Consider the following 72089-nt stretch of genomic DNA (forward strand, 5'->3'; position numbering starts at 1 on the left):
AAACTGCGGGAGGCAGTGCAAGACAGGAGTGCCTGGCGTGCTATGGTCCATGGGGTCACGAAGAGTCGGACACGACTAAACGACTAAACAACAACAACAACAACAACAACATCCCATTCTTCCTCCCAAAGGCGCCCAGGACACCTGTGATAATGCAATGCAATTACAAATATTTTAAAAAAACATTTTAAAACGATTGAAATGTCTAAAAACACCTGACTCTCACAGCTGGTAATTTCAAGGTTGCCAAGAACAGTGTTTTTCAGCTATCAAATGCCTGGGTCAACAGAAATGTCTTAAATGCTTCCTAGAAGTTAGTGAGGGCATTTCAGAAATGGGGATCTGCCACCGAGAAGGTCCTGCCATGGGTCAAATGGGCTGTATCCTGCAACAGCACCACCAACAGGGCCTCCTATGCTGATTATGGGGTACTCTGCTGGGACAATTATGGACTATGGATTTTTTTTGGGGGGGGGTGGAAATAGGAGCAGTGCAGTGGATAATCTCTGAACAACAGCAACAAAAGAGAAAATAAAATCCTATTGGAGAAAAAGTAAACTCTGTGTCAGGAATAGGATCTGGAGTGAGCCTGGGACTAGGAGTCGGCACCAAACAGAAATCAAGATCAAAGAGCCAACCAGGACCAACAAGACTGGGTTTGCCACAGTTCATGCAGCCTCTGTCGGCCAAGCAAATTCCTGCTGAGACGGGAATATGTTTTACACTCCTTCCTGTTCAGCAGAAGGCAATCTGAAAGGTTGCTCTTCAATGAAAGTCTGCAGTTACGCATTTCACCACACGGGGCAGTGGTCAACAGTTCACAACACTGTTCCCAAAATGCTGAATTCTGCAACCTATATAAATTATGCAAGTAGAGCAGATTTGCATAATTTCACTTGTTTTGCATAATTGTTTATCATCTATTATGCTTATTCTTTTGAATAATTTATTCCGTCTGTGGTGTTTTGTTTTTCAAAAATAGAACAAATCAAGAGGAGAGGAAAAAATATTGGCCAGACAAGCTAATGCTTCCTTTTCAACCCCTGGACATCTTATTCATCTGCTCCTTTGACTTCCAAGAGTTCAGCAGACTTCGTCTAACACTTTCAAATATACATTCAAAGCAATAAGGCCTAGATGCCTGCTTTTTTTACAAAAATGTAAGCCAAGACCTTCAGGAAGCTGCATGAGCCACCCACAAGGATTTTTTGGTGCACTTGTATATTTCTGTGGAACTGTTGTCATCCACAAAGCTGTGAAATATGGGTCTCATAGATGAAGAAATTGGATTGGAGAGTTAACTCCACCTGCAACTGAACTTGGGGAGGGGTAGCTCTGCTTTGTGTAGGCAGCAGTACTCACTTAAGCAGCTATTGATTGCTGAATCATAAAAGTGACTGCAAGTAAGAGCAGTACATTATGAGCACTGGGAGTATGTTGGGAAATATAGTTTCATAAGCTGGAAGGTGGCCACGTGTCCTGCCTTAAAGAGGACAGTCCTCTGTTTGAAGGGCTGCCCGAGTCCAGCCCAAGTCTGGTTTTAAAAAAAAGAACCATAAGAAAGAAGAGAGGCAGGGGCCTCAAAGATGCTCTTCCAGTTTGCAATTGGACAGCAGACTGAGCAGGCACACAGGTTATGCAGGCATTCCTCATTCCGTTAAGATGTATTTCTATTTAAACCATAGTAATCCTACATTTCCATTTCAACAGACTCCGGTGGTGTCTGCGGCAAAGTCTGGGCTGACATGGCAGACTCTATTCACCCTCCTTGCCCTGCCCCTGCCTGGCACACACACACACACGGGGAACCGGCAAACTAAGCTACAGCACTGAGTAGACGTTCCTTGTGGTCCCTTCCAACTCTATGATTCTAAGAATTGGGGCTCCTTACAGAATATTCTGTCACTGATTGTTATGCTGTACAGTGGTACCTCGGGTTATGTACCCAATTCGTTCCGGGGTGCGGTACGTAACCTGAAACGTATGTAACCTGAAAAATCGCGAAAAAGCACTTCTGCGCATGCACGAACTGCACAGAATGCTTCTGTGCATGCACGCACGGCAAACCCGGAAACAAACGCTTCTGGGTTTGCACAGTATGTAACCCGAAAAGTACGCAACCCAAAGTGTACATAACCTGAGGTACGACTGTATAGTTTATTTAATTTCAGATTGTTGTTTTAGCATTTGTATTTAAAAGTTCCTTTTTGTGTGATTGCTGTTAGCCACCCTGGGCTCTTGTGGGAGCAAGAATGGTGTGTCCAGAAATGATGATGATGATGATGATGATGATGATAATAATAATAATCCAATTTGTATTCTCTGGCAAAAACCTAGTAATTAAAACAACAACAACCCTGTTGCCAACAACCTGTCTGTGATATCTGAATGACCCATTTTCATAATTTAGAATCCCCATCCGGCCATCTCAAAGCACCCTAAGGCAAAAACCTCGCAAGATGTGAGCTAACGCACCATCCCAACAGGTGGTCTGGGGGAACATGGACCAGAATTGATAGATTGGGAAGCTTGCATGGTTGGGGACTACGGTACTATTGCAGCTGGGGAAGCCGGAAGGGATTTGAAAGCTGGAAGGGAATCTAAAAATCTAGGTCAAAAAGACTAGATGTGCATATCTTCCCTTCAAGATGCCATTGATAATATTCTAAAAAGCAACATGTTTTAATTAGGTCACTGCTCATCAAAGCATGTAACAAAGAGAAGAATGTGCATAAAACTCAGAGCAGCATGATCTACTTGGAATGAATGACTGTCCCTTATGGGAAGGTCTTTAGGAACAGAGATGTGGGTGGGGGAAAGGGGGAAATTATCAGTTTCACTTCTCAAAAGTAGGGAGGAGGTCAGCTTCCAGCAGCCAGCCTATAAAGGCAAGCATGTAAAAATAGAAATGTACATTGTGTGTGTGTGTCTGCACGCAAATGTGTCTGAGTTTAACTCACATGAGCATTTTTTTCATTCCTTGCCAAACTAGGATCACCAGATGCTCTGGTTTTCTGTTCCTTATTGCAGGAACATCATTCAGAGCAGCAGAAAATGTGGCCGGTGAGCTGCTCCTGTATTGTTATTCAAAATGCTACAATTCCACGAAGCGCAGACCATATGACTCTTTTTTTGAAATCGTGGTCCTGGCAGCCTACTGCAAAGGATCCTTATCGGCTGAAACTACCTGTGAGTATTGAAAGCAGCAAGCCCTTGGGCTCTGCATTTGCAGCATCAGCAGCAGTGAGTCAAAGATGGTTTGGCAATCTTCAGACTCCAGGTTTAATGGCCTTGGCATCCCTCCATCTGTAGATGGCAGAGTGCATCGCTGCACGTAAGAACCATCCTCACCATGCATTTAAAGCATTCTTGCATCACCCCCCCCCCCAATAATCCCGGATCAAAGATTTTTCTCTCTATGGTTGTGGTTTGCCTGTGGGGTCAGGGAAGTCTCCATCCCAGTGTACAAACATGGCCCTTTGCAGGGCAGTCTCGAGCAGGTCGGGCGCCCTGGCGCTGAGGGGCAGAGATCGCTCCGGCGCCCCCGCCCTCGCAGTGTGTTGCATGGCTTCCGCGCGGCTTTGCCGTGCAGCGCCCCACCTACCGGCCCCGTGCCACCGGGACTCTACCTAGAGCCAGCCCTGGCCCTTTGCCTGATATGTTCTCGTACCTTTCACAGAAGACCATTGAAACATGCTAGTAGCAGGGCTTTCTTCAGTTGAAGCTCACCAGAACTCAGTTCTGGCACCTCTCGGGTGGGCGCTATTGTCATGATAAGAGAACAAGGAGAGTTCTTCTGGTCCCTCTTTTTCTAGAAAAATAGCACTGACTAGTAGCATCTATTCTCAAACCAAGAATTGTGCTCTGACCCCAGCATCCCCTTCCATCGCTATTGCACACTGTAGGAGACTGAAACAAAAACGAAATACCTTAGAGCTACAGGTAGTTTGCTACATTTCAAGAGGCAAGTTTGCCACCTTGATTCTTGTTTGTAATAACTAAGCCTTACTTCTTCCCCTAGATGTTTTTAATGTATGCCTAAGCATGGATGCGGGGTAATGGGGGCTTGCAAAGATTATCATACAGCTGTTCTTGCGAGGGATAGCAGTGGCTGCATACACACCGGGTATTTAATTTGGAAATTGCTTAATTGTTTAATTTGGTTGTGTACTTTTTGATGTTTTTTTATTGTTTATGACTACTTTTGTTATGTTTGTAAAGATGTACTTTTTCATGTTGAAACATGCCTTCTGCATGGTTTTAACTATGAAAATGTGGCATGCAAATAAAACGATGTACAGTATTTAAAGCATATCACTTTTTCCAGTGAATCCTGGGAATGGTTGTTTACACCTCACAGAGCTACAGTTCCCAGCACCCTTAAACTACAGGTCCCAGGATTTTCTGAGGGAAAGCCATGCACTCGAAATGTGCCTTATAAGTAGAATGTGCAGTGCCGGATTTACGTATAAGCTAAACAAGCAATAGCTTGAGGCCCCACTCTGTTGCCCCCCCCCAAAAAAATTAAAGGGAAAAAACTGGATGTACAGTTCCAAAATATAAGATAAAAACAAATAAAATAAAACCTACATACAGCAGCAGTGTTTTGTGTTGTGTAGGCTCCTATGATGTAAGTAATGGGCCCTGCCTGCTAGCCTGCTCCCTAAAATATCACATATGAAGGGTCCCATTACCTTCAGTAGCTTAGGGCCTCATCAAACCTAAATCCTGCCCTGACAATATGCACCCATTGTGTTGCTGCCCCATAATATTTGAGATGTACCGGGAATTATTCCTGATAAACTAACAAATTCTGGTTTCTGTCCTCTCAAGCAAACTCAGCCCAGCTCTGTAATGCAAAGAGCAAAGGAATCGCTCCTTTTTACCTCCTTAATTGCCTGCAACCCACAGGTTATAGGTGTGAAGGGAAACTAATTTCCACCAGGTGATCTTTGCTTGCGCACCCTTATTTACTAGTGAGCCGGCCTGAGAAATCAATGTTTGCAATATGCGTGCCATTTCCTTGACTGAGGAGATAAATTCTCCATTGGGAAGGGGGTGCTTTTTTCACAGCCTGACAAAGCCGGTCAAAAGGGCAGCAGCTGGGAGGGCAGGCAGGCGGCTGTTCAGATGGGAAGATTTCCCCTGAGACACGCGGGACCTGCCTAGCCGTGAACCCATAAAAAGCCATGTACCCATAAAAGGGACTGGGCGGAGTTTGCCTCCTTGCAGCCAAAAAAATGGAGCTGGGAGAGGGAGGGCAGCAGACAGCTGGTGGGACTGGAGAAAGGCAGTTTCCTTTGCAGCCCTGGCTCTGGCCTGCAATTGCTGGGAGACAAAAAGGAGGCAATAAAAAAAAAAGGAAAAACCTGCCTTGCCTTTGAGGTTAGAAGCTCTGTGTTCCAGCTGGGAAAGAGAGGCTGTTATTTGGGAATCTTCACTTTGGAAAGGTGGGCACTTTCTTCCCTCCCTTGGGATGGGCATTTGTCCATGGAATCTTGACTTGACAGCCGAAGCTCATCCTGTGTGACTTCAGATGGGAGCCAGGGTCGTGCCTTTTTGGTTACCTAGGGTCAGGTGACAGGGTCCTCCTCTTACCTCCTACCTAACAGCCTCTGCCACCTGCCCTCTTTGATATTTGGAAAATCAGGTCTCCCTAGATCCCATGCCTCTGCCCTCCAGGCTTCCTCATCCCTTGAGGAGTGAGTGGGGGAGAAAAGAGTGAGGCAGATCTCTTTGGTAATTTCTGCTTTCCTGAAGAGCCACATAACCTCGCTCACTGGCCCCTACATTTTGCATTCCTAGGGTATTTATTAGACAGACCTTGGCCTATCTCCTTGATCTATGCCGTTCTCAACTTTGTGGGAAAGCACACAGGCTAGAGCAGGATTTGACCTTCAAGCACTGACGCAGGAAGAGGGGCTTTGAACCTCGCCCATCTCCTCGCTGCGGGATCGAAAGCCATGCGCCGGCGTCTCCTCCAGGCCTCCTCTGGAGTTGTTCTATTTCTCGTGAGCATGGTGCTTCTTTCCACGAGGCGTTACGGCATCCAGGAAGCGGTCGGCAACCAGAGACTTTCGGGAGGGATACCTGGCAGGTGGGCATGGAGGGAGATGATGCTGGCAGACTGGAGAAACAGGAGGGGGACTGAGCATGGAAAACAACTCAAGGGCCACGATGATGGTATGGCACATTCTGCTGTTGGGAAAGGCCTCTTGCCGGAAGAGCTTTTCATCGCTGTCAAGACAACCCAGAAGTTCCACCAGTCCAGGATGGGATTGCTGCTGGAGACTTGGATCTCCCAGGTCAAAGGACAGGTTGGTATGAGGGTGAGAAGGGAGGGTTGAATGGACCGCTGACACCAGAATGCCTAAGGGAAGAACCTGCGTGTGATTCTCATATGCATTCATGCGCATTGCGCACGCATTGCCTAGAATGAAACGATGCCTTAAGCCAGGATTGGTCATTTGGAAGCCTCAGGGCTGGAAACGTCCCCAGATGTGATTTGATTTAGCCCCAAGCCCTGGTGTTGCCTGCCTTTAATCAAAGCATAGTAAAAAAGGAAAATAAGGAAAGTGCCTGCTGTTGCACTTACAAAAAAAGAGAGTATCTTTTTACAACGAAGCTGCCTTATACCAGATTCTAGTCTTTACACCGTTCATTATGCTGATGGCCATCTGTCTCATCCATCATTTTATTTTACCCAAGAAAAGTAACACCAGTGTGTCTCTCGGAGAACTTCAAAGCAAGCCGAGGGAGCAAGCCGCATAGATTTGGAGGAGACTGATAATGGGGGAGGGAGGAGAGCAGAGCAGAGCAGAGCAGAGCATGGCGGTGTTTCTCTCTCTCTCTGCTAAGCTTCACTTCTCTAGTTCACTGTTGGGGGGTGGCTGAGGATGGTGTGCCCTGTTCTGTAGGGCTGTGCACTGGACCCAGACAAATCCTGAGTCCTGAATCGAATCAGGCTGGTTTGGATCAACCCAGGATTCCGCCATGTTGGGTTGAGGTAGCCCTTGGTCACTTTGAGTTGGATCAGGTCCAGCTGAAGCAATCTGGGGCTGTCAAAAGGGGTGCAGGATCTGGTGGTAGCAAGGGGGGGGGAAGGAGATATATAGGGTTTTAAACCTTAATTAGACACTGCGCAAGGTCATCAGATTGGTTCAGAGTCTGGTGCCAAGTTGAGTTGTTCTCAGGTTGGATTGGTGCCTCTCCAAAGCGCCCAACCGAGCCCCGAATTGGATCGGGGAGAGGCATGCACAGCCCAACTGTTTTAACTATGCTTCATTTGTGTGGTAAAGATGGTCCCTGCACTAGCTCCCCAATGCCTCTCAGGGCTTTTTAAGCTGCCTTGGGAACACTGGCCTTCCAAAACACTTGTTTATGAGCTTCTTCACATGTTAAAGGTGAATGGGAAAAACATATTTGGCGAGGCAGATTTCATACTGTTTCAACTCATGAGGAAACAGTATGGTTGACTTTGAGACAGACAAAGGATTGCATTCGTGTAATGTGTGAAACGGGCCTAGGAATTCATACATGAGTATATACTGTCCTTTTTTTCTTAAAAAAATGTTTAGGGGTACTTTCATTTTCCTACTCATATTGAAATACTGCCCCTCAATGAGGCCAAACTTAGATTCACAAAATGTTTAGGGGTATGCGTACCCCTGTGTCCCCACAGAAAAAAATATCACTGAGTATGTATCTCTCTCACACACATGCACAAAGCAAAATGTTGAGGACCTTGCGAAATGTACGCTGATAGTTTGCCATCACACCAACACCGAATGCTCTTTCATGGGCGGACAGTTCTGGTTGACATATCATTTAGAAATTCACGTCGCCAATTGGTGATTTAAGGAGCTAATGCGCCATATTCAGCCCTGCTATATTCCCAGCAAACGTGTTTTTTTCTCCCCTCCCTCGTATTTTTTGTTGTGGTCGCTTCGTCCCCCTGGTTTCTTTTCTTTATCGCTGTCCCTCAGCTCCTTCATTCTTCCAGAGACAAGAGGCCCACAATAAAACCCAGGCTGGATTTGTGAAAAGGCCTCGCCACCGCCAGGCCCAGGGGAGGCCCACGTGCCTGGGCGGCTGTCTGAATGACTTTGCCCATATTTCAGCACATAATGCAAGTACACTGTTTAACCAGCCTGCAGGCAGCTGGTGGGGAGATTGTTTAAGGCTTGTGTCTCTCTCTTTCAGTCCCCTTGGCTTCTTGAAAGCCCATTTTCCGCTTGAGAGGAGGTATTCTTTGCTGGACGCGATCCCCACTCTGCCCTTGGGATGGAAGAACATGCCACATGATGTTGTCGAGAGGGCCTGGGAGGGACTGCGGGGAAGAGGAGGAGGAGGAGGAGAGTAGGGAAAACAGCAAAGAGCTTATAGGTCTTTTACACACGAACAGATGTTCTTTTCTGAATTCAACTTTCCTTTCACTACAAAGCTTCTGTTTAATCTGCTGTCAGATATCTTGCAAACATCACAGCAGGATTCTCAGGGGACAAACCTGAGCCTATTCGATGGTCACCCCTTGGGCTCATGAGTTATTTAGGGAAGCTGGATCAGACCAGGTTCTCCAGCCCCAGGCTGGTGACTAAAAGCTCAGTGTGAGCTGGCTCAGCACAATGAAACCTATATATCGAAAGCATCTGTTCTACAACAATGACTCATACCTATATCAGATGTTATTGGGGCTCCAGAGCCCTAGTAGAACCCCCTGGTGCTACAGTAGGCGCTTATATATTGCCCCCCAAAAGGAAATACAGTGGAACCTCGGTTTATGAACACCTCGGTTTACGAATTTTCGGTTTACGAACGCCGCGGATCCATCTGGAACAGATTAATTCACTTTCCATTACTTTCAATGGGAAGGTTCGCTTCAGTTTATGAACGCTTCAGTTTATGAACAGACTTCCGGAACCAATTACACCCATGCTTCGGGTTAAGTACGCTTCAGGTTGAGTACTCCGCGGACCCGTCTGGAATGGTTTAATCCACTTTCCATTACTTTTAATGGGAAAGTTCGCTTCAGTTTATGAACGCTTCAGTTTATGAACAGACTTCCGGAACCAATTGTGTTCATAAACCGAGGTACCACTGTACACGCCCCTCTCCAAAATAGGTCAAAAGAGAACATACATTTGCAAAAACAAAACAAAAACCCACACATGCAAATTTATAACCATAGATAAAAATCTAGAAGGACTGTAAGTTAAATAGAGCAAGGAATACTGCTATGAGTATGTGAATGCCTGTTTGGTTTGCTGTATAGGTTCTAATTGTCCGTCCCCCCCCAACATTTGTTATTGAATTTTAATAAGGACAAACAGGTGACAGAAAAAAAGAAATGAAGGGAAAAATAAATACAGTTAAGTTGTCACAGTTGCCAATAAAGAAATACAGGAAACAGTGCAATAATAAAATGTACCGAAAGGAAAAAGATGCGCAGTTTATAATTGCATTGAGTTATGCAGTTTAAATCAAAACAATTAGAAATTTTAATTCAAAAAAGATGATAAAAAGTATTCCATCGAAATACCCACATAGACCTGTGGTGTCTGACACTCCTGTGCTTGTATATAAAATAAAATAAAATTGGACCAAATGGCAAAGCTGTGATCTTGAACACTTGGGAACCCTGGACGCATTTAGGTTATGCAGTATTTTCTTCAAGAAGGGTGATTTGCCAAGTCTTGGAATAGCAATAGTCTAGATTACTGAGATCAAAAGTTCTGCAAAACTTGGCAGTTGTGGCTCTGGCGGCTATCAAAGGATACAAAATCAGTTCCTTGTTGTTCTGGTCTTGATCAGAATCTGCCAACAGATTCAAAAGGGTCGGGGTAAATTTTGTCCAGTTATCAATGGATTCTCAGAAAATACTTCTGTCCAGAACCCTTTTACCTTGAGGCAGTACCATCACACATGTCAGTAGGTTCCAATACCCTGGCACCCCAGCTAGCATAAGGGGGGAAGACAACTATATGGGGCCTTGAACCAGAGCATTTTCCAGCCTTCTGCTATCTGCACTCCACAGGTACTAACTCCTACTCTCCCCTGTGGTGGTTCTTTAGCTTTAAACTGCACTTTAAACCGGACAGCCCTCCAAAAAAGGAGCTCCTTCAAATAAAGGGCTATCCTCTGACAGCCTTTCAAACAGAGGACTGATCTCGGTAAAGTAGGACACATGGCCACACTAACAGAGGCTGGTGCCTGCCCTGGCCAGACGTTGTGCTGATCTGGGGCACTGAGAAAAATTGAAAATGGCTGTCCATAACTACTGCCAGATGAACATGCATCCGAGAAGTTGCCCGAGAAGCTGGACACGATCTATCTATGTTGTATTTGTTTTAAAAGCAATTTCTCAATGGGTGAGGTAAAAAGGTAAAGGTAAAGGGACCCCTGACCATTAGGTCCAGTCGTGACCGACTCGGGGGTTGCGCGCTCATCTCGCATTATTGGCCGAGGGAGCCGGCGTACAGCTTCCAGGTCATGTGGCCAGCATGACAAAGCCGCTTCTGGCAAACCAGAGCAGCACACGGAAACGCCGTTCACCTTCCCGCTGTAGCGGTTCCTATTTATCTACTTGCATTTTGACCTGCTTTCGAACTGCTAGGTTGGCAGGAGCTGGGACCAAGCAACGGGCGCTCGCCCCGTCACAGGGATTCGAACCGCCAACCTTCTGATCAGCAAGCCCTAGGCTCAGTGGTTTAACCCACAGCGCCACCTGGGTACTCAACACCAAAACACTTGCTGGGGTGGGGTGAATGGCATTCTACAAAGACGTTAGCAGGGGTGTCGCAATGAGGGGGTGATGGGGGAGGTATGCCCCAGGTTCCACTCTGGGGGGGTGCCACTTGGTGCCCCCACCCCCGCGACTCCCAAGCCGAGCCTCCAGCCTCCCGGTAAAAAGTCTGTGCATGCGTTGTTACGTGGCGGGGTATCACCACCCCCCCTCACGCCTCCAAAGCCGCATGCCTCCAGCTACAAACTCTGGGCAGAAAGCCCGCCGCGCTGAGCGGGGGGCGGCGGCAATACCTCGCCACGTAATGCATGCATCATTATGTAGCGACGCCCCTACCCCCGTGCATGCAATTTGCTGCCCCGGGTGTCGCGGCGCCTCGCTACGCCCCTGGACGTTAGTGACCTGTTCCACGGAATGATCAACACCCTCTCAAAAACGCAACATGCAGGGTCCTTTGGGAAACACCAGCTTCAGATCCATCTGAATTTTTTCAGCACAGAACAAACAAGCATTCAAAGACCGGATTTCAAAAGATTATCAGCTAATCAATTAATCAGCAATGGCTAGCGTGAGTCTCTCTCTCTCTCTCTCTGCAAAGAAGCTGGGTCAAATACTTACTTTCCATCATCATATAGCACTTTAAAAAATATCAGAACTTGTTACAACCTCTATTTTGCCGCATCTCTGTGAATGGGGGCATTATTATTCCATTTCCACAGATAAAACACTTTCTGAGTGTTCAAAGCATTTCACATTCATTACTTCAGTAATAATCTCATATGACGCATAGCCACGGTGGAGAGAGTTATGTGGCTTGTCATTGGATGGCAGGTATGGAACTCAGCACATTTTAGGCACTGGAATAACCCTTCTCTCTTCTTTTCCTCAGACATATGTCTTCACTGATAAAGAAGATGATGAGCTACGGGAAAAACTGGGTAATCCGGCCTTTAGTGTTGCGCAAGATCTGGTAACTGACTTCTGTAAACTGTGTGTCAGGAACACTTGGGTAATAGCATCCTTACATGGCTGACCGTGGGAAAGGGTTATAGCTCAGCCACAGGGCACATGCCTTGCATGCAGAAATCCCAGGTTCAATCTCTGGCATCTCTGAAGGAGGTCTGGGGAAAACATTCGGGGTGTGTGTGTATTTCAAGGTATTGTGCGTATTTGCGGTTGTGTGTGAGGCAATAGTGTGAAAGTGGGGGAGGGGATGCCTATATTGTGGGGTATCTAAGTCTTGACTCAGGGCTCATACATACATCTACTTGTCCCATGCTGCTTAGGCATGGGCCTGAGTGGTTTTGCCTTTGTCCCGCTGCTCCCTCCTGGAAAACTCACTCTTTAGTGCTAAATTGGAACAAATAGCAATGTATGGAAAACCAGATTGCTATTTGTTCTGATTCAGCCCTAAACGGCATGTTTTCGCTGGGAAAAGTGGCACGGCAAGTGGAAAACTGCTTGGACACATGCATTCTAGGCACAGGAGAAGTGAAAATGTGGACAAGCCCTAAGACTGGGGAGACCCAGGTTCAAGTCCCTGCTCAGCCACAGAACTCATTAGGAGACCTGATGAGAGGCAGTCAGTTTGACTGACTGTTGGACTATGCTCAGTCTGTGCTCACTTGGTACGCTATTAACTGTGATCTCCTTCCAAGGGAAACCAAACAATGCATATTTCCTTAATCTGAGCAGCTTTGGACAGATTGGCCTAGCCTGGTGTAAAGCTAAAGAACCCTGAGAAGGAAGAGCCATATCAACCACCAGCACCTGGAGAAATAATAATAATAATAATAATAAGAATAAGAATAAGAATTTATTATTTATACCCCGCCCATCTGGCTGAGTTTCCCCAGCCACTCCTGGGCGGCTTCCAACAGAACAGAACATTAAAATGCAATAATCTATTAAACATCAAAAGCTTCCCTAAACAGGGCTGCCTTCAGATGTCTTCTAAAAGTCCGGTAGTTGTCTTTCTCTTTGACATCTGGTGGGAGGGTGTTCCACAGGGTGGGTGCCACTACTGAGAAGGCCCTGTAACTTGGCTTCTCGTAGTGAGAACAGACGGAGCAAGCACAGAGGTAACCTGAACATAGCCTTCTCCACTTTGGTGAGATGCGCTGCGTTTCCATTTAAATTATACTACTTATTTCTAAATTTGCATGTATGCATATCTGCACATTTAATGCAAATTCACACCTCTTCTACCCCCCCCCCCAATGTGTTTCCTCTTTACTGGTGATGCAGAAATCTCCACCCCAGGCTTACTTCTGTGTAGGCTTGCTCTGGCATCACCAGTTCCAATCCAAACCTGCTTAATCTACAAGGTCCTCAAGGTCAAATACAGCTATGCTTGGCTCTTCAGCTATCAAGTAATTAGCAATTTCATTTACCGCAGCTTGTGCAGTTCTCCAGAAACACTGAATTAATGGGCAGAGCAAAAAAATATGACATAAAATCTGCAGGTACTGAACTGCAACACCAGCTAACAATCTGTGTTTGGTAAATACAACAAACAGAGCGATCCAAACCCCCCAATCTCTCCACTGGAAGAAGTTTAGAGGAGTTGGAGTGGAGGTATCTCTCTACACCCTGCCTTGACCTGACTCTGCTGACCTCCACCAATGGCAGGGAAGCCCCTGCAATGAGAAAAAACTAAGTGAACCACCCAAATGGCAAGTAAGTGGAAGCTACCATTCATGGTATCTCTGCTACCAGTAGCATTTCAGGGGAAGGGCTGGACTGGGTCTCTACAGGATCTGCTGGAGCTGGATCCTGAGCTGGTCCTACTGCTGTCATTTGTTGACAGCATGCCGGATCTGGGCCTTCTCTTAGTTCTTTCTTTCTTATTAATAGCTTTTAAATACAAAAAACCAGCAAGGATCATACAGGTTTTGATACAAAGGAACTAAGGAAAACTGGGTAAGCACAGGGTTATTTACGGGTGATATAGAAGCGTGTAGTTCGCATACGAAATCCATCTATAAGCAAGACGAAAATACGTAGATTGACCTAGACAGGAAGGAAAAATCATAGATAATCAGGAAGAGAAGTTACACATAATTCCAAATAAACTCCAAATATTTTGGTACATAGTTTTTATGAGGATCATGTGACATATAATTAAAAAATGGCCACAAGCAGCTGCAAAATCTCTTGGATTGCCCTCACCTTATTGTACTTCCAAATTTTATGTTAATTTTTCAGAAACTGCAATAAAGGTTTTTTTTATTATTAAATATTGCATGTCTAAGTTTAGATTCTTTGCATCCTTCGAGTTCTGAGATATGGTGAAACTCACAGCCCACCAACATAAAAATGATCAAGTCCTTTGGATGAAGTTTATTAGCCCAATCGGGAAACACAGACAATCAATATCAATTTGGATTGTGCAGCACATCAGCATGTGGTGTCAGGCTCATTGCACATTAACACCGCTATCCAATTCCCCCCCACAACTGAGCAATACTACCTACCAGTTATGGAAGATCTGGGCCTTTTTGCTGCCCCAGCCTGAGAGCTGGTGGAGCAAAGAGCCATTTCCCCCCCATGGCCAGGGGTTTGGATTACTCTGTGATGTTAACTAGGTGTACCACTGCTATTGGGTGGGATACACCTAATGAGTCCTGTCATCAGAAGCCACGTGCAAGGATTTCCACTTGAGCAACAGGGTCCCGCCCTCCTCCCATGCCCCAGGCCCTCCAAATTGGGGTCAAGAGAACCCCAAGAAGAGCACACAGGAGGAGGGGAAGGAAGATAATTCTGTCTGGCAAGCTGAAATAAAATCAGAAGACGGTGACCTTGAATTCCAACCAAAGAATTATTATTATTTTTTTAAAAAGGGTGATATTCAATGCTAGTCCTACTCAGAGTATACTCACTGAAGTTAAAGGACATGAGTAATGTAGGTTCGTTAATTGCACTTGGTCTCCTCTGAATAGGGCTTAGCTGAATACCACTCGTAGATTTTAAACTGTCAGATCACAATATTGGAAGCACAGCGTTTATTATTATTTTTGTACCATAAATCCATTGTAGTTGCTCTTTGGTTGCCGCCATTTTCTCTCCAGATGAGGCTTCTGTTAAGGAGGTCCTAACTCATTTCCCCAGCTCTCAGAACCTCAATACCATTTTGCTGAGAAAATGAGATCCTTTCCCCGACTAGTGCTATCATCGCTAATGTGATTACTATGCAGAAGGTAATTGGCAACTGTTGTCAGCACCCTCTTGGGTAGTGCCTGGGAGGAGAATAATGACCATCAACAAACTCCCCTACCAATGCCATTATCTGACTTTGCTTGATGAGCACTCCCTCGCCTGGTTTTGCTTATCAATAATCTTACTCGGTATTCAACAATGAAATGCCTGTTGTTGTTTTTTAAATGAAGTTAATACAACTTTGAACCACTGATTCTACTTTGCTCTGTGCTTTCTAGCTAGTGGAACAGGAAGGAAGGAAGGAAGTCCCTTCACTTTACAATTCCAGCTCAGGCATGCTCAGCCAGTGCCTGCAAGCTGCCTTTTCAGGTCCTACTTAGGGCTGCAATTGGCAGAACGTCCGATAAACTATTGGGGAAAGCAGTTGCCCAAATGCATTGTGGGTCTGAGATCTGGAGCAAGGGTAAACAAGCTTCACTGGAAGTACTACAAATAGTTTTGTTTTTAAATCTAGAACTATCCACAGCAGTCCTGCAGAGAGCAGAAGAGACCTGTATCTTCTACGAAATCAAGAGGTAGTAAAGGGAGTGATTCAGTCTTGGTGCACAACTAGGGGATTACAGACAGATCTGTCAGGACAGAACATGGCAATATTCAACACTTGTAGAGCAGGGTGGGGGAATCTATGGCCTTCCAGAAGTTGGTAGATTACAAGTCTCATCAGCTCTGACCATTGTTGGCTGGAGCCGATGGGAACTCGAGTTCAACAGTATCTGGAAGGCCACAGTTTCCGCACCCCTGCTGCATTTATTTATTATTATTTATTTTAATAATTTGTTATTGTTGTTGTTTAGTCGTTTAGTTGTGTCCGACTCTTCATGACCCCATGGACCAGAGCATGCCACTGCCTCCTGCAGTTTGGTCAGACTTATGTTGGTAGCTTCGAGAACACTGTCCAACCATCTCATCCTCTGTCGTCCCCTTCTCCTTGTGCCCTCCATCTTTCCCAGCATCAGGGTCTTTTCTAGGGAGTCTTCTCTTCTCACAAGGTGGCCAAAGTATTGGAGCCGCAGCTTCAGGATCTGTCCTGAATAATTTATATACTGCTTAATGCAGTAGTTTTGACGTGTTGTACGATGAAGTCACAAAGGAGATACAAAGGATGAAATCAATAAAATTAACCACACAATCAGAAAAGTTTACTTAAAATGTCTGCTGGGAAAAAAGAGAAAAGACTTCACCAGGCAGCTTAAGTTTAGTAGCAAGGCAGGCCTGCTTGTTCTCAATCAGGAGGGAAGTCCGCAGAGTTGGGCCCATGATGCTCAAGGCATGGTTGCTGGTCATTGCGAGCTGTGCGACTGACCGGTGGATGGCCACTAACAGCAACTCTGCTCACGACCTCCGTGATTAGGCAAGGACATTAGGAATCATGCAGTCCAATCACACTGGACCCAAGTTCTTAAGGGCCTTGCAAATTATGAACCTTGAAATTGGACTCGTACCATATGGGCAGCCAGTGCTTTTAATCACCAGAGTTATTTGCTGGTGGTAGTCTGTCCTCTCACAAGTAGTCTAGCTCCAGCATTTTGCACTGGTTGGAGCTTCCAGACCAGCCCTAAGTGTAGCCTCACAAAGAGCGTACTGCAGTAATAAAGTCTTCACATTCCCAAACAGGGCTGTCTTAAGCATATGTGGCACCAGGGTGCAAAGATCTGCCTGCCCCCCCCCCCCAGTTGCCCAGTCCCAGGAGGGCAGGAGGACGGAGCTGGCTGGCCGCCTCAGCATCTTGCTGGCTTGGTTGCTCCTGAACATGCGTAGAAGCGACTTCTGGTGCTGCGCCGCTGCTGATCCCGCATTTTTCAGCGAGAGACTTGGCAGCTATGACTCTGGGTATCTCTGTGAGGTCTGTGCCCGCAGTTGAATAGCGTCCGTTCCCAGGACTCATCTCCCCTCCCTGCTACTGGGCCCTGCAACCATTGCTGCTTCTTCCACCACTTCACCTGGCTGTGAAGATAGGAACATGTAAAGCTGCCTTTTATAGGCTTGTTCGCCCATCTACTCCAGCAATGCCTGCTCTGACTGGCAGAAGCTCTCCAAGTTCCTTCACAAGAGGAGCCCAAGGTCCCTCTAGTCCAGCATCCTGTTCTCAACAGGTTCTTCTCAAAGTTGTTGGACTCCCAATTCCAATGAGCTAGAATGGCCAGTAAGACAGAGATTACTGGCCAATGGGCAGGCTCTTCCCTGGACTCAACTCTTGGGCCCCAGGCTCTCAGCCTGGTGCCTCTAAGAGCCTGGCACCCGGGTGCCCCGCACCCCTAGCGCCTATGGGTAAGACGGCCCTATTCCCAATGCATGAATTAGGATCCCTGTCCAAGAATGTCTGTAGTTTCTGTACTAGTCATAGTTGGTAAAAGGCACTGCTAGCCAGGCTCTTTGAGCCTCCAGTGACAAAGATGCACCCAGTAGACTACCAAACTATGAATCTTTTATTTCAAAGGGAGTCCAACCCCACCCAGAGCAGGTAACTGGGCAATGTCTGTCTTACCTTGTATCTCAACGCCTGGGGTGTCTAATTCAAGATATCCCGGCATTCTTGATGAGCATGGTTGTATCCAGTTTTATTATATGGTGCAGCAGCTAAGAAAATTTGAGCAAATATCTTGAAGGAAATACCAGTGAATTGCAAAGGTGATTCACGAGCGAGCTAAGTCAAGCGTAATCACTAAGAGTCTTTTTAAAGGATTTATTTTAGCAATGCCTTTTACATTAAATGAGAATTGGGAAGCTCAATTGGTCATGGTTTTTTGCCTTCCAGACATTTTACTTTTTTTATTTTTTTAAAAAAGCTACCGTTTGCAATGGCCTGTGGCTTCAAGCAATAAACACTGACTGAGTTCCTGACTGCCTCTCACTAAAATGGCGACTCTTTGGAGCCAGCAGACTTAAGACAGTCATTGCAGCAAGCCTTCCGCTGTTCACTGTGCACTCATGATTTAAAACCACGGTGAGCTTTCCCTTAACTAGGCTATTCCCAGCCCACTCTCTAAATCATGGGTTGCTACCATGGCTAGCACCATAGGAGCACATTTGTCCACAGAAGCCTTCCCTGGCCCCCGCAGGATCTTGCCCCTGAGCCCCTCTCTGCTGAAATGAGGTTTGTATGAAGTCTTTTGTTGCACGCATGCACACGTGTGTGCATTGTTGTGGTGCATGTGCAGCTCCAGTGCATGTTTGGCGCAACAGTTTCTCTCGTCTGCAAATGTGCCCAAAGGCCTGAAAATGTTGGGGAGCCCAGCTGGATTATCACAATGGGCCCTAAATGGGGCTGCCCTTGAAGATGACCCAGAAACTTCAGCTAGCCCAAAATGGAGTAGCCAGATTACTGGCTTTGGTTTTAAAACAGCTTCATTGGTTGCCAGTTCATTCTGGGGGGTGCAACTCAAGGTGCTCATGTTAGTATTTAAAGCCCCAAGACCCCAAATATCTGAAATAACACCTCCTTCCCTACAAACACTCTTAGGTGTCAAGAGACTGGCAGAGGCAGCCAACTTGGAAGTGCTCTGTGTGTGGGGGGGGGGCAAGAAAGGACATTCTCTGTGGCAGCCCCTAAGTCGTGGAACTTCCTCCCCATAGAGGTGTCTCTGGCACCTTCACTATACAGTTTTCAGTGAATGTTGAAGATGCACCTCTTTATCCTGGCTTTTTATCCTTGAGATGCATACTTTTAGGACCCACCCTATTCTTGTGTCTGTGATTTGTTTTAAACTGTTTTTAACGTTGCATTTTAAATTGTTGTGATGTGCCCTGGGACCTTTGGGTGAAACGTGGGTTAATAAAGATAATAAAAACTGGCTTATTATATTCATGTCATCCCCCACCCCTGCACAATGACCCAGGGAGGTAGATAGCTGAGAGAAAGTGACGGGCTGAATGTCACCCAGGGAGCTTTCATGGCTGAGTGGGCATTTGAACCCAGGTCTCCTTCAGTTCTCTTCCGACACCTTAGCTGCCAAGTACCCCGTTTTTTGCAGGAAACCCCCGAGTTTTAATCTGTTCCTCGTTGTTCTCCCGAATGGAGAAAAATCCCAGAAATCCCCCGGATTTCCAACCTGCCAGGGAGCCTCCATCTTGGGTGCTGCTTTGCCCATGTTTGGGCACCGGAAATAGGGCATAGCGGCACCGGAAGTTGCTTCTACGCAACTTCCGGTGCTGCGCCGCTGCTGATCCCACATTTTTCAGCAGGAGACTTGGCAGGTATGCACTACACTGAACTGCTGCAGAGCATTGCTGTGGTACGGAAGACTTGGAGATGTACTGCACAAAAATGCCCTTTGCACTGGGGAAAGGGCTCCCATCTTTGTCTTGTTGAGGGTGTAAGCTTGTCTGTGTTTGAAGTTGTTTTAAATAAATCAAAATAGGTCCAGGAACCCACCCAGAAAGCATTTCTCCTTTTCGCATTAGGTGATCGCGTAATCATCACAAACTGCTCTGCAGAGTACAGCCATCCAGCACTTTCTTGCAAAATGGCGGCGGAGTTTGATACCTTTTTGGTCAGCGGCCTAAGGTGAGCAAATGTACTTGAGTTGGGAGATGTGACATGGGATGGAGTCCATTTCTGTCCAAGTTTAGTGAGATTGTTTATTGACATATGAATGTTGTCAATATAAGTAAACACTTGTGCTCCATAGTTGGCTTTTTGTGGTCTCGTTATCCAAAGCTCCATTCAAACTGTAGTTTGCCTCTGCAAAATTGTCCTAGGAGGGAGCCACTAATTGGAGCCATCTGAGATCACTCAGGAAATGCAAACGGTATTTAGCATAGGTAGCATAGGGAGCCAGCTCCCTCTGTTCAACATGCACTACAGAGCAATTGTCTGCTTGCTCCAGGTGCTGAATGCCAAGGTTAGTAAATTAAACTGTGTATGACAATGAGTCGGTGACAGAAGTGCAGTTGCACCAACCATGAATCAAGTGGAGCCTAGACTTAACTGGTGGGATAGATGCCAAAAAACTGTTCAACAGCTGCCAACAACAGCTAACTATGACAGGGCAGTCTGGTCCATTAGGGCAAATGGGACACCACTCAGGCAACTCAGTCTGCGCTCAGCCAAACACCAACTGCTTGTCTTCTTTCTTACAATTTGTGTGAGTGTGTGCTTGCGTGCCTGTGCCTCTTGGCTGTGGCTCCACTCACTGTTGTTGTTCTCCCTGCCTTCCACCCTACCAGTCCCAATGGCCATTGTTATGGAATCAAGTTGAAATTATATTCTCCTCTTGAATCTACCGTCTGTGCATTTCTCCTTCTCCTTCTCCAGCTGGTTTTGCCACCTTGATGACGACAACTACCTGAACCCACAAGCTCTACTCAAGCTCTTGTCTTCTTATTCTCCGGACCAAGATGTGTATATTGGGAAGCCCAGCTTGAATAGGCCCATTCGTGCCTCAGAAGCTTCGCCTAACAATCAGACAGTAAGTCCAAGCCCTTTACTTCAGGAATAAACAGCAGGTTAGCTAGGAATTCTAAGGGCAGCTAGGTGAGCTTCTGCACCCCAAAAACAACAACAACATGCATGCTGAATACCCAACATCTCCATTTCCCCTCTTTTCAGAAATCAGTGTATTTTTGGTTTGCTACTGGAGGTGCTGGATTCTGTATCAGCAGGAAGCTGGCCCGGAAGATGGCTCCCTGGGCAAGGTGAGCAGTGACCACTAATAGATCTTGTATGAATGTTTCTCATTTCACATCTTCCTGAATGGCTGGAGAGGGGAACCTGTGGCCCTCCAGATGTTGTTGGATTCCAGCTCCCATCAGCTCCAGCCAGAATGGCCAGAGGTCAGGGACAATGGGAACTGTAGTTAAACAACCTCTAGGAGACCACTGGTTCCCCATCCCTGTCCAATGCTGTGACCGCTGCCCCAAATCGCATCTTTGTGGCCAGCGCTGTCTGCAGATGTGAGATCAATTTCCCAAGTGATGAGTTTCGAGTTGGTTTCTCCTGATTCATTTATTAATTTGATTGCCACCCTTTATCACATGTGACCCCATGGCACTCTCCAAGCATGGGCATGAAAACTTTATGCAAATCTGTATTACACGAATGTGCCCCCCCCCCCGAGTCTTTTAGAACAACCCTGTTCACAACAGATTCAACAAATTCTCAACAAATCATGGTCACTGCCTTGTCATGGTCAGGGTCTGCATGCCTTCAGTAACGTCTGAATTTGCACATAGATCCATGACGCACGGCAGACCTGATGCTTGCCTTCTCTGTGGTTGGCACCCCAACTGTGGAACTCCCTTTCCTCAGAGGTATGTCTGTTGCCGCTTCTGAAAGCTTTGCACCACCGGCTGAAGTTTCAATTGGAGGAGGCCCACTTGTGTGGTATGGTTTGGTTTAAATTTGGGTTTCACTTGTTCTATTGTGTTTTTTATCATTTTCATGCCCATGCTTGGAGAGTGCCATGGGGTAGAATCAGGTCTCTCGGTGGTGGAGTAACAGGCTGTTGGTAGTCTGTTCCTGTGAGCAGGTTAGCTGCTGCCTTCTGTACTCATTGCCACTGCTAGCAGTGGCGGAGATAGCTGCTTGGGCACCCAGAGCAGGGGGGGGGGGAATGATATGCCCATGGGGGTGGGGCAATCTGCCTGGGGGGGATGCGATCGGCACCACAGTGATCCGGCAGGATGTGTGTGTGTGCGATCAGTGCGGCATCGATCCGCTCGGGGTGTGTGTCTTATCAGCGCAGTGGTGTGATCAGCGCAGAAGGGGTGGGATCGGCACCACGTCAATCCACCCGGGGTGCAATCAGCGTCGCGCTGATCCTCCGGGGGGATTTAGTCACTCCCCTCAGGGATGACACCCGGGGTGGACTGCCCCCCACCCCCTTGCTACGCCCCTGGCTGCCAGACCAGATACAAGGGCAGCCCCTTGTATCATCGCATCTTGAGGCTACCAATGCATGGGTGACTGTGGTCAGGCTGCCGTGGTCCAGGAATGGTTGCAAGTGGCGTACCAGCCAGAACTTACAAAAGCACTCCTAGACTCAGAAGTCACTTGGGCCTCTAGGGATAGTGGTGGATCAATGGATACCCACAGGCTAAACATCAGGAAGAACTTTCTGGCAGTAAGAGCTGTTAGGCAGTGGAATGGTCTCCCTCCGGACGCTGTGGACTCTACTTCCTTGGAGGTTTTTAAGAAGAGGTCGGATGGCCTTCTGTCATGGATGCTTCAGCTGAGATTCCTGCATTGCAGGGAGTTGGCCTAGATCAGGCATGTCCAACAGGTAGATCGTGATCTACTGGTAGATCACTGGACATCTGTGGTAGATCAGTGGCTCCCCCCAAAGAAGCTAAAAAACTTTGGCTGCCCTAAAAAAACTCAACATCTTTGCCCTGAACCCCTAAAAAACAGGGCTTTCCTTCCTAAAACAAAAAGCTCAACGTCGCTTTCTTGCCTAAAGAAGCTCAACAACTTTTATGTGAACCCCCCAAAACAGGGCTTTCCTTCTTAAAAAAAAAAGCTCAACAACTTTGACCTGAACCCCAAAAAGGTGGGGGGGGGGGTAGATCACTGCCAGTTTTTAACTCTGTGAGTAGATCGCTGTCTCTTGGAAGTTGGCCACCCCTGGCCTAGATGACCCTTGGGGTCCCTTCAGACTCCACAATTCTATGATTCTATGACTGTTACAACAAGTATGATATGTTTTGGGCCTTTGGCAAGCTCTTAGAACTCTCCAGTGGTTAAAAAAAAGAAGGAAACTGATTTGAAAACAGGTGCAGACTTTCTAAACGGCAAATGAATATGCACGACGTTGGTCAGCCAAAGGTGATGGCAACCTTTGTTAGAAAACCATATGTTTAGGGGAAAAGTCATTCGGTATAGAGCAGGGATGGGGCACATGTGGAGCTATAAGTTGTTGTTAAACTCCAGCTTCCATTAACCCCACCAGGCATGGCCAGTGGTCAGGTATGATGGAAATTATAACCCAATAATGATCTGGAAAGCCAAGGGTTCCCTTCTCAGTCCCTGATGCAGAGTGATATTAATGCACATCGGTCAATCTTCATTGTAATTTGAAGGTTGTGTTATTAGTAGTATAAGTATTTTTGATCTCAAAGCACAATGTTTACATAAGATGAAGAAAAATCGACAAAATATATATGAGATGAAAGCAGGGAATACACCAAGGAGAAATAAAAACAGCTGTTTCAACAATAAAAAAGTTACAAAAACAAAACATGTGGTTGAACATTACCATTAAATTTTTCATTCCAGTAATGCATAAACAATGCCCAGTGTTCTACAAACTTGTTATCTAACTGGCATCTTTCCCAAACCCTTATATAATATGTCAGTTCAGTCATTTTGGCTATTTGCCCAATCTTTTCCTCACAGCCGTTAAACTTGGAAATGGTTGCCCTTTTCCTCTTAGTTGCCAAATTAATCCTGATTGCGCACAAAAGGTTAATAATAAATTCAAGATCACGTGTCCCAACCTTTCTAGGTATACCACAAAAGATAGAATTGTTTGTGAATCAAACGGTAATTGGTAATCTATAACATGTTCTACTATCCTAAATTATTGCTTGCCTGCCAATATATTTGTATTTTGGGGCAACATGACCAATTATGAATAAAATCAGCTGGAACGGAATCATCCCACTAGAAATCTAAAACACACAGATACACATACATGCCCTAAAGTAGCTCAAAAGGGATCTGATTGCACTGATCCTTAATTTTATATACATTTTCTTTCAAGTTCACACAGAATAATTTTGAAGGAACATTGTCCCAAATCTAATTCCATGCATTTCCTATGAATGTTTGAATCTTTCCCCTATTTTCTTTGGTACCACTGAATTTTGTTTTGATTAACATCCAACACCAATCAAGGCCCATAGCTGCCAAGTTATCCCTTTTTTAAAGGGATTTTCCCTTATGCTGAATAGGCTTCCTCGCGAGTAAAGGGAAAACTTGGCAGCTATGTCAAGGCCCCAATGGCACTGGCTACCAATTTGTTTCTGGGCCCAATTCAAAGTGCTGGTTTTGATCTATAAAGCCTTGAGGACCACAGTACCTCAAGGACCAACTCCCCCTTTCTCTCCCCATATGAACCAACCCAGACCCCATGATCAACATTTGAACTCTTCTTTGTTTGCCTCCTCTACGTGAGGTCCAGAGGGTGGCAACACGAGAACGGGCCTTTTCTGCAGTGGCTCCCAATTTGTGGAATGCTCTCCTCAGGGAGGGTTGCCTGGCACCTTCATTGTTGTTGTTTAGTCGTTTAGTCGTGTCCGACTCTTCGTGACCCCATGGACCACAGCACGCCAGGCACTCCTGTCCTGCACCGCCTCCCGCAGTCTGGTCAAACTCATGTTTGTAGCCTCGAGAACACTGTCCAACAATCTCGTCCTCTGTCATCCCCTTCTCCTTGTGCCCTCCATCTTTACCAACATCAGGGTCTTTCCCAGGGAGTCTTCTCTTCTCATGAGGTGGCCAAAGTATTGGAGCCTCAGCTTCACGATCAGTCCTTCCAGTGAGCACTCAGGGCTGATTTCCTTCAGAATGGATAGATTTGATCTTCCTGCAGTCCATGGGACTCTCAAGAGTCTCCTCCAGCACCATAATTCAAAAGCATCAATTCTTCGGCGATCAGCCTTCTTTATGGTTCAGCTCTCACTTCCATACATCACTACTGGGAAAACCATAGCTTTTCATTACATTCATCACATAGCACCTTCATTACATTTCTTTAGCTGCCAGGCAAAAACATTCCTCTTCTTCCAGGCCTTTGGCTAATTAAACTAGAGCCTTTTAAACTGTGTCTGTGAGGGTATTGTTTCGTTAGTTACTATAGTATGTATTTTGGCTTCCTATATGGTAAACCACCCTTTGATCCTTGGATGTTGGGCCGTATAGAAATATTCATCAACATCATCATCATGAATGACCAAATATTTGTTTTTAGTCTCAGAAGGAGATATTTACCTTTCCCACTGCAGAGCAAACTAAGAGTCTTGCACACACTATGCCTGATATCTACACAAGAAGACAATGTCAGAGGGTCAAGGCCCTTTCGTGTTGCCCTTTGCTATGGCTCACTGGCATGCATGCTAAGGAGGAAGTCCTTCAGGACGTCCTCCCCAGTGACCACTAAAGGAAAAATAGAAGATAACGATGTCCAAGTCAGGCAGTCAGGGCTTCTCTCGCCATGTACTTCCTCCCACAAATAGATTTGATGTTTTATCCCTCCTTCAAACTAGTTTGATGGCTTGCCCCTCTAAAATGCTGTGTGCTTAACAAATACCATACCTGAAAATCCTGGGGTGAGGAAAGCCGGAAGATCTTACACTAGATGTTCTTTTTATGGCAGTGTATTTCCATTATACACAATTCTTCCTAATTAAATTATAGCACTTCAACAATTTAAAATTTCCTAACAGTCCTAAATCAGGCAGGACCTTATAAATATTGAACAGATGCTAATGGTGAGACATTTGACTCAGTTTAGGTCTATAAATCTTCCCCGTCTCCCATACAACTAATATGTACTAAAGGACAGCGTATTTTCTTTAAATTTTACTCTGTCTTATGGCATAATATAATAAATAGTTCAGGGGAAGGGAATTTTTACATCCTAGTGTCCCAATTCTGTGCTTTTATCAGTACCAAACATTCCCTTGCCGCTGCTAAGGGTGATGAAAGGTAGCAAAGAAAAAGATTTGATACAGCTAATTGCCTGCTCCCAACTCTACTGTATGTGGTGAAGACTCTCATTTTTTTGCCTCCAGCCTGAATGAACTTAGTAATATATTGTTGGCAGGTCTTCAGTTTACAGTTATCAGTATAGATAGGAAGAACCATAAATAATGGTTTGACAATATTATTATCTTTACTGTACAGATTGTTCCAAACCATTAAATCTTTAAATTAGCCCGTAACAGAAACTTCTGCATTTCCTTAATCACATTAACGTTATTATCCTCAAACAACCTATTCAAGGAATTGGAAGACTATATTTCAGGTATCTGATGTCATTAGTTTTCCAGGAAATTTCAGAAAGCAGGTGTGCTTCAACTTTCATTTGTTTCTCTGTGTTTAATACCAGAATTTTTGATTAAAACCCCCCAATCTCATAACAAGATACTTCATTGAAAGAAGTAGCAGGCGAAGTTATTGTAGTGAATTTTCATTCCTCTGGTAAAGTCCATCTTTACTGTCCAGTCCAGAGGATTTATTAATTTTAGCATTTTTCATCACTTTCCCCCTAGTAAATAATGACTTCTGGTTCTATTGCATTTTTAGGAATGAAATACTTTACTTAAAATATCATATATATTGTCTAGATGACTATGAGCACAAGCCTAACCAAACCTATTAAGAAGTACCCGGTAAGTCATATTGAAGCAAATGGGGCTTTCTCCCAGCTAAGCTGGGTTGGGACTGCAGCCTCAACAAACGCTTCAGATATGTTGCACAAACAGCCCCTCCATTTTTGCAAGACGAGGAGTCATTTCCTTTGCTACTTTGATTGCCAGGATTTTTGCCAGCCTTTCTCAGATTCTGTACAGCCAATCTTCCAGTGATTTAGGGCCCCATAACACAGAAAGGGGAAGCGGGTGGCACTGTGGGTTAAACCACTGAGGCTAGGGCTTGCCGATCAGAAGGTAAGCAGTTCAAATCCCTGTGATGGGGTGAGCTCCCATTGTTTGGTCCCTGCTCCTGCCAACCTAGCAGTTCGAAAGCACAAAGTGCAAGTAGATAAATAGGTACCGCTCCGGCGGGAAGGTAAACGGCATTTCTGTGCACTGCTCTGGTTCGCCAGAAGCGGCTTAGTCATGCTGGCCACATGACCTGGAAGCTGTACGCCAGCTCCCTCGGCCAGTAAAGCGAGGTGAGCGCTGCAACCCCAGAGTTGTCCGCGCCTGGACCTAACAGTCAGGGGTCCCTTTACCTTTAACATAGAAAGACCCTATGCATTCTCCTCCTATAAGCTCTCCTCTATAGCTTCTTCCCTCACTCATGAGCAGTTGGGGGGGGGGCACAAGAATATGGCAGTGGCAGAGCCCCACTCTCTCCCTCCATGTGATCACAATGGTGTGAAAGATATTGACCCACTTCTGTTGCAATACATTCAAAGCTTTTCCCATGGTGTGACTATACTATACCAGTTTTTGCCAACTAGTTATTCTCCAGATGTTTTGGACTACAACTTCCATCAGTCCCAGTCAGCTGGCTGGGGCTGATGGGAGTTGTAGTTCAAAACATCTGAAGCGTATCAGATTGTTGAAGGCTGCGTTATTCTGTTCTCTTATGAGGATCATGCCGATTTTAAATGGATCGGTTCCTCCAATTTCCCCCAAGCTTTTTGCTCTCTTTAAAAAACACCAAACCTTCTGCTTGCTGATTTCTTTTCCTTTTTTATTTATTGAAATAAACTGAAAGTTTAATTAACTGCCCTGTCACCACTGACTTCTCTCTATCCCAAATAACAATATGTCTGGATGTGTGTTGGTTTAAGATACTGCTGAATTTCTTCCTTGGTAACATTCTTAAGCAATAGAGTATTTAATTTCCAAGACTGAAATGAAATGGTATGCCCATCTTTCAATTACAGTATATTGTTATTGGTGCAAGATTTGCATAAAGCTGAGACTCTTACCTTAACATCTACTGTTTGTGCTAAAACACCCACTGTGAAGGGACAAAATGTGAGTAATGCAGTCAGGTCAATGGATAACAGCATCTCCATGAATCAACAGGCTAAAAAATCTCTCGATTCTAGATTCTTCATAATACTTCTGGAAACATTCCAACCAGAGAGACCACATCTTGATTTGTCCAAACTCAGTGGATTTATCCAACATGAGTCTGTTGCGATCCCTTCCTACAATCATCTCACCCTCAACAAAATTTTGCAGGCATTGAAACAGCCCTGGATTCCCTCCCTCTCCTTTGTATCAACAATTAGATATATAAATACATCCTAAGGTGTTGTTTTGATCTACTACATATGTGCCTTTCACAAATTGTCTATTCTCATATGCAAAAGAATATATTTTCTTTTCTTTTTTTAAAAGACCAATTTGACATGTATTTTTAACAATTGCTGCTCTCCTTTTTAAATAAAATAGGCTGCAAAAACGACTCCTAACTTTCATGTTAATTGGTTATGAACAGCACTGGGGCAGATTTAGGCACTTTGTAGATTTTGTACTTCCAAAATATGGGAGAACAGCCATTATTATTTCTTTGTCCCAACATCCCCCAGGGCCACTGAAAATCTATTTTGTGTCTAGCAGAAACTAATCCCTGGGGTCCACCAAGACAAAGGGCAGGTTATAAACAAACAAACAAACAAAAAGAAACAAATTAAGGCTGCAGTCTTAACCTACCAACTTGCTATAAGTCTTATTGAATTCAGTTTCTGAATAAAGAGCATATAGCAGAGTTGTGGAACCTTCAGCCCTTCAGATGTTTCTGGACTTCAGCTTCCATCATCCATGTCCATTGGCCATGTTGGCTGGGGCTGATGGGAGTTGGAGTCCAACAACAATTGGAGGGGCATCCTTTCCCCCAACTCTGGAATAATAACATTGGCTGAAATAATTCAGTTCAGCCAATGAACTGAATTGTGGGCCTCCAGTTGTTGTCAGATCCCAGCTTACTTCAGGCTCCACAGCATGGCCAATGGTGAGAGATGATCATAGAATCATAGAGTTGGAAGAGACCACAAGGGCCATCCAGTCCAACCCCCTGCCAAGCAGGAAACACCATCAAAGCATTCTTGACATATGCCTGTCAAGCCTCTGCTTAAAGACCTCCAAAGAAGGAGACTCCACCACACTCCTTGGTAGCAAATTCCACTGCCGAACAGCTCTTACTGTCAGGAAGCTCTTCCTAATGTTTAGGTGGAATCTTCTTTCTTGTAGTTTGAATCCATTGCTCCGTGTCCGCTTCTCTGGAGCAGCAGAAAACAACCTTTCTCCCTCCTCTATATGACATCCTTTTATATATTTGAACATGGCTATCATATCACCCCCTTAACCTTCTCTTCTCCAGGCTAAACATACCCAGCTCCCTAAGCTGTTGCTCATAAGGCATCGTTTCCAGGCCTTTGACTATTTTGGTTGCCCGCTTCTGGACACGTTCCAGCTTGTCAGTATCCTTCTTGAACTGTGGTGCCCAGAACTGGACACAGTATTCCAGGTGAGGTCTGACCAGAGCGGAATACAGTGGTACTACCGGGTATTACTTCCCTTGATCTAGATGCTATACTCCTATTGATGCAGTCCAGAATTGCATTGGCTTTTTTAGCTGCTGCATCACACTGTTGACTCATGTCAAGTTTGTGGTGTACCAAGACTCCTAGGTCCTTTTCACATGTACTGCTCTCAAGCTAGGTGTCTCCCATCCTGTATTTGTGCCTTTCATTTTTTTTCGCCCAAGTGTAGTACTTTACATTTCTCCTTGTTAAAATTCATCATGTTTGCTTTGGCCCAGTTGTCTAATCCGTTAAGGTCATTTTGAAGTGTGATCCTGTCCTCTGGGGTATTAGCCACCCCTCCCAATTTGGTGTCATCTTTATCCAAGTCATTGATAAAGATGTTGAAAGATCATTGAATGATGAGCGCTCTAGTCCAACAATGTCTGAAGAGCACCACATTGGCTAACCTTGATGTAGATGATGGTGTTATCAGCCTGCCTAACTTCTGTTGACCTCTGCCTTAGCAGTGCAAGCCCAGCCCCGGCGCTTCCATTAAGGCGAACTAGGCCACGGCCTAGGGCGCCAAAATGGAGGGGGCACTGACCAGGCCGCCCGCCGCCCACCGCCGCCCACCGGTGCTGCCTCAGGTCGCTATCCGGAGGCGCGCGGGTCTGGGGGCACCTCCTCTGAACAGCTGAAAGGCGGGCGAGGCAGCCCCAGGCTCGCGCTCCCAGCGAGAAGTTCTGGAGGTGCACGGGGAGCGGCAGAGAAGCGGCAGCGGCAGAAGGGCAAGCAGGGCCCGTCAGCCAGCATGATCAGCAGGGTCTTGCAGGCTGCAGTGGAGCAGAGAGCGGGAGGAGGCAGCCCCGCCCCCAGGCTCGCGCTCCTCCGGAGCTTCGCGCAGGGAGCGGCAGCCTGGGGCCGCCTCAACTGAACAGCTGAGAGGCGCGGCGAGGCGGCCCCAAGCTCGCGCTCCGGGCGCAAAGCTCCGGAGGCGCGCAGGGGGAGCGTGAGCCTGGGGCTACATCGCTGCACCTCTCAGCTGTTCAGTTGAGGCGGCTCAGCCTCCCACTCCCCATGCGAAGCTCCGCAGGCGCGCCGGGGCGTGCGTGCGTCATGACGCATGCACCCGGGGGGCATCAGAAAGTGTTTTGCTTAGGGCGCAAAAAGCCCTAGCACAGCGCCTGTGCAAACCTGCTTGTGTTTTCTCAGGAGCCCCATTGTATTCAGTGGTGCTTACTCCTAGGTAAAGGTGCATAGGATTGCAACCCAAGACTATTACAAACTACAGTAGTACCTTGGGTTACAAATGCTTCAGGTTACAAACGCTTCAGGTTACAAACTCTGCTAACCCAGAAATAGTACCTCGGGTTAAGAACTTTGCTTCAGCATAAGAACAGAAATTGTGCTCTGGCAGCACGGCAGCAGCAGGAGGCCCCATTAGCTAAAGTGGTGCTTCAGGTTAAGAACAGTTTCAGGTTAAGAACAGACCTCTGTAAGAAATTAAGTTCTTAACCAGAGGTACCACTGTACATATTTTTGAACTCCAATAGCAATGCCCATGCCAGGTCTTTTCTTCCTTTCTCTCCCTCATCCCATTTTGCTGAACATCCAGCCTGAGACATTCTGGAGAAGTCAAAACTTTGCCTACTATTTGTGATATTTTAGTTACCCCCCAATAAATGTATTAACCCACAGTAGTTTTCAGCACAGCTACTTCTCTCTCTCTCTCTCTCTCTCTTTCTCTCTCTCTCTCTCTCTGCATTCAGTTACCATCCCTCCCACTTCTAAATATGGATTTCCTGCAGGAGAAAACCCAGCAGCTTCCCTTCTCTTTTTGAAGTTTTAAACCAAATAATGAACTCATTAATTTTCATATTACACAGGAAGTGGGCCAGGAAAAGGAAGCTGCCCTGTTGAGGAACTTATTAGCACATTTGTCTCCTTTACACAGATTATTGATTCAGACATCTGATTTGCAGGCAAACGGGGTTCGAAAGGAATAGGGCGGATTTGTTGAGCATGCATTCTAAGAGTGAAAAGACAGCTGAATCTAGAGGCTCGGCCATCGACTGGTTGCAGTCAAGAGGACTACAAAGCTAGTATCGTTCATTGGCCTTCCCCAGCCTGGTGCCCTCCACATGTTGGTGGGCTATGTAGCTTTGCAAGAGTTCCCCCCCTAATGGATTGATGGATGCATAAATACAGGGGAAGCCTTTTTAATCCCAGAGAACAACTCTTAAGAACCAGAGCTAGAAGCTTCCTCCTGTTTGATTCTCTGAGCAAACATCGATGGGCCAAAACTAGGAGATGTACAAGAATTGAATGAAGCTTGACCTCCAAGTCATGATGGCTATATACCGTATTACTGCCAGGAATGTAGGCACATCATTATTATTACGGTACGTATTACTGAGCCAGACATGGGTCTATCTAGCTAGGTATTGTCTACACAGCCTGGCAGCAGCCATCCAGGATTTTCGAAGGGGGTTTCTCCCAATCTTACCTGGAGATGCTGGGGATTGAACCTGGAACCCTCTGCATGAAAAGCAGTGCTCTACCTGGGGAAAATTGCAGTCAAATCTGACAGAGCATATTCTTGTTACTTGGTAAGCTTTGGAGCTAATGACCCCAGAGCTGTATTGCTGATAGGCAGAGACTCAAACCATAGAAATGTAATTGGTAGAGAGGGCTCTGTGTGATGTCATTTCCTCCTCCTCTCTTGAGTGGGAAGAATCAAAGAAGTATTTCCTATTCCTTCCCTCTCTCTTTCTCTTCGACCAGCCATGCAGGAGGATGTCTGACTGTGCCAGGGGCTGGCAGGGCTTTGAAGAATGTGTGGTGGAGGTAGGGGACCAAAGGAGTGACCTATTCTCATCCACCACATTCAAGAAATCCAATAACAGAGTTGTGCACAATTGCACACAATTATCATTGTACAATGCTAATTAAAAATAGTATTTAAACCCAATAAAATGGCTATGATTGTAGTGCCATACAACTTGAGGCCACAATTACACAGATGTTTATGTATGTGTGCCACCTCTCAGCCCTACCTGCCCACCATGATGTAATTCGCATTCCCTGGGGAAACACGGGGCTTCAACCATCCCCACTGTCAGATTCCTTTCCTTAATTTTATGAAACGAATGTATCTGTCCTGCTTTATTTTCCAGTGGCAACAACTTCCTGATCACATCTGAGCTCATCCACCTCCCAGATGACTGCACCGTGGGCTATATCATTGAACGTAAGCTAGCCGGTCACTTGGTCCCTAGTGACCTGTTCCACTCTCACCTGGAGAACTTGCACGTCATCCAGGGTCCCCAACTTACTAAGCAGGTGAGATGATGCAGGAAACACCATATCTTGCCCTTGTTGGAGAGAGTGGGCACTTTCCAAATGAACTGTTTTTGAATGACAGTTCAGATGCATGAAATTGCCCCTCCGCTATGCATTTGTTGCCCAGAATCCAATCATCTCCTCTTGAAGTTGCACATCGGTCGCTGTGATATAGCATTTTCTCAGTCGAATTGGGATGTGTTGTATTTTGTACCTGGGGGTAACATAATTCTTTCCCCAGATGAACTCATCCATTGCTGCTGAGATTGCTGGGGCCAGCCTTACACTTTCCGCGACCGCCTGTGGCATGATATCTCCCCATCCATTATGTGTGACCAGATAGCCTGCTATTGTATTTGAATGGGGATTCGCAAGACTATCAAAATGCGGCTGGGGTTGTCTGGATAAGAGAGAGAGAGAGAGTGGAGGAGAGTCAGGAGAAGGAGAGAGGAGCAGGCAGGAAAGCAGAAAGCAGTCGTTCACATCATCTCCTCAGTAATTGTGACACTGATTGAATCAATCATGCATTATTTAGAGGAGGCTTTCCTGACAAATGCTTCCCCAGACACTTCTCTGCAATAATAGGCAAGGGGATGGAAAAGCAATTAACTAGCCAATAAAACTTCTGCCAGTCAAAGTCCAGGAAAAGGCAACTCCTCCACTCCAGAATAGAAGTCCTAGTGCCAATAAGTTGCCCTCTTCTCCTCTGAGGGCAGTGTCACCCAACCAGCAGAATCACAGAGTGAAACTATTGCTGGGCTGTACCATTTTAGAAAGCAGAGGGTAGGCCACACGTTTCAGGGGTGGGGAACTTGTGGCCCTCCAGATGTTGTTGGACTCCAGTTCCCATCACTCCCCTTCAGCACGGCCAATGGTCAAGGGTGAAGGGAGGAACACCTAGCAGCCAATGAAAAGGCTTGGTAAGTTAGAACACTTCTACTCTTGTTGCTGCTGTTGTTAAACAAATGTATAAACTGCTTCACAGCATGAAGCCACTGAAGCATTGTACAAGATAAAGATAGAAAATAACACAAAAATGCAAGCTTTAAAAACAATGAAATAATTGCAACAACCTCTGAAAGCACTAAAACAAATTCTTTTTTTAAAAAAACAACGACAACATAATCATTCCTGCCACTATGCTGTTAATATTCCATAAATGGCTGGGTCAGACCTTGTGGAAACCTTAAACAAAAACGTGTTCAGTAAGTAGCTAAACATCATGACACTAGGCACCTGTCTAGTTTTGGCAGGTGATTGATTCCAGAGGGCTGGAGCTGCGACACTAAAAGCCCAGTTTCTAGCACAAGCTAAGCATGCTCTCTCAGCAGTGCCCCATTATACCTGGTATAGCAGTTTCTATGTTGGTTTTTATAAAAAACCCAACACCAACAGCATGGGAGGGGGGAGGGCGGCAGAGAGGTTTCATCTTGAAGTGGTACACCCCAACTAGAACTGCCCCCATGTGATTCTGCTGGTTATGTACTTCAGCTCTTTAATCTGATCCCTTGCATGGCAATTGCTCGAAGGCAGAAGAGATGCGAAGAGCCTGGGAAAATAATGGCTAAACCTGTGTTCCCAACAAGTCTGCAGAACCTGGAGAAAATAGAGGTTACTAGAAACTACTCAGGCAGTGTAATTTGGCTTCGAATAGTTTTCAGGTAGCAGAATGCATGTGTGTGTAATAAATTTGAGAGGGCAAGAGACTCCTACCGCTGAGAAGTATCTTTGGCTGTGATGCGTAAAAGGAGCTTGTTGCCCACAGGCCATGTATATTCCTCACTCATCTGTCTTCCTTTCTGGTATTTCCTTGTAGGTCACTCTCAGCTATGGCATTTTTGAGAAGAAGCTCAATGTTATCGAGCTTTCTGGTCCTTTTTCTCCGCAAGATGACCCTTCCAGGTATCTCCCATGAGAGCAGATCGTGCTGTTAAGAGGGCCTGAAGGACAAGGGTAAAAAGCCTGAATAGAGCCGAACCGGGGGTACCAGCAGAGCATTGGGTAGGGACAATGCTGATGAGGAGCAGAAGCCGGGAGTCCTACGGCCAGAGCTGAGCCGAGCATTTCTGCTGCTCATGGTTTCCTCTCTTTTATCACCCTTTAAGCTCAGCTTTTATTGCAAAGTCTGGAACCGAAGCCAAACATTCAAGGTTATTCAGCCCCAAGGGGATGGGCAGGGCGTACTTTGGCTGAGGCGCCTATTATATCTACACAGGATTAGAGGGTGAGAAGCATCCATCTAGACATTTCGCTGCAGTGCAGTGTGAGAGCATCTGGTGTTGGATGGGGCACTGGGGAGCATGTGCTCCTCATATGCAACCCTTTCCCCATCTGCAGCAAGAGCCGTCCGTCTCTTTACATTCCTTCTCTCTCTCTCTCTCTCTCCCCCTCCTTTCTAGGTTCCGATCGCTTCACTGCCTTCTTTATCCAGACACTTCCTGGTGCCCACAGCCAGTCATCCTGTGAAAACTGCTCAGAAGCTCTCACCGTGAACGGTGGAGAAGAACATGAGAAGAGCCCGGCTGGACCAGGCCAAAGGTCTACCTAGCCCAGCCTTCCGTTCTCACAGCGGCCAAACAGATGCCCAGGGGCTGGCCACAAGCAGGACATCAGTGCAACAGTACACTACTGCTCCTGATCTCCATCAACTGATGGAGATGCATGAGGCAGTTCACAGCCATCATGGCTAGGAGCTCTTGATAGCCTTATCCATCACAAATTTGTTTCCCCCCCCCTGTAAAGCTGTCGAGTTTTCCAAATCCCTGTTCAACAGAGACCACAGTAGCTGCGTGTTGACTTAGCTGAGGACTTTATTGATTACTGAAGGAGGAGCTGAGGCAAGAGGGGAGATACATTAAAGTGTGTGGCAAGAGGATGGATTGAGAGCTGCTCTTCAAGTTATGTCAAATGAGGTAGTAAACTGCAAATATGACTACCCTTGGGCCAACTCAAATAACATCTGCTGTGAATCGTATCTCCTTACATGTACACTTTCATTGTGGGACTCAATTCATATGCCTTGCCTACATTATCGCTTTTCATTTTGTTGGACATATCACACTGATGCCCTGGCTCATCACATGTGATGCTCTACATGTGGCTGAAGATATGTTGGAATACGCAAGCCTGGTACTTCCCCTGAAAGCGTCACTTCACTGCTCTTGAACCTTGGGTTCACAGATGTTGCTGGACTACAAATCCCTTCATCCATGGTGATTGGCTGAGCTGGCTATAGCTTGTCAGGACCCAAGGTTCAAGAACACTGTTCTGTATGGTTTAGGGACCAGGGTCTTGTCAAATTATCATTCTACTCTTTCATTGACAGTAGCAGACAGTATCAGTTGTGTCACTGCTGCCTACTGGGATGGACAGGTGAGGCAGTGGGGAGATTGGGGCAGTGCAGATGCACCAGCAGGTGTGGCAGATTGTGTCTGCCAGAACATTTGCACTGCATGGGCTTTGCTGCCAACTTGCCCCTCCTCCTCTGCCTCTCAGGAAGCTGCAATGATGTGACGGATGGGTGGTTACCACCCACCACCCTGTCTCCTGCTGGTCATTGAGATAACCACCAGAGACTTCTCTGGGTGTACAATTTGCAAAGATTGATAACAGTCAAAGAAAAATCCAAGAGCAAAAAAAGATGTGAACCATGTCTCTTGTGCAGTTGTCCTCTATTTTTGCTTTCCTCCAGGTAACCTAAGGGAGGTTGTGACTAGAGGGAGTCTCTGGGGCCATAGGCCAGTGGAAGAGCTTCTGCTTTACATGCAGAAGGTCCCAGGTTCAATCCCCAACATCTCCAGGAGGCCCTGAGAAAGACTTCTGTCTGAATCCTTGGAGCATCACTGTCAACTCACTATATTACAGTGCCCCACCTTTGGAATGCTCTCCCCATGGAGACTCACCTGCCATTCTGGTACCCAGCTTTGTTTTCCTAGGTTTCGCCAGACATTGTAAGGCACTGAGAAAGTTGTGTTTTTATCTGCTGCATTTTTACTATTTTTATCTTTCATGGCCTGTTCAAATATTATTGTAAAAAATTGGAGTTCTTGCTGAAGTCCAGAAATAAACAGTAAATTGCAAGAACTTGGGCCAGGAGGAAGATGAATTTCAAATGAATCTTCAAAAGGTTTTATTTATGTAATGAAGAATTCAAATAGGAATCAATTCCAGTATAATAGGCAAATAAAAATAAATTCCAGTGAAAAAATCCCAGGACAAGGCCCTGTTTCGACAATTCTTCATCAGCAATGTTTTAATGGTCAGAGTGACCAAGTATGTTCAAATATTATTGCATTTAATGTTTGATTGTATTGTTCTGTTTTTATTGTGAGTCACTCTGGGAATGCACACTTGTTGAAGGTACCAGATGAACAAAATTAATCAATACATAAAATGTCCAAGAATGACTCTCTACCCACTGAAATCTGAAAAGGCACCATTAGTTGTATCTGCAGTAGCAGAGTGCAATGGGAGGCACTTTTGTTTCTCTACCAACCAAGGCAGCCTTCTCAGTTACACCCATATGTGCCCAACATGGCACAATTCAAGGTTCTGGCCTTGACCTATTAAGCCACAAGGATGTATGAAAAGCCTGATGGATCAGGCTAAAGTCTGGGTATCCTTCAGAAGTCCTGAACTGGGTTTTGGCAGAAGCAAAGTTAGGGGTGGTAATAATAATACTACTGGTAGCAACAATAATTTCTTTTAATTCAGTACTTTGCATAGGGTAGGGTTAGGCTGAGAGATGGTGACTGGCCAAAATGAGCATGATCACTCTGCCAGAATTTGAACCTGAATTCCAGCTTGACACCCTAATGACCTAACCACACTAGTGCCATTTGGATTTTGCACCTCAGGCACCAGATTGTTCTGGGCTAGCTCTGCCTCTTTGTGAATCAAATCTGTTGATTTTGATTTTAAACCACTTTCTAGGGATCTGGAGCTTTGGCTTTTCCTACCAACTTCTCAAGCACCAGATTTTTAAAGGGCTGCCCTTACTCTAACATTCTACGTGACTCTACACCTTAACATTTTGTCTCTAAGGAGCCTGTTCTTTCATCTGAGAAGTTTCTGGCGACAATCCTGGCCTTGTAACTTCCAGCTATTCCTCCCTCTGAGTACACAGAGGCATGTGAATCAAATAACAGGGCACTGATCAAAAGCCCTGGGAAAACGAAGCCTGCACTTCAATGAAATGTGAATCAGTGTGCGTTCTGAAGCTCTTGGTGTGAAATGAACCTTTTAAATAAATAAATAAATTTGAGTGAATGGATGGTGGAGAATTCATTTTTTATTTTTGGATCAGGAGAGAAACTTAACGCCTTTTGCAGAATAATCCAGTCTGTAAAAGGAGGTCCCTGTGTTTGGTCTGTCCAATGCTTTGAGCTCCAAAACTTTAAGAAGAACTTTCTTCTGGGGCTATTCAAGGGCTATTTCCCCCCTAAAAGACATGCACTGAGGAGAAGGATATCAATGACCACTAACCTGCCCACAGTGGAACTCCCTATGCACAAGAAAGCAAAGAACAAGAAAACTCCAATATTCATATAAAAAATTAGAGGTGCAATATACCACACATAGGGACCCAGGTGGCGTGGTGGTTAAACCACTGAGCCTAGGGCTTGCTGATCAGAAGGTCGACGGTTCGAATCCCTGTGACGGGGTGAGCTCCCGTTGCTTGGTCCCAGCTCCTGCCAACCTAGCAGTTCGAAAGCACATCAAAATGCAAGTAGATAAATAGGGAAGGTTTACCTACAGCGGGAAGGTAAACGGTGTTTCCATGTGCTGCTCTGGTTTGCCAGAAGCGGCTTTGTCATGCTGGCCACATGACCCGGAAGCTGTACGCCGGCTCCCTCGGCCAATAATGCGAGATGAGCGCGCAACCCCAGAGTCGGTCACGACTGGACCTAATGGTCAGGGGTCCCTTTACCTTTACCTTTTTATACCACACAAACAAACATGCCAATTACTATGAAATACCAATAATACTCCATTTCAGCTAAATGTAGCCTTTCTCCAATTTGTATAATTTGGGAAGAATTATGTTTGTGTTGAGCTTTAAGGAAGCATCTCTCCTTGAAGTTCAACATGAAAAGAATCTTCCATGAGGGACTAGGACTGGGTTAGGCAAACTCAGTAAAAGATTCCATTTGGGGCTTATCTACACTGAAGCAAAATGTGGATTTGCACCTGCCTGTCTCCCCATTAATGTAGGCAGGGTTGTATCTGCATGTCTTCCTTATCTCAGTGTTGTCCTGGACCTCCCCCCCCCCCCCGGTCCTTTAAATGTAGGTTTCCCCAATCCTGGTCATTTTGAATTTTCCAAGCATTGAGAAACACTGCAATTAAAGGGAAAGGTCTGTGATGATGCTGGAATGGGGAGGGCATCATGTGGGGAATGGGGAGGGGGGTTCAGATAGGGGCAAATCAATGTTCTGCAATGGTGCAGTCGGCTTTTAGTTGAAATGGGACTATTACTGGTGTTCCATTGGCATGGTTATGTATTGTCTCTATGTCAAACTGCAACGATGAGAATTGCACACACATTTTTGTAAAGTTTTGAGTTTGTTTTGTGACGACTACGGTATGTTCTGTGCCTCTGAATGCCAGTTGCTGGGAATCACAAGTGAAGTGAGTGCTGTTGTGCTGAGGTCTTGCTTGCTGGCTTCCCACAGGCATCTATAAGAAGATGATGTTGGATCAGATGGTCCTTTGTCCTGATCCAGCGGGGTGCTAGTATTTGTACTGTATTTGTTGGAAAATTTATTTTGCAAAGAATAAAGTGTACTAGGGAAAAATCTATGTAATGGAACAGCTACAAAATATTGTGACTCAAGTCAAGGTCACAGAAATGCTGGATCATTGCCTTGTTAACTTGTTAACTGCCTTTAAAAGTGAGCGTGTGTGTCTTAGACAGTGAGGGGGTGGAAGTTGAGGGTTGGCTGGTTGTATTGTTGTGTTGCCGTTGTTTTGCTAATTGAGAATATGGGAGTGTGAAGGCTTCAAGCAGATGTTGTCCAGAGGAGTTTGTGAGGACAGGCAAGCCATGAACTAAGAACCTATGCACTGCTATGAAGGAGTTTTGAAAGCAAAAGGACTAAACCCTCTCTTGGGCTCAAGGGAGAGAAATGCATTGCATTGGACTTAAAATATATGAAGAACACAAATGGCTCAATTATTGCCATCCTGATATGTAAAGATTCATCTTCAAGTCCTGCGGATAGATTCTACTACAGGCATCCCCAAACTTCGTCCCTCCAGATGTTTTGGACTACAGTTCCCATCTTCCCAGACCACTGGTCCTGTTAACTAGGGATCATGGGAGTTGTAGGCCAAAACATCTGGAGGGCCGAAGTTTGGGGATACGTGGTCTACTTCATCACTGAGGTTTGAGGGTGAAACCGCTGCATCACTCTGAATAACTCAAAAAATAGATAACCAGGGCTCATGGCACCCATGTAGTCAAATGGGGTGGGGGAGTAGAAACTGAACATTTCTGTTTTCAATATGTGTCCCCAAATGGTCAAGATATTTCCAAACCAGCTAGAGATCTCAGTTGGGGATAACTGTCTAAACATATTTCCATTAAGAACGATTTGGGGATGTTGTACTTACCGTAGATCATAAGCAGAATAAGACTTAGAGATGCAACGTTTGCTGTGAATAAGGACCAAAAAACTATTCTGATGTGCTTGATTGTAGCAAAGCCTGAGAAGAGGGTATAAAATGCCTGTAATGCATGAGGTAGGAAGGCGAGAGATAGAAAAAAATATCTGGGCTTAGAAAATTACTTGGCTTTGAAAAAGAAAATTAAATGGGGAATATAACATTCACAAGGTTTTAAAATGCTGCCATAAAGATGATGTAGAACACCCGGTTGTCCACTGAGGGAAAGATAAGATCAAATTAATTGGAAGTACCAGAACTGTAGACCAGATTGGTTGTCTTGGGTTATTCCATGCATATAGAATTTGCTGCAGAATATGGTAGCCTGTTCAGAATCCTAAGTATCTATCTCTATCATCTATCTATCTATCTATCTATCTATCTATCTATCTATCTATCTATCTATCTATCATCTATCATCTATCTATCTATGAAATATGCCAAATCATCCCATAGCTATCTTCCAGCATGACCAAGAAGGAGGGGGGACTATAAAGATTGGGGGTTGGGGAGTGAGTTGGCAGCAGTTGCAGCAGTAGATTCATGCCAATATATGAGGAGATGAGTAAAGAGAGGTGTTGGTTACAGAAGAAGCCAAAAGACTTTGTCATAGCCCCCAAGACAATGACTTGACGGAGGGCATTTTTACATCTCCTGCTCTAGGTATTGAATGAGACACTAGATCAGGCATTCCCAAACTTCGGCCCTCCAGATGTTTTGGACTACAATTCCCATCATCCCTGACCACTGGTCCTGTTAGCTAGGGATCATGGGAGTTGTAGGCCAAAACATCTGGAGGGCCACAGTTTGGGGATGCCTGCACTAGACTCTATCTTTGTTTCTCTGAGTAGAACAGAGGTCATGTTTGTGGGCTAGTGCTCATATGCCTGTTCTTTCCCTCCACAGCCGCTGAAGCACCCCCTGGCCACCAAGATTATGGCAGGGTGCCAATTATGCTCTCAAGGCATGCTTTCCAAACATGTGATATAGCAGCTGTGTTTAAAGGCAATGACCCTGGACACAGCAATCCCTTCCTTAGGGAATAAAGCTGGGGATTCAGGCCATGAGAGGGCAGTGCTCTCAGGGCCAGCCTCAGAATCACCTAACCACAACAAGAGCTTGTGGCATCATCCCCCACCCTTCGCATGAAGACATTGTATAGCCCTCCTCTGACTCAGAAGCCCTCAGCTCGGAAGCCCTAGAGCAGGGCAGTCCAACACATGGCGTGGGGGCCACATGCAAGTGGCACTGTGGTCTAAACTACTGAGCCGCTTGGGCTTGCTGATCAGAAGGTTGGTGGTTCAAATCCCCATGACAGAGTGAGCTCCCGTTGCTCTGTCCCAGCTTCTGCCAACCTAGCAGTTCAAAAGCATACCAGTGCAAGTAGATAAATAGATACCATTGTGATGGGAAGGTAAACGGCATTTCCATGCACTCTGGTTTCCATCACGGTGTTCCGTTGCACCAGAAGTGGTTTAGTCATGCTGGCCACATGACTTGGAAAGCAGTCTGGCCAAATGCCAGCTCCCTTGGCCTGAAAGTGAGATGAGCGCTGCAACTCCATGGTCGTCTTTGACTGAGCTTAACCGTCCAGGCGTCCTTTACCTTTACCTTACCATGGTGGGTTTTGAGGAGAGGTCAGAAGAATGTAAGGGTGTTTGCCTCATGGGGTTGTGGAAGGTCGCTTGAGGCCTAATGGGAAGCAAGGGAGAAAGGATGGAGTTGCTTGAGGAAGCAGGAAGATGGTGAAGTTAAAACAAATGAAGGTCATGTGTCAGGATATAAGGGTGGAGAGATAAAGTGGGCAGGCAAGGACATGGAGGGTTTTGAAGTTGATGTGATCTAATAAATAAAGAACGACGTCTTGGGTGTCAGTTGTTATATAGCCTTAGGTCAACAAACTAGATTTGGGAAAGCCAGATTAGTGTCCTGCTATTTTGCAGATACAGCGGGTGGCACTGTGGGTTAAACCACAGAGCCTAGAGCTTGCCAATCAGAAGGTTGGCGGTTCGAATCCCCGCGACGGGGTGAGCTCCCATTGCTTGGTCCCTGCTTCTGCCAACCTAGCAGTTTGAAAGCACGTCAAAGTGCAAGTAGATAAATAGGTACCGCTACAGCAGGAAGGTAAACGGCATCTCCGTGTGCTGCTCTGGTTCGCCAGAAGCAGCTTTGTCATGCTGGCCACATGACCTGGAAGCTATACGCCGGCTGCCTCGGCCAATAACGCGAGATGAGTGTCGCAACCCCAGAGTCGGTCACGACTGGACCTAATGGCCAGGGGTCCCTTTACCTTTACCTATTTTGCAGAGAAGGAGTTCTTTACAGATTTGCTTCATATTGCCAGGAGACCTATGGACAGATGCTCAATATTAAAAATATACATGTTTGATTAATAAAAGGATTATAAAGGTAATGTGGATATTACCAGGCTACAAAAACATGTACATGAAAGAATGTGGTTCCTAAAATACAAGAACAACACAGTCTACAATTACAGAAATGCCAAGGTTCTTGAACTTTACTTAATCACATCCGTTACAAATTCTCTTTGCAAAAACAACAACACAGGTTTATTATGAACACACTCCCCAAAGGATTTTAAAGTCTTTGGGTAGGTACAGATTTAAGTACAGGTAGCAGAAACTAATTAGTTTACCTTTAGGCCAGTTGGCCAGCCTTCAAAAAGGGAATTTCAAGAATATTTAGAAGTTCAAACCCCAGGCCTTATCCTTGCAGTAAAAGTACCAAGTCATTTTAGTTTTAAAGATGAATATTGTTATGGGAAGTGTATTCTTATAATGCAGGGGGGAAAGGCAAGGGATCTTTATGGTTGCAAGTCATCTATGGCAAAAGTGCTTCAATGCTCCACAGGAGAGGTTTTTAATCTTCACTTTTGAGGGTCAATATCGGCCCCTCTCTTGCTCATAAGCACATAGCCTGCGGATTCCACCAGTATCCAAAAGATGGTGATAACTTCTTATGAACTTCCATTAAGAATTTTGTGGGAGCTATATGCGAAGATCCATTTAGGACCTGCAAGAAAATGTTGCAGCATGGAGTGCTGCTGTTCAGGCACCCAACCACCCAGCCAGCCACTGAATAATTTCAGCCACATTTTCATACTCCTCCACCCCACCTTATTTGACTGTTTTCTAAACTAGAAAGCCCCCTGTCCTCATAGGGGAGTTCCTACAGCCGCTTGGTCTTTTTGGACACCCATTTCTTGCCTGCCTAGGTGTTGTTGGCCTTTGTCAATCTTCTTCACCTGTGTGTTCCCTTCTGCACTTTCAGGTGCAAGTCCCTGCAGGCCAAGTTTATATTTTCAAAACTGGATTGCGGTTCTAAAAAAGCAGAGTCTCTTTAAGGCTGTTCCTGTCGCAGCCCCGCTCCCCTGCAAGTGACAGGAGGGAGGGGAAATCTCCTGCAAAAAAACTAATTTATTTCCATGTTTGAGATCATGCGTTATTAATTACTGACCTGAGATCTGTTGAGCTGCGGATCTCTGATGTTTAAATTGCTTCCCGGGACTTAACAAGGTCATGGAAGTTAGTCAAATATTTAGACTGAACACAGTAAAACATCATTTTGTGCCTCTTCAACCAGATGCTTGTTATTTAACAAACTCTCTGGGCAAATTAAACTGAATGTCTTGTTCATGACTTCTTACAACTTGCCTCTATTTCTGCTGGACCACTGACATCTCTATGGCAATAGACCTTGGGAAAGGAGAAGCATTTGTCTGCATTAACTCTTCTGGCTACATCCAAGGCCCAGCAGCATTCACCTTTTCTTGCAGCAGTAAGACACGACCATCCTCATCCCACCAGATGCTGAAGCTTTTGAGCTGAGCAGCCATTGTTTAACCTGCCAAGCCCCAATGGTGTCTTCACCACTCACCTCTTACAATAATGTTGGCTAACCCAGCTCCTCCCGTAACTGGCGATGAGCTCCGGACACACTGGAAACTTTGTCCCCATGAAACGTAATGTCTGAATCTGACACTGCTGAGCTAGGTGGTCCTCAGCACAAGGCAGAAGCAGAACATCCTACCTTCCAACATTCCTGAGATGGAAATCGTGAAATCATGGGTCTTTTGATGCCATGCTGCAGCGTGAGTCAGCTGGCCACCCCTCGCCACAGCCCCTACCTGGCAGCTGCATGCTCCCTTCCCTCCCCGCTCGCTTCCTCTGCCCACTCCACATCTCATGCTGGTATGACAGGGGCAGCAGCTATGGCTGTGGCAGAGAGGGGCTGGCAAGAGCGTTGCACACGTCTGCCACAGGAACTGCCTCTCCCGTGCACGAGGATTCCGCTTCACGAGGGTTTCGCTGCAAGCACAAGTGCTGGCTGCAAATGGTGGCTCCTCCTCCTCCTGTGCTGTCAGGCTTCAGGGAATTCCATCCCTCCCCCAGTGGCAGCAAGGAGCACAGAAAAACAAGGAAGAGTTCTTACTAATGAGTTTATTCAATCATCACATTGAGAGACAAAGAAATGCAGTCTGCTTCCCATTAATGGCGTTGCTCCAACTGAGCTCCTCCCCCCTCCCTTCCTAGTAATAGCACATCCCTGTAGAGTAGCCGCCAGGGGCTAATTGTCTCTGAGTCCTTTACTCTTGCACCCTCAATGAATGCCATGGTTCTGGGAGAAGAGGGGTCAGAACTACTCTCCAGTGATAACATGTCAGCTGGCTGCTCTGTCTCTGTCTCTGCCTTCTCTTCTCCCAACACCTCCCAACTCTTCTGTTTGCCTGTCTCTGAGCTGTGACCCTCCTCAAACCACTGCTGTAATTCAATACCGCCTTCCTCTTCTCTTAGTAGTTGGGGGGGCAGTCTCTACCATCCCCCCTTAAGCTCGTCCCCCTCAGTCCAGTCCCTGTCATGTGCTCGGGGGTGGTGGTGCTGGAGAGGGAAAACGGGACATTCTGGGATGAAATCAGAAGCCGGGATTGGCTTCTGTAATTCCGGGACTGTCCCGGGGAAATCGAGACACTTGAAGGGTATGGCACATAAGCCAGAACTTTGGAAGAAGGGTCATTGTGTGGTGACACCAGGTTCAACCTGCAGCACCTCCAGGGAGAACTGCAAAAATCTCTCTGCCTGAAGAGCTGCTGCCGGACAGTGCAGGTAATGCTGAGTTAGGTGGATCGGTTCCGAGGCAGCCTCCTTTGTTTCTATGTTCTTTGCCGGCCAAGATGTAACAGCTCCCTTCTTCAGCTTAGATGAAGGTAGGTCCACAGAAAATGCTTCCATGCTCCGCTCTCCTTTGGCACATTGAGTTGGATTCCTTCTTTCCTCGTGGGCTGGGTTACATGTTTGGGCCTGCACTCTGCCTGATTTATGATGTGTTTCTCTTGCTCTGGGGAGCAATTGCGCATGCTGGAGCTGTCATTACTTACATTCCCCTTCTCAGCAATGGCTGTGTGTCTCGCAGCAGGGAAGGGATGGCTGTGCTTGATAAAGCATGTACGCCTTGCGCTGTATCGACACCCATCAGCTTAGCTCCGTTATTGCCACAGCTCCCGCGAGGAGCACCATAACCGGCGCACAAAGATGGATCGCCCAGTCCAAGAGCAAGCCAAGCAGAGGTGGGAAACGCTCTAATCTGTGTGATTCGGTTCTTTCCCCAAATGGAAAGATGGGGTTCTGTTCACCCAGGAGAGGCTTGATAGGAGCCATTACCCCGGGTTTCTCTCCATGCCCCATCAATCCCATCATCGCAGTGGGAATCTTACACCCCAAGCGTAGAGGCTCTGTTTTGCATTGGTGAAATACCTCTTTCTTTCACACTGAAACCTCCCCTCCCTGCCCTCAAGGACTTCAGCTTGGTGTACATGGGGAGTGTCCCATGTTATCCAGATAACAACCATCTGAGTAGGGTCAATGCTTCTTTACACCTTTGCAAATTTAGCTCCAGTTTCTGAGGCATAGATTGCCTCTGTTGACTTTCACATAAACAGCTGTCTCGGCCTCTCTACAAGCCTTGCAAATAAGCTCACAGAAGTTACTAGCCTGCAAAGTACTGTATTATTATTTTACTAGCCTGCTAAGAGGCTAGTAGCTAGGTGGAGAGGAAGCCCCTCTACAGCCAACATAGAAACACAAGCTACTAGCCTTTTAGCAGGCTGATGTAAAAGGAATATAGGAACATCTAGCTCAGTACTGTATTGTCCACATTGCCTAGTCGTGGCTCTCCGGGATTTGAGGAAGGAGTTTCTTCTAGCCCTACCAGGAGACACCAGAAATTGAACCTGGGACTTTAAGGCGGATGCTCCAGCATTGAGCTATAGCCATTTCCCATAGGGAGAAAAGAGAGGGAGAGGGAAAATACTTTTATGAAGTGGACTTGTGGAGGATGGATAGAGTGATTCATCTCTCTTCAGCCAGCCTGGTGCATTTCTGTGCTGGTCATAGAGGAAGGCACTTTCCTTCAATTGCAGTTAGCATGGATCTATCCCCCCTCCAACAGTCCACTCACTCACCTGCATGGAATTCCGAAGAATTTCATGAACCTCTCCTTGTGGGTCCTTATATTAACCTTTTCCTCCTGCATTTTATCTATTAATCTGAATCTTTTAAATCTCCATTATACCCCAAATCCAACATTAAACTACATGTTATTCCAAACCCCTACTAATATTTTTAATTGTTTACAATGGTTTTTAAGGTAAATTATATATTTTTCCCATTCCTTATTAAAATTTTGGTCTTCCTGGTTTCTGATTCTTTCGGTCATTTCCCCCAATTTGGCATAGTCCATCAACTTAATCTGCCATTCTTCTCTGGTAGGGACTCAAATCAGAGATTAATATAGACCTTCTGGGAGGGAGCATGGCATGGACATGGTATAAAGCGGCTTCTTCTATAACTAAGGTCCATCCAGCTAGCCCAGTAACTATCTACACTGACAAGCAGTGGACTTTCAGGGCATCTTTCTCAGTCCTACCCGGAGATTCTAAGAACTGAACCTGGGACCTTTCCTAGGTAATGCACAAGCTGTGACACCGAGCTGTATGCGAAACATAGCACAAACGATTTTAAAAATATAAATGTATATTCCAGACTTCAAAGTCCAAACTGAAAGTTCCCCACTCCTTTGAAAGTAGCAAGTTCAAAACAAAATTGTTGCAAAAGTTTATTGTGGATTTCTGCTTTTGTGCTCTCATTTAAGATTTTGCTGGCAAAATGAGTTGATGTCACATTTGCAGGGCGATGACTACACACATGCCATTTAAAGCAAGGGCCTGCAATCTTCCATTGTTGGACTCCCAACTCCCATCTGCCCCTGCCAGCATGGCCAACAGCCAGGGATGATGGATGTTGTATTCCAGCAATTTCTGTCCCCTTGCACCTCATTGTCAAAGGTTTCCATCCTTGATATGATGCCAAATCCCCCTCCGACATATCCTATGACAAAGTAAAACTAAATGTGAATTTTTTAAAAAATGAAACTGTGAATGTTCAATTGATCCTTGATAGAAGCATATTGAATTTTGCATTTGGATTTGGTGGCTTAAAACTGGGGTGGTTTTAAGAGAGGGTTAGACAGATTCATGAAGGATTAGGCTATCAATGGCTACTAATGTGACAGATATGTTCTACCTCCAGTTGCTGGAAGATGCAGGAGGTTTCATTCTGTTCCATTCATGTCCTGCTTGCAGGCTTCCCATAAGGTAAAGGTAAAGGGACCCCTGACCATTAGGTCCAGTCGTGACCGACTCTGGGGTTGCACGCTCATCTCGCATTATTGGCCGAGGGAGCCAGCGTATAGCTTCCAGGTCATGTGGCCAGCATGACAAAGCCGCTTCTGGTAAACCAGAGCAGCACATGGAAACGCCGTTTACCTTCCCGCTGTAGCGGTTCCCATTTATCTACTTGCATTTTGACGTGCTTTCAAACTGCTAGGTTGGCAGGAGCTGGGACCAAGCAACAGGAGCTCACCCCATCACAGGGATTCGAACCGCCGACCTTCTGATCAGCAAGCCCTAGGCTCAGTGGTTTAACCACAGCGCCACCTGGGTCCCTCCCCATAGGCATCTGGTTAGTCCCTGTGAGAACAGGACGCTGGACTAAGTGGACCACTGGCCTGATCCAGCAGGCTCCTCTTATGTTTTTTATTCTTAACTTTTGCTTCCATTTTGCTTAGATTCAATTCCCTGGGCAACGCTTAAGCCCTATGATAATGGAGGCAGAGAGGCTGCTACTCTGTTCTCCTCCTATCTCTGCAATCAGTGTACCAGCAGCTTCATCTGCAGCAATTAGCAGGTGATAATAGTTAACCCCATGCCTTGAAATGCTTTGCCTACCAACTTATCCAGATCAAGCTGTTCTCAAAGGGACAGGAGTTGCCTGGCTGTTTGGCAACAGCCCAAGACCTAAGCTGTATCCTTTTAGATGCCGAAAAGCACAATTCATCAGGACAGGGGGAAGTGGAGGGAGGGGTGGAGACCACCACCGCTGCTGCCAGGTGATATTCCAGAGCCAAAGCCTCCTCCCAATTGTCTTAATGCTCAGTTTAGCATTAGAGAGCACGTCTGTTTTTAGAAACAGCAGCAGATTCCAGCATTGAACTGACTTTCTGAAGCAAACCACTCGCCATCTGCTCTATTGTCCTGGAGTAGCAGCTGAGGGGGGAGGATAATGCGGAAGTGAGAGCACATAAGGAGAAAGGGAGGGGGGGAGAGGGAAAGGTGGAAGAAGAGAAGAGAAGGATAAAAGATAGGGGAGAAAAAAACCCAAAATAATTTTAAGAGAGGAGGGGAGGACAAGAGAAAGAAGGAAAGCAGGAGCTAAAATGTGTTTGGAACGGTGGTCTTTCAGCAATGACGTAACAATGAACTGATTGCTCTGAGCTTTTTGGGTCATCCTTAGTGTGTTCTCTGAAAATCCAGGACCTAAGAGATGGGGAGCTGCAAGGAGAGGAGAGAATTTCCTTCCACCCTTTCAAAAAACAATAGCAAATCCTCATACAAGCAGTGCTACTATGAGTATGAAGGACACTCCCTCGCGGGGTCATCACCTTGTTGTGGTGAGTGGGCTTGCATGTTCCTATAATCTTTGTGAGCAAAGATGTAGGGAGTCATGTACTCCCAGCAGGTCATCCAAGATGGTAAAGGGAGGAGCTAGACAAAGAATGATCCAAGAAGTCCTCAATGGCAGAACAGGTACAGTAGAAGATAACAAGCGGTATGTTACAATGGCTGTGAAGGAGGATGAAGGCTGCAGCAGATAAGATACTACCAATTGTCATGATACTCATACCATCGGAATATAGCCTTACGGTGAAGACTATGAGTTGGTCAGCATGCACTGATCTCCACACATAAAACAAATTCACGCACAGGCGTTCCCCCCCCCAAAAAATCTATTCATAGAGGGCAATCTTACTCGGCTGTGAGTGATCACCAGTGAAGAAGATAAAGGACAGGAGGGTGGGAGAATCAGATGTGATCCATGGGGTGCAGTACGCAAACAACTTTTCCTGATTCAGATACATTGACACAGAAAGGAGTTGTGTAAGAACACAGTCATGTTTTTCCCTGTCACTTCAATGGGGCTAGGACAGGAGAGTGTCCTGGTGGGATGTGTCCCATAATTCTTCCCGGGAAGAGAGCATACTCTCTGGGTTTTCCACCCGAGGCACCAAAAATGTCTGAAGCTGGTCCTGAATTCCACCACACTACTTGAGTGCTCACTGGAAGGACAGATCGTGAAGCTGAGGCTCCAATACTTTGGCCACCTCATGAGAAGAGAAGACTCCCTGGAAAAGACCCTGATGTTGGGAAAGATTGAGGGCACTAGGAGAAGGGGATGACAGAGGACGAGATGGTTGGACAGTGTCCTCGAAGCTACGAACATGAGTTTGACCAAACTGTGGGAGGCAGTGGAAGACAGGCGTGCTCTGGTCCATGGGGTCATGAAGAGTCGGACACGACTAAACGACTAAACAACAACAACAACTTGCAAATAGGCAGTCTCCAGATATTTTTTTGGAGGGCCAAAGGTTATGTACATCATCATTCTGCACAAGTCAAAACTCAAGAGTTTTATGTATTGATTGGGCAGCTTTTGTGCCCTGATTGCCTTAAATGATTGCAGAGGACTTGCAATATAATAATAATAATAATAATAATAATAATAATAATAATAATAATGGAAAACATATTTTAAAATGTACACCAGCACACAATGCAATCTTACATACAGTTCCGTTGTGAACAACAAAGCATCAGTAGTGTAGTGGCAAATTCAGAAGGACAGAGTCCTTTCATGATGATACAATAATCTTATAATTATGCAATAATAATAATAATTAGAGATGCTTTGCAATGATCAATGCATCAACAACCCCAGCACCACCAGGGCCAGCCCTACTGTGACACAGACTGAAGCAACTGCCTCAGGCAGCAGATGCTAGGCAACAGCCCCAGCCCCAGCTGCTCTTCCTGAACTCTGCAGCTTCATTTACCCCGATTGCCACACAGCCTGTCCTGACCCCCTTAACCTGGTGGTTGCTATCCTGTCGTCAGTGTCACAGGCAGATTCAACTGACAGTCCAGTCTGCTTTGGCTTGTAGAATGGAGAGGGGATGCCATTTTCCCCCTTTGCCTTAAACAACTGAACGTCTTGAGCAAGCCCTGGTGCCAGCATGGATGTTTGTCAGGGATGCTGGGAGTTATAATTCAGCAACATCTGGATGACCACAGGTCCCCCCCTTCATTGCAAAGGGTAGTGATGGGGAACCAAAGGCTGGGGCTGAATGCAGCCTTCCAAGGCTTTCTACCTGGCCCTCGAGACTCTCGAACCCACACCCCCAACTGGCCCTGTTTTGCCCCCTCCTTGAGTGTTTTTGCCTAGCTAGAATATGCCTTGAATTCTGAGAATGCCTCTTCCTTCCCTGGATGGAAGATAGAGGGGAACATGTCTAGGAGCTTGCATACTGCACAAAGGAAACATTTCCATTCCTTGCTCTGCTTGCTTTTGCCTCTGTTCCTGTCCAGCACAGGCATTAGCTCCCAGAAAGTTACCTAAAAGAGAATGCAGCCTTCAAGCGGAAAAGGTTTTCCCACCCCAGAGGAGCAGATGCATAACTGAGGGCCCAGTGCAGACAACTGCAGTATGCCAGAGAGTCAGCAGAAAGAGATTATTGCTATACCTGGGGCAGTGCCCTGAGCGAGTCCTCGGGGTCACAGCAACCACAGCAGCCATTCTTGACCTGGCTCATAAAGTTGGCATGAGATCCTGCTTACAAAACAAACAGAGAATGGAGGCCTGCCCAAAAGCCTTGTTTCTTTCTCTCTTCCCCCCCTCTCTTGTACTGAATACTGCAGGCTAGAGATTGAGCTCCAGGCTTGGCAGCAGAGTACATAACAGCAACATTGTCCTCCTGTGTTGCTCAAGAGGGAGGCAGGCCGGCTTTAATCAAAAGGTAAATAACAGCCAAGATCCTCTGACCCTTAATCCAATTTCTTAGAATGAGGAACCAGCTTTCTAGCGCAGCCACGTGGCCCCTCGTCCACTAGAGGGGAACGACTGCCAATGCAATAGAGTCCTTTCTGCAGCCAGCTATCCATCAGAGGCGAATCGCACAGAGCCGAGATGGAAAAGCTCTGGGTCAGAGAGTCAATATGCAGGGCTCTTCACAGCTGTGGGTTTGTCTGCAGATCTAATTTTAAAATTGTCCCAAAGCAATCTTTCACATGACTCAGGAGACATTTCCATAGCTCAACATTTCCTCTGTTAGGAACAAGTTCTTGATATCCAGCCTCCTAAAGTGAATTCCGTTATTCCAAGTTGGGAAGGGAGATCCTTTTCACACATAGATATTCCATGTTTGTGCCTGCTGTTTAGGCAATCATGATTGCACTCTCTCTCTCTCTCTCTCCAAATATATATGCAGCGATTGCATACCCTCCAACATTTCTCGATGAAAATTGGGACATCCCATTCCATAACGATGATTTTACTAACTACAGGTAGGTAGCCATGTTGGTCTGAGTCAAAGCAAAATAAAAAAATTCCTTCAGTAGCACCTTAAAGACCAACTAAGTTTTTATTTTGGTATAAGCTTTCGTGTGCATGCACACTTCGTCAGATAGTGTCTGACGAAGTGTGCATGCACACGAAAGCTCATACCAAAATAAAAACTTAGTTGGTCTTTAAGGTGCTACTGAAGGGATGATTTTACTATTTATACCCCACACATCTTACTGGGTTGCCCCAGCCACTCTGGGCAGCTTCCAACATACACTATATAGAAACATAATAAAACATTAACCATTAAAGAAACTTCCATATACAGGATTGCCTTCAGATGGCTTGGGGGGGTCAGAGAACTCCATACTCTACAACATTTCTCCAATGAAAATAGGGACAGTCTAAGGGAAAGCGGGACATTCTGGGATCAAATCAGAAACTGGGACAGCTTCTCTAAATCAGGGACGTCCCTGGAAAATAGGGACACTTGGAGGGTCTGTGATTGTGGTGAAAGGCACATTTATCACACATATGTATCACTGTATATATTTATCACTATACATATGTTGTTTGTACACTGTACCTTATTATTGTAATATACAGGTACCTGGGAATGAGATTCATCACAATGGGAAGCCAAAACAAAGCAAAAACTGAGACTGCATCAGGGCTGGCAATAGCCTTCATAACCTTAGAGGGTGACATTTGATTGGTGGGTCCACTGCCACATTGTTGGGTGATACCATCTCATATGAACAACTGAAGGTGCCTTCTATTGAGTCAGATCTTTGGTCCTTCTAGCCCAGAAATGGGGAACCTGTGGCCCTCCAGGTGATGTTGGCTGACGTTCCCTTTCCCTAATCTAACTAAAGTGGCAGCTCCCCAAAGTCTCACATTCCTGATATTTAAAACCAGCAACACAACTTAAAAATGCAGGTGGTTGAGCCTAAGAGCATGCCTTTCTTCTGATACACACATTTTTGCCTCATATAACACATTGTTGCAAGCCATTTTATGGGAAGGGAAAACAACAACCCCCTTTTATGATATTGTCATGAGTATATGCATTTTTAGGCACACTTCCCAACCAATTTTTGGGTTGGCGAACTGTATTACAAAATTCAGAGATGTACACATTTTAAAGGATCACTGCATTTGGGTTCATTGGTGGTTTTGGAAAGTGCAAAAGGCTCCAGAGCAAATTTCTCCCTAGAGTTTGTGCACAACAAAGCAAACTACTGACCAATGGATGTTCTCTTTCCATAAAACTATAGGTTGTTTTTATTTTATTTTATTATCTGCTTGGGGAGCCCAGTCACTCAATGAATGTGCTACCTGGCTGTAATAAAACCTCTAAGCTGTTTACGAGGAATATTAAAATTATCAATAAAAACAGTTAAGCATTTAAAGATATTTCTGTCTGTCTCTCTCTTACACACACACACACACACACACACAGAGAGAGAGAGAGAGAGAGAGAAAGAGAGAGAGAGAGACTGACTTATAGTGTGCATCAATAACGTTTTTTTAACCTTCATCCTTGTAAATCTCTCAGAATCCCAGAGCCCTACTCTTTCAGGCAGAAAAGGTTGAAAAAAATTCTCTCTCGCTCTTCAGCTGTGTATACACTATAAATTTAAAGCATGCGGTCCCCCCCCCCCAGAACCCTGGGAACTCTAACTTACCCATCACAGAGCTACAATTCCCAGTGACCTTAACGAAGTAATTTCAGAACCCAGCTGCCTGTTTCCTCACAATTATCAAATTCAGGACGTTAAGTGCAGTGAGGAGAGGGAGAAAAGAGAGGGAGAAATGGAATGATAGAGAGAGAAATGCCTTGGCTTTTCTCAGTGGATACATGGGTTGATTAATCAATTATGTTATTTTAAGAGTTAAATAAAAATAAAGGATTGGATAAAGCTGCACCCAAAGTAAAAAAAAAAGAAAGTAGCAAAAAGAGAGCATGTAGCACTCCACATGCTTAAAAGCACATCTTCATCATCAATATGCACATATTTGCAATCTACAACATTTGTTGCAATAATGTTTGTTCTCAGTTTCTTGCAACTCTGAATCTAACATATTTCTTTCAGTTAGATGGTAAATTATTTTAACTGAATCGCCTGTTTGGACCAAGCTATCCAATGGTGTCTTAATACATTTCCTCCTGGGGTATATAGATATAGATAGAGATATAGGAAGTATAGATAGATAGATAGATAGATAGATAGATAGATAGATAGATAGATAGATAGATAGAGAGAGGAGAGAGGGAGAGAGAGGGGGGGAGAGGAAGCAACGTCAGGACAAATGTTGCCAGTTGTGTGAGCTCCACAGATATAGAGCTGTCAGCATGGGTTGGTGGGTCATGTGATATTGTCTCTTAAGAACTTATGCAGGGCATAAGATCATGGAAATAGCTTTCCAGAGCATGCTCTGCTTTAAAGAAATGCAAGGCAGATGGTCTACTACTGAGCGGTGGCCCTTGCTTTACAACTTGTGAAACTGATATCTACTGCACGGCGGCAGCTCTCTGCAAAGGGGGAAAAAGAGGCCTGCTGTCAGGGTGCTCCAAATGCTAGCCACCCTCTTCCTAGCCAATCCCGTTGCCTCAGTTTTCCCGTAACAGAGAAGCTGACTGTACCATACCATACACGTACCATAGCCTTGGTAGTACCTTTATCCACTCCACCCAGAATAACAGTGATAAATCCTCCCACAGGCACTGTAGACTATTTATGAGTTTACTCTAAGTAAAGGACCCCTGGACGGTAAAGTCCAGTCAAAGGCGACTATGGGGTTGCGACTCTCATCTCGCTTTCAGGCTGAGGGAGCCAGCGTTTGTCCACAGCTTTCCGGGTCATGTGGCCAGCATGACTAAACCGATTCTGGTGCAAGGGAACACCGTGACGGAAATCAGAGCACTTGGAAACTCCGTTTACCTTCCTGCCGCAATGGTACCTATTTATCTACTTGCACTTTGACGTGCTTTCGAACTGCTAGGTTGGCAGGAGCTGGGACCGAGCAACGGGAGCTCACCCTGCCACGGGGATTCGAACCGCCAACCTTCCAATCGGCAAGCCCAAGAGGCTCAGAGTAGAGTTTACTCTACACAAGTATGGTACAAAATGGTTTCTCCAACACCATGGATGAGTGATCTCTTAAGCTCTGCCCTTGCTTTTGCTTTCTCTTGGCATGAAACTCTTTAGATAATTTGAGTCTCTCTCCAGCAAAAAGCATGTTTGCTTTCCCTCAAAAGCAGAGATTTTGTTTTATGGCCCTTTCTCCCTCCTCCTTCATCTTAAGAATAAATGTTCCACACTTTTTATGGGTCTAAATACAGCAACTCTCAAGCTGCAGCTTAGATTTGGGTTATTTTTTTGCAGATAAATCCTCTTTTTCCATTAGATTTGACATCCGACAACCACTCCAGGCCCCCTCCTTCTTCCTACTTGTAACTTTCCTCTTTTCTGTTGTTGTTTTTCAGAGATGTATTTCCTTCTCCTGCCATTTCCCATTACCTGCATCTGTTTTACTTCTCTCCAGATTTCACTCTCCCATCGCTTTTTCTAGCCTGTTTTGCTGGGTTATCGGTCCCTCATTCCCTCATATTTGTTCCTTAGGGCCAGCCCCACCATTAGGCAGAGTGAGGTAAATGCCTCAGGCAGCAGATGCTGGAGGGGGTTGGGAGGAAATGGCAGCCCCTTCAGCAAATCCCCTCAGTTGGAGGACAGCCCTGTGTGCCACAGCAACTGATCCTGCACCCACTAAGCTAGCCTGCTGCCCTTGGCTGCAATGGTGGATGCTGTCCCATTTCTAGATTAAAATGTCACAGTCAGACCATACATGGAGGTTGGGCGGGGGGGGGGGCAGGGGGAGAGAGAGATTTTTTTATTTTTTAAAATTTTTTATTAAGTTTATCATGAGCTTTTAACATAGCGGATATACCGTGTTTCTCATATTATAAGACACGTCTTATATTTATTTTTTCCTCAAAAAAACACACCATGGCTTATTTTCAAGGGATGTCTTATTTTTATTACAGTACATGGGTAGTGCAGTAGCTACCCCCGCTATCGCATTTTGCGTGTCCTGTTGCGAGTGTGTGTCCTCTCGCTCCCACACCGGGCAGTGAGCTGGGGAGCGGAGGTGGTTTTGCTGAGTTGATTGAGTCAGGCAGGCAGGCAAGGGAGTCTATTTCGGATTGCCTGAGGAAAGGTTTGCTGCTCTCTCCCCCCCCCCCATGCCTGCGCCTCAGCCGGGCGCACATCCTCAACCCGCTTTGTGCGGCGGGGGCAAGATGCGCGTCAGCATGCAACCCCTCAGATTCCTTCCGCCCCTCCCTCGCCGCCAACCGACCCCCACCCCATTTCCCCGCCTGAGGTAAAAAGCCCAGCTACCGTATGTGAAGGCCGAGGGAGGAGGAGGGGTGGGTGGGAAACCTCTCCTGGCCATTTCCTCACCTCCCTTGTTCGTTTGCGCGCCTGCCTGCCTGCAAGCGGGGTTTCGCGCGCCGCGCGCAAAGGCTGCAGCCGGGTCCTGGGGGTTAACGCAGCAGCAGCAGCAGCCGGTTCCGAGCAGCCCCCTTCCTTTTCCTCTTCTTTGCCACAGACCTGCGGTATGGCTTATTTTCGAGGTATGCCTTATATTTTGCCACCTCAGAAAAATCCTGCCATGCCTTATTTTGTAGGGATGTTTTATAATGTGAGAAACACGGTACATACAGGCATACGTACATACAAACATACGGTACATACATGCAAACATACAGTACAAAAGGCGAAAGATTTATACGATCTGAAGAGAAACCAGAGTACAGTACAAACATACAAAAAAAAAAAAAACTTACAAAGACACAAACACCTACATTCCATTACCTTAAAATACAGTACTAATATTCATATCCTTGAAATTAATTCTTGATCATTTATAACTTATTTCATCAATAATAGAAAGATTTTTTTTTGCATTCTAATTTCTTATCCCTCTGTTCTCAGTAGAGGAAGCTAAGTTAAATCATAATCATGGTTCTTAAACTTCCCCATTCTATCTCTCCCTTAAACTCTAACTGAAAATAAACAAAAACATATTATAAAACAGGACTTAGACTTCTTATATTCTGACTCTCTTTATCAGCATGTCGTCCTTTTATACTATATCGTTGTTATCCCTTTTCGTTATAAAACAAGAGTTATTCTGTTGCAAGGGAGAGATTTTATAATCTGCCTCAAGCAGCAAAATGTCTTGGGCCAGTCCTGGTTCCTCTATGCTCATGTCTACTGCAGCACCTCTCTTCTCCATTCAGCCCTATTTCCTTTTCTCTCTGTTTCCACTCCTGTCCTTCAACCCCTTCAGTTGACAATCTCTAAAGGTGTGTGTGTGTGTGTGTGAGAGAGAGAGAAAGCACACTGTGTTTTTGCCCTAGAGTGCTGCACACTGAGATCAGGCACATTACTCCCAGTGGGGCCTCCTTTCATTTACCATGACATTTATACAACTGATGGAGCTTGGAAGAGTTTGCAGAGGCATTAACCATTTTTTCCGGGCCAGTTTCTGGCATCTCTATCAGTCGAATGTCACCTTTTAAGAACGGCGCTGGTTCATCAATCCTAGACAGAGGTGCTTAATACCTGAAGGAGGCAGGCACCACGAAAAGCCCATGGACAGATTATCTGACTTCGCATCATGGTTGTTTTGTTTTTCAAATACTCTTGCTACTCTTCATCATACTCCTTTGCATCAAAGGAAGTTTTAAACTAGTCAAAGATTGCCGTGCAGCCAGAAATGGTGTGGTTGAGAGGAAGAGGCGAACCAAGATTCCCAAATCCCACAGAACTAAATATTATGAATTGTGAGCCCATCTTCCCATAGCCTGCCACTGGCTGCCTCTTCCAGCACAAATGTTCTTCTCTGGAGTTGGTGAGCTCTGTTCAGGGAACAGCCACCACACGTTCCCTTGAATTTCTCAGATCTGCCATTAAAGCCATGTTTTGTGCAGCTGAGACTCTCTCATAACTGGACCCCAGAGTTCTGCTCTGTCAAGATTATTAAGTTTGATTCCCTCCGTGTGCACATTTAAAGCTAAGCTTATTGCCTGATTGTTCACTGTATGCTTACAGCCCAATCCTATACAGCAGGCACGTCCAACTCCCAAGCCACGGCGATCTACTCACAGTATATAAAAAAACTGGCAGTGATCTACCTATTGTCATTGGTGGATTGACCAGAGTTGATGAGCTTTTTTTTTTTTAGGAAGCCCAAGTTGTTGAGCTTTTCTTTCTCTCTCTCTCTCTCTTTTGTAGGGCTTGTAATGCTCAGGGGGTCCAAAGATCAACCAGGATCGACCAGGGGCACCCCATGATCGACCAGTAGATCGTGATCGACCTGTTGGACATGCCTGCTATACTATTGTACTACCAACCTTACTATATGCTTGTGAAACATGGACCACTTATAAACGCCATCTCCAACTCCTTGAAAGATTCCATCAACGGTGTCTCTGAAAATTTTTACACATCACTTGAGAAGACAGGCAAACTAATATCAGTGTACTGGAAGAAGCAAAGATCACCAATGCTGAAGCAATGATTCTTCAACATCAACTTCGTTGGTCTGGTCATGTTGTGCGGATGCCTGATGATCGTCTTCCAAAGCAACTACTCTATTCCGAACTTAAACATGGAAAGTGTAATGCTGGCGGTCAACAAAAGAGGTTTAAAGACTGTCTCAAGGCAAATCTAAAAAAATGTAGTATAAACACTGACAACTGGGAAACACTGGCTTGCAAGCACTCCAGTTGGAGAACAGCCTTTACCAAAGGTGTCATGGGCTTTGAAGACACTCGAACTCAGGACACAAGGGAGAAACATGCTAAGAGGAAGGCACGCTTGGCAAATCCACACCATGATCAACTCCCAACCAGAAACCAATGTCCCCACTGTGGAAGGACGTGTGGATCCAGAATTGGCCTCTACAGTCACTTACGGACTCATTGTTAAAACCGTGTTTATGGAAGACAATCTTACTCGGATATGAGTGATCACCAAAGAAGAAGAGAGTTTAAGCCCCCTGAATTTTTTTTTAAATAGGCAATTAAATCTGCCCATTCTAGTGTTGAATTCAATGGGAGTTACTACCAGGTAAGTGGAATTAGAACTGCAGCCTTAGTGTGCCAACAGTGATATGTGGATTCTACTAATAGTTTGAAAAAGTCTACCCAAGATGCTTATCAGCATTAGGAGTTTCTGTTTGAATTGGGAAAGGAAGAGTAGCCTTATTTTAAAGCACCCTTTGATTTTAAATACCAGTATCGCAAAGAGTCAAAAACCATCATTAGGAAAACACTAGCAACCAACAACAACAACACTGGGTAAGGCTTGTTGAAGAGCTGTATCCCTGGTGAGAGCTGTTCTTTATGGGACACTATAAAGTTAGCATTCATCTATTTTTACCAAACATTTCATAACCTGTGTTATTCATCACATAGGCCAATAAAGCCAGAGAAGATACAACAAAGCTCCCAGTGTAGCCAGAGACTCTAGGGTGTTCAATATTTGATTTTGGCTTGGCTCATAGCTTCTTAAAAGTTAAATACATCCAATTTTGTTTCTTGACTTCTTTTCTCCCCTTACTTTACAGCTGGAGGCAAGGAAGAAAGGCAGGTCAGTTTCTTTCCTTTCTCAAGTTACTGGCTTGTCAATTTCATTTTCTGTTTCACCTGAACTAGCAGAAAGCTGCTTTGTTAAGGCTGTCCCAAAGGTTGCTTAGGAAATACTCCCCCCTTTCTAAACAAGGTTTCTCACAGAAAATGGTTTTTTTATTTACTCGCTTTAAAGCCCTGGAAACATTCCTGCTGATTTTCTTCTCTTTACAAAATTCTGGGCTTAAATGAACCTGATATATTTGTTTAGTACCCGTAGGGGATAATGTTTCTTGGGGGGATGGGGAAGGTTTTGTTTGTTTGTTTCCTTCAGTGTGTTTATTCTAGTGGAGTTAGTGGAAATTCTCAGTGTTTATTATTTCTCATAACGACCAATTTCTCACTTACCTTCCATAAAGTTGGAGGGCAAGACCCACTCTCTGTGTGAGTGTCTGGAGGCGGTTGGAGGATGGAAGGCGGCTAAGAGATTGAGCTTGAATCCCGACAAGACAGAAGTACTGTTTTGGGGGGACAGAGGGCAGGCTGGTGTGGGGGACTCCCTGGTCCTGAATAGGGTAACTGTGCCCCTGAAGGACCAGGTGCACAGCTTGGGAGTCATTTTGGACTCACAGCTGCCCATTGAGACGCAGGTCAATTCTGTGTCCAGGGCAGCTGTTTATCAGCTCCATCTGGTATGCAGGCTGAGACCCTACCTGCCTGCGGACTGTCTTGCTAGAGTGGTGCATGCTCTAGTTATCTCTTGCTTGGACTACTGCAATGCACTCTACGTGGGGCTACCTTTGAAGGTGACCCGGAAACTACAACTATTCCAGAATGCAGCAGCTAGACTGGTGACTGGGAGTGGCTGCCAAAACCATATAACACCGGTCCTGAAAGACCTTCATTGGCTCCCTGTACGTTTCTGAGCACAATTCAAAGTGTTGGTTCTGACCTTTAAAGCCCTAAACGGCCTCGGCCCAGTATACCTGAAGGAGCATCTCCACCCCCATCGCTTTGCCCAGACACTGAGTTCCAGCGCCGAGGGCCTTCTGGCGGTTCCCTCGCTACGAGAAATAAGGTTACAGGGAACCAGGCAGAGGGGATTCTCGGTAGTGGCACCCACCCTGTGGAATGCCCTCCCACCAGATGTCAAGGAAATAAACAACTATCTGATGTTTAGAAGACATCTGAAGGCAGCCCTGTTTATGGATGTTTCTAATGTTTGATCTTTTATTGTGTTTTTAATATCCTGTTGGAAGCCACCCAGAGTGGCTGGGGAGGCTCGGCCAGATGGGCAGGGTATAAGTAATAAGTTGTTGTTAATATTATTAGTAATATTCCAGAAACACAGTTTACCCCTTCATAACTCAATATTCCTTTTTTTTATTTTTTAAGAGGGCATAATTTGTGGATGGACTATGAGGCCAGAAGCCATAACATGACCCAGGGTTCTTTTTAAAGCAATTGGTAGGATGTGGGCTGCTTAGTTCCCTCTGCCAGAGCATTTTGTATTGTCTGCAGAATCAAGTTGCTAACCAATGAAGCTTTTTCAGAGGGTTAACTAGACAGTTTGACTCAGTCCATGCCTGTGATTGGCTTGGTCAATCTGAAAGGCTTGACTAGGCGACAGAGCAGTTTGGCAAGCAAAGCCAGAAGGGATTAATAAATTAATACTGTAGTAGTTCTCTGGACTGGCTCCACTCACTGGATCTCCTCTGCCTCCCATACCCAGCTGAAGTTTTCTGTATGTCTCTCGTGTTTCTGTGTGTGGTGGGGAGGGAAAGCGGTGCGTGTGGCACTCTTCCGAGAAAGCAAAATAAATAAATAAATATCTGTTTTCTTTGATGAAATATGGGGCATTGAATGCGTTGAGAATGTGTGCTCCATGGCTTTGAGCAACAAGGTCAAATGTTTTGCAGGGTTGCAAGAACACCACTAGGATCCTCACCTGCACACCCACTGCCAAACCCCACAGTGTCAATCATAAATGCAAATGATGTGCTCAAAAGCAAAAGCAGACTCCAGTTATCGGTGGAAACAGAAAACATCTATCTTTACATCCTTTATAATATGCCACCATTGGCTGAATGGGACACCAGACGAGCTGTTTTGCACTGGCTGCAAAAAACAAAACAAAACAAAACAAACAAAAACAAACAACAGGGTACCATATAAGACAGGGGTGTCCAAACTTTTTCCAAAGAGGGCCAGTTTTGATGAAGTGAATATGCGTGAGGGCCGATATATTTTTTCGATTTCACCCCAAGGTTGTTGAGCTTTTATTTAGGATTGCAGTTGTTGAGCTTTTTTTAGTATTTAAACCCCAGGAAGTAAACTGCCGCAGGGGCCGTATTAAACCGGATTAGGCCCCTGAAACAACAAAACAAACGGAAATTGATCTCTGCTAGCAGAGACTGATCTCTGTTGATGGTTGTTTCTTTTGTAATTTCTTACAGTTATAGTATGTCATTAAATGAATATTCTTCTGTATCCAAGCACTCAGGTACTAATTGGAGTGGTTAATTTTGAGATTATTTTTGTGTGCACGTATTATTCTCTGTGTAATTTCTTTATGTAGGTGGATTCCTGGGTTGTCTCGGAAGATGATTTTGAGTTAATACTCTCTTTGCTGCCATTGGCACAGATTGCATAATTTCATCTTAGAAAGTGGAGATAGCACCACCCTTGCTGAATTGGTATAAACGGATAAGAACATTAGCTCTTTTAACTAAAATTACATAAAGAGGATTAAAGATGAAACATCATCAGATACATTTATGGAAAAATGGATTCATCTGTAATACATTAGAATACTAACTTCCAAGACAATGTTTATCCATGTACATCATTTCCAATTTTTTTTGGTAAGAAATATTCCATTTTATCATGGTATTAAATTTAATAGCAAAATGATGGTGATGATAACAGTAATTTAATTTTGGAGCCTCAACCTCTGAAGCCAAATGCAGCTGGAATTAGTTATGATGATGTTGCATTGAAACAAATGAAACAAGATATTTATGATCAACTTATGTCTTGTTGCTTTCCATGGGATATAAAGGTAAAGGACCCCTGACAGTTAAGTCCAGTCGCAAACGAGTCTGGGGTTGTGGCGCTCATCTCGCTTTACAGGCCAAGGGAGCTAGTGTTTGTCCGCAGACAGTTTTTCCGGGTCATGTGGCCAGCATGAGAAATCCGCTTCTGGCGAAACCAGAGCAGCGCATGGAAATTCCGTTTACCTTCCCGCTGTAGCGGTACCTATTCATCTACTTGCACTTTGACGTGCTTTCGAACTGCTAGGTTGGCAGGAGCTGGGACCAAGCAATGGGAGCTCACCCCGTCGCAGGGATTCGAACCGCCAACCTTCTGATCGGCAAGCCCAGGAGGATCAGTGGCTTAGACCACAGTGCCACCTGCGTCTCTTTGGGATATAGTCACAACGAATTTTTGTGGATCACTTATTTGCTTACAAAACCCACTTATTGTGAACATCACAGTGAAAACATTATCCCCATTTTACAGACTGGATAATGGCACTCCCCCCGCCCCCACTACATTATACAACATTCATGGTTTGGGGGGATCATTATCCAGCTTCGATAAGTTATAACTGAAGAATCAGATCAAAAAACTTATCAAACGTGCCTCTCAGTTTCAGCACCAAATAGGTTCTTTGCTCTCCCAGCTGTTCTAGTAAGACTGTTCTTTAGAACACCATTATAATTAGAATAATTGTTAGAATCCGTCTGCTCACAAATCTAAATTTGTTGACAGGGAACATATATCCATATCTCATACTCGAATTATGGTGTTTTTTTAAACTTAAAAAAATATTTGCAGACGTGCTAGGTTGTGTGTTTTGCTTTCTCTCTCGGTGTTTTTGAAGCATTTCAATCCTGGACTTTGCAGCTTGACTGATAAGTTCTTTTCGTTCTCTCTGCTGTTTGTAATTTTTTAATTGCTACTTTTAAAGTGCTTGGTTTGTTTGGTTTTTAATACTGCATTCTTATCTGTTGTTGCTAGACACTTTTGGCATGCTTGGTGGAAAGGCAGGATAAAAGATATGAAATACATAAAATCAAATGTGAAAACAGGTAACATCAAATGGAAAAACTCATAAAATAATAGTATAATATCGCTGATAAGAAGCCTCCCAACCCAGGCTATAGATCAAAGGATCTAAATCAGACTTGTGCAGAGTGGTGAGCAGGCAACCCGGTACACTTGCCCCAAGTATTGGGAAACAACAACAACAACAACAACAACATGGAGATAATAATCTGGTCCTTAATACTGCCAAGTCCAAGGAACTGCTGGTGAACTACAGGAAGAAAAAGGCGGACATTCAGCCCTTGTATATTGGGGGGACCGGGTAGAGAGGGTGACTGTATTTAAGTTCTTGGGGTGTTACCATCCAGCACGGTATGACCTGGAGTGCAAATACCATTGCTCTGGTAAAGAAGGCCCAGCAGAGAATATATTTGCTCAGACTTTTAAAAAAGAACAAGCTGAGTGTCCTTCTACCGAGGCTCCATAGAGAGCATTCTCACATACTGTATCTGTGCTTGATTTTCCAGCTGCACAGTCATGGATAGGAAAGTGCTCCAGAAGGTCACAACCACAGCCCAAAAGATTATTGGTCATCCTCTCCCATCTCTGGAAGAACTATACAATTGCCGTTGCCTTAAAAAAGCAAATAATATTTTACAAGATTCATCTCATCCTGGATATAGTCTTTTTGCACCATTGCCTCCGGGCAAGAGATACAGAACAATTAAATCAAGAATGAATAGATTAGAAAACAGTTTCTATCCAAGAGCTATAACCATCTTAAATGCTGTAACTAAATAATATGATCTTGGGGAGTTGTGATGGGTGTGTGTGTGTGTCTGTAATTGTGCTTTTGTTTTGTTTCTTATGGGATAGCATTCAATTTCATTGTACTATGTACAATGACAATAAAGTATCAACCTATCTAATAATAATTTATTATTTGCACCCCACCCATCTGGCTGGGTCTCCGCAGCCACTCTGGGCGGCTTCCCACAAAGATTAAAATACATTAAAATGTCACACATTAAAAACTTCCCTAAACAGGGCTGCCTTCAGATGTCTTCTAAATGTCAGGTTTATCTCTTTGACATCTGATGGGAGGTGTTAGGGCACCAACAGGTTGGCGCGCTGAAGGTAGCAGTCAGATGCAGATGGAGCCTAGGTCCAATAGTCCGGGCCAGGAACCAGCCAAGGTCAGGTATCAGTACCAGGGGTAGGAGAAGCCGAAGTCAGGAACACTGGAATCAGGAACAGGATGCGCAAGGACAACCACACGCTCCAGCACAGCAGTTGCAAGTGCTGGCGAAGGGAGCAGCCAGCCTTCCTTAAGTAGCCGGCTCATCACCACGCCTCTTATGAGCTGCAGCTGCCTCCAGTTGTTCCTTACATTTCTCAGCTCAACGCTCTACAGCTGTGAAGGGAGGAGGGGAGGGGCCCCGTCGACTCCTCTCCTCACAAGGGCCTGATTCTGGCTTGACTCCTTCCACCTCCTGTTCTGGTCTTCCCTCTTCCCTATCTGATTCGTCCTCTTCTGAGGAGTGTCACCACCGGTCTTCTCCAGGTATGAATTCCTCCCTATCCCCAGATTCCCCCATGGGGGCATTCTCCCGGGGGGTGGGGGTGGGCTTGCCACCACTCCTCCTTGTCTGGCTCAATCCTGACAGGAGGGCGTTCCACAGGGCAGGTGCCACTACCGAGAAGGCCCTCTGCCTGGTTCCCTGTAGCTTTGCTTCTCACAGTGAGGGAACCGCCAGAAGGCCCTCGGCACTGGACATCAGTCTGGAAAGTGTAGAGATGACTTGTACCTGTGCTCAGAGTAACATGTGAACAAGCCTATGGTTAATAAGTTAAGTGGGTTCTTCATGTCATCACAATCCCATTAGTGTCACCTTCTGCCATGCAGATAGGCATTAACCCAGAAGTTGGGGAGCTTGAAATCTTCCCTCCCCAGGTGTTGCTGAACTCCAGCTCCATCACCCATGACCATTGTCCATGCTAGCTGGGGCTGATGGGAGCTGGGAGTCCAATAACATCTTGAGGTTCACAGATCCCCCCTCCTTTAACTAATCTGAGTCATGTGATCTTGAGCAGGTTCCCAACAGCCATTATAAATTTTGCCATACCTTTTAGGAGAAGTGTCATATTGTTGTAATAGACAGTAATTGACTCACACTTGTGTTCATAAATATAATTAACCTGAGCTCACGTTGAAAGTGGGTGTGACTTTGTAGCCTCTCAGCAGGCTTTGCTCCCTCCCTTCTTATTTTTTTCCCTTTGTGCTTCTTGGAACAAACAAAGAACAGGCCATGTGGCTTGACTCTCAACTCAGCAAATGCTGCACGTAAATGAAGAATCTCTCTAAAAGGATCTTTTATAGCCTGCATCTTTGCTAACCAAAACATTTCAGGATCCTTTTTGTATGGAAACCATGTACTTTTCTTTTAAAATTGTTTGGACCTTTTTTATCTTTGTTTTATTGCCAATGGATGGAGATTTGTTTGTTTGTAACTTATGGAAACTCTGTGAGTAAAAATTTCACTTATTTGGAAAGTTCAGTGACTGTAATTTATTCTAGCCTAAGTATTTTTGTGGGGAAAGTTTGTTTAAAGGTGGAAGAAGGTAGATGTAATTCTTACCCAGTTTTAATGTGTTTGGAGCAATTACCATTGTACTTAACTCTGCTATGAGAGAGCAAGAAGCTTTCATCCAAACCTCTCCAACACATATCCTGCTTGTTTTGGGTGTGGTTTATGACTATATCCACTCTTTGGAACAGCTGGGAAGGTGACAGTTTTGATGGCTAGAAATGCAAACAGGCTTTGGGGAGGGAAGCCTTGTACATAGGCACCAATTATTGTTGTTGATCAGGAGATGCACACACAAATACAGAAGCAAGTGCAAGTTTATTGCCAGTTGGCTCTGTGCCTCTAAGGATTGCTTCTTGCTTCTTCTCTGCAGCAATGTTGGCTAGGTTCTGTGCCACTGATGGGCTTATTTGCGTAACTGATCAGGCAGCAGCCGCAAAGGAGTGGCTGGGGGAAGATATTCAGGATGAAGTCTTTTGCAAGAAAATCTAATGAAAAATAGGCTGCTTGTGGAGGTGATATTTATGTTTCTCTCTGTATGTGAAGAAGAGGCACGATAGGTAAACCTGCAGGTGAAGTATCTGGCAGTCGAACTTGAGGGACAGCAGGGGGCAGTCCTACACCACCACTCACCCCCAGGCCTGACTGCAAGCTCAGGACAGACAGTCCTTCCAACCTGGTGTGTTTCTTTTCCATTTCTATAGGAAGAGGCACTATAAGTGATAGTTAGAGGGGTTGTGATAAGGATTTTGAAAACATACCAATGCATTGATATCATCATGTGTCTTAGCTTCAAGGAAAGGTAATAATATTGAGCACAACAGTATCTGATTCCTTTGTTTGTTTTTAAAATACTGTATATCCCACCACATATAAATGTAAGAGGAGCCTGTGGGGGCCATCTAGTCCGATATCCTGTTCTCATGATGGCCAACCAGATGCAAGCTGGATCTGAGCATAACAATTCTCTCTCCTCCTGTGGTTTCCAGCAACTGGTATTCAGAGGCATTGCTTGCTTCTGACCATGGGAAGGCAAGCTTCTCAGGCTGGCTATTTAAAATGGGAAATTTAGGCAGCAATCCTATACAGTCGTACCTTGATTCTTGAACAGAATGCATTCCAGGAGTTTGTTTGACTCCGGGAACCATTCGAAAACCAAGGCGTGGCTTCCGATTGGCTGCAGGAGTGTCCTGCAGCCAATCGGAAGCCACAGAAGCCGCACTAGACGTTTGACTTTGAAAATTGTTTGAAAACTGGAACACTCACTTCCGGTTTTCGATCGTTTGGGAGCCGAAATGTACGAGTTCCAAGGCATCCAGCAACCAAGGTAAGACTGTATGAATCTATTTGGAATTACACCCCAATGAAAGTGGGACATATTTCTGCGATGACATGCATAGTATTACAGTTGCAACATTAAATATAAATATGTATGTAATGATACTTGGGACTCACTGAATGACATGACCAAATAACTCCTATTACCCTGGGCTCTTTTGGGAGGAAGGGTGGGATACAAATTTAATAAAAAACCCGAACTCGTTCATGGAAGTCTTGACATTTATAGGGGGACTTCCACATGTATTGATGAGACAGCTGACACATGCATAATCCAAAATGTTCGGATTCCCCCTCCCTGACAAATCTGAACTTCAGCCATTTGTGCATTATTCTCCCAGAAGGAAGGACAAACAAGGAGCAAACAAACCTAACAGCATCTCCTGTTTAACCAGGTCACCCTAGGACTAAATGTTTTGCCACACTTCTGCAAAATATCAGAAGGGATTTTGGTTATTTTGTAGAGCTGGTGGTTCACAATCCTATTGCACATCACAGGAATGGCAGCAGCAATGGTACAGAAGATCTCATTCCAGGATATCCTGGCCCAGTAGTATGAAAGACAGTTCCACTTATCTTTTCATTTTCTTCTTGGAAACCTTACAGAAAGGGTGTCGGGTACGAAACACCAGGAAGGTGGAGTGACAATAAACAGTGGGAAATAGCATTGTGAGAAGCCTACAGGCAGAGTGGGGTAGACACTGAGTTGCACCCTGTCAGAATTCTTGCAAATGTTCACCCACACTTCCCTGGCAGGAAAAGTCAAGCTGTCTCGTTTCATACACATACACGTTCACACCCAGAAAACGATCACACATGCTTTCATAATAAGAGACAATAAATATGAATCTTGGGGACACAATAGACAGCCTTTTCTAATTTAGCTACAAGATGGGGAAATGGCACCAGTTTGGGGCATGGGAATTTTAGGAGCATTATGGAAGGAGACACTGAAACTTCATGACCAGGTTGCCATACAAAAGCTCATTCCTTCTGGGAACCGTTTCTGGGACACTAAATCGAGATTGGTTTTCTTGGGTACAAGGCCCCCTGACTTACTTTAACCCCCCTTTTGTACATTTTTGTGCTGTGGCACACTTTGGTAATTTCAGACCACTGGTAGAGCAGGACTGGTAGAGCAGAAGGCAAGGATGCCATGGTATTCTTGAGTCAACTCATTCAATTTTTGTCCACATATGCCTCCTTGCTCAGCTTTTCAAGGGCAAACCTCAGACTAAGGAGGAGGAAACTGACAACCAGGGCTGGTTATAAGTATGCAGTCAGGTAGTTGGGGGTGGCTGAAGGTTGAAGTTGGTGGGGCACTGCCCCATTTGCCCTAATGGACCAGCCTCCACTGTTTTAGACTCTGGACTTAATGGTCTTATGAGGGCCCCTCTTTCCATGGTCATGTGTATTGCTTGGCATACCCCACAATGCATACCCTCTAAGCGTCCCGATTTTCCAGGGACAGTCCCAGAATTACGAAAGCCATCCTGGCTGATTTGATCCCAGAACGTCCCGATTATCCTTGTTAGTGCTGCTGCTGCCAAGCTTGGGGAGGAGGATGAGCTGGCGCTTCTCCTGGGCGGCAGTGGTGACTGCGAGGGAGCATCCCATTGCCTCTCCATGGCTGCCGCCGCTGGTCTCCTCTCTTGGGCAGCTCATGGCAGCTGCTGGAGAGCAGGCAAGGAGGAGAGGTTGCCACCGCCCAGCACGGTGTTTTGCCCTGGCTCTGAGGTGCAGGCAGGGCTGCCCTGGGCAGGAAGAAAGGGGAACCCATGGAACCTGTGGAAAGAGCCTGTCCACATTTGCAACTGGGCATACAGAAATATGGTGTGGTTAATGTCCCAGCTACATTTGCCAGTCCCACTGTTCCCTTATCTTCTGTCTTCAGAAGCTCATTTAATATCAGCCACCTTAATTCTCCCACTTTGAAGCTGTCTAGACCTATGCTGGAAAGAACCTTCCTCTTCCATTCATCAAACACCCATCTCTCTTCCCCTTAACATTCTTCTCTGAAATTCATTTCTTTTGCAAGAGAAAACGCTTACAGCATTAGGTTAAGTTCTTTTTACCTTTCTGCCAACCCACTACTGCTCTGACCTCACCACTCCTTTATCAAATCTCGTGCTGCAAATCTTTCATCTTCGCCCTGCCCTGACCACGTGTCACAAAATGTAAATATTTCTGCGCAAGGAATGTGCCATAATTTAAATAGCATCTTGAGCAGCAATAGTGTCTGTAATAATTGATGCTGTGCTGTTGTTATGTAGAAGCAATTGTTTGTTGCTCTCTAGAGTGCTAAACTGATCTGTATGTACAATGAGCCTGTGAAGTACTGTGGTAGAGACACAGGTTTCATTTCACACCCAATGGTCATGAACCTTGGGAATTCAAATGCTAAGGCAGGTTGGGGGACCCTGTGGTACTCTCCAGTTGTTGCTGAACTCCAGCTCCCATCAGTCCCTGACAGCATGGCTAGTGGTAACTGATAATGGGATCTGTAGTCCATATACTACATATACTACTGTAGTCCACAGGCTCCCCATTGCTAATCTAAGGCCTAAAATGTACCCAGCTGTCTTGGGCAAACCTGGCTAGCTTTTCTGTTGCAGCAGCCACATGTAAGCCAATGACATTTTGCCATGTGAACACTGGCCCATTTTGACATCAGAGCAGGTCAGTCAATGGCATCATACAGAGGAAGGGCAGTAGCTCAGTGGTAGAGCATTTGTCTTGCATGCAGAACTCCCCAGTGCTTGGCATCTCCAGGCAGGACTGGGTGAAACTCCCTTTCTAAAACCCTAGAGAGATGCTGCCAATCAACATAAACAATACTAAGAAAAAGGGATCAAATGGTCTGATTCAGTATAAGGCAGCTTCTATCCTATGTTTCTATGAACAGAACCAGAGAAGGATAAACCAAAGCAATCAGAGCAGATGGGGAGTGCAGAGTAGCAAGGAGGAGACTCAACAATATACCTCATCCTGTCATACTAAGGACCACTGTGCTATTAATAAACCTAATAAGAAAACTAAAGTTTGTGCGTGCAATATACATATATCTTATCTAAGCTGTCCATGTTTGTTATATTCCACTTTTCTCCAAAACCGCTTGACCGATTGCGTTGAAATTTGGACACAACATCACATGCGAATAGGCGAGTGTTTGTACAAACTTAGATAGTACAGATGTCACACCTATCACAGGTAAAAACATTTTTTTGGGGGGAAAACAGGAACATGAGAGGTTGCAAAACATCGCCCTCTAGCAGCGACTCCACTGGTACTGCAGCTAGAAAAGCTTCCCTCTCCAAAACTGCTCAGCTCGGGTTTGCAGGGAAGAGCTGACTGGGCTGAGTGGAGGTGGGGGCTCGCCTGGGTTGAGGGTGGGGGCAGAACGGGTTCGGGACGGGTCATGGGTTGGGACAGGGTGGGGGGAGTCACAGGGATGACCCACAGCAATTAGTGGCTGGGTACAGCTAGTATAAAACACCTTAGATATCAGAGTGATGGTGAAATTTACACTTCTGATATCCAGGCTCTAATGCTTGCATCAAAACTCCAGGAGGTATTTGGAATTTACATAAGTAGCAAAAGCTGAGCTATGGTGCATCAAACATTTTAGTGTGATCGATAGAAAGGCAGGAAGCCCAGACAACCCCCTTTAGGTATGGCTTGTGTATAGTGCTGTGCACCACCACCAGCTGAACAACATGCTGCAAAACACACTCCCAATGGGTGACCCATGCTGATTCCAATGATTCTCTCCCTGCAGCCAGTTTATGGGGCGTATGGGGGGGGGAGCTATAATCCCAGCTCCCAGCTGAGTGGTATTATGACATGTGGCATTCAGACCGATTGCTTGCAGCGCTGCCTGTTGCCCAGGAGGAAAATATGAATTTGTGACTACAGAGCCATGACTGATGGCTTTCAACCACCCCTGAAAACACATAAGCTGTTGTGAAAATAAAACACTCAGGGAGCCAGGATGGCCTCCCTCTAGCTATGAACCAAACCACTGTCTCTGAGGCTAATCAGCAGGATAAAAAGGTAAAGGTAAAGGGACCCCTGACCATTAGGTCCAGTCGTGACCGACTCTGGGGTTGCGCGCTCATCTCGCATTATTGGCCAAGGGAGCCAGCGTATAGCTTCCAGGTCATGTGGCCAGCATGACAAAGCCGCTTCTGGCAAACCAGAGCAGCACACGGAAACGCCGTTTACCTTCCTGCTGTAGCGGTTCCTATTTATCTACTTGCATTTTGACGTGCTTTCGAGCTGCTAGGTTGGCAGGAGCTGGGACCAAACAATGGGAGCTCACCCCGTCACAGGGATTCGAACCGCCGACCTTCTGATCAGCAAGCTCTAGGCTCAGTGGTTTAACCACAG

The 72089-nt window shown here is 45.4% G+C and overlaps 1 protein-coding gene across 1 annotated transcript; it reads left to right on the top strand.

The window, feature by feature from the left end:
• The first annotated feature begins 4627 nt into the window (after window positions 1-4627).
• MFNG (MFNG O-fucosylpeptide 3-beta-N-acetylglucosaminyltransferase) lies at window positions 4628-37716 on the top strand. Its single transcript, XM_035128320.2, has 8 exons — window positions 4628-6317; window positions 11631-11679; window positions 19361-19463; window positions 20214-20367; window positions 20508-20593; window positions 32283-32448; window positions 34265-34350; window positions 34848-37716. Exons 1-8 carry the CDS (start codon window positions 5964-5966, stop codon window positions 34912-34914), a joined length of 1065 nt encoding a protein of 354 aa, XP_034984211.2. The 5' UTR covers window positions 4628-5963; the 3' UTR covers window positions 34915-37716.
• Window positions 37717-72089: the final 34373 nt, after the last annotated feature.

The sequence above is a fragment of the Zootoca vivipara genome, chromosome 10, assembly GCF_963506605.1.
Source record: "Zootoca vivipara chromosome 10, rZooViv1.1, whole genome shotgun sequence".
Taxonomy (NCBI): Eukaryota; Metazoa; Chordata; class Lepidosauria; order Squamata; family Lacertidae; genus Zootoca; species Zootoca vivipara.

Bases quoted from the DNA above. Each gene is read 5' to 3' on its own strand.
- MFNG (XM_035128320.2), top strand. From the start codon at position 5,964: ATGCGCCGGCGTCTCCTCCAGGCCTCCTCTGGAGTTGTTCTATTTCTC. The intron at 19,464-20,213 runs GTGAGCAAATGT...CTCCTTCTCCAG, and splicing joins TTTTTGGTCAGCGGCCTAAG to CTGGTTTTGCCACCTTGATG. The intron at 32,449-34,264 runs GTGAGATGATGC...ATTTCCTTGTAG, and splicing joins GTCCCCAACTTACTAAGCAG to GTCACTCTCAGCTATGGCAT.